At 38.7% G+C, this 72,089-nt stretch overlaps 1 protein-coding gene across 1 annotated transcript; it reads right to left on the bottom strand.

Moving 5' to 3' along the window:
- Positions 1-15,756: 15,756 nt before the first annotated feature.
- Positions 15,757-68,669, bottom strand: LOC124383276 (R3H domain-containing protein 2). Its single transcript, XM_046845796.1, has 26 exons — positions 68,219-68,669; positions 38,702-38,875; positions 38,358-38,585; positions 37,168-37,209; positions 36,743-36,832; positions 36,512-36,635; positions 35,736-35,814; positions 34,966-35,025; positions 34,217-34,357; positions 33,761-33,869; positions 33,572-33,667; positions 31,547-31,596; positions 30,801-30,863; positions 27,632-27,852; positions 27,063-27,280; positions 26,676-26,777; positions 23,994-24,272; positions 23,658-23,787; positions 22,286-22,446; positions 22,035-22,192; positions 21,793-21,893; positions 20,288-20,433; positions 19,343-19,487; positions 17,601-17,701; positions 17,380-17,464; positions 15,757-16,999 (listed from the first exon to the last, which is right to left on the bottom strand). The coding sequence occupies exons 3-26, from the start codon at positions 38,517-38,519 to the stop codon at positions 16,641-16,643; spliced, it is 3,222 nt and encodes a 1,073-aa protein (XP_046701752.1). The 5' UTR covers positions 38,520-38,585; positions 38,702-38,875; positions 68,219-68,669; the 3' UTR covers positions 15,757-16,640.
- Positions 68,670-72,089: the final 3,420 nt, after the last annotated feature.

The following is a 72,089-nucleotide window of genomic DNA, read 5'->3' as shown; positions in this document are numbered from 1 at the left end:
TTTTTTTCTCTCTCTGTGTCTCTTTCTGGTCATCTAACAAAACTCTATGTCATTACTACCCTTCTACAAACACTCAGAAATATTGTTAACGTGCCTGCATTTGTAAAGCCACTCAGAATATATGAATAATGAAAATTAATAAGCATACAAATCATATTAGATAATTGAATTCAGCCACAGTGAAAAATGAGACAGAATAAGAAAAGAGTTTTTTTTCTTTCATACACCCCTCCACCGCCCCCAACAATTTCCCAAAGAGCCGTGTCAGAGATTTAATATTATGCCTCATAGATTCGACCATTACAGGGTTTCGAAAAACAGCTACAGAAGGGGGAGGACATAGGACACACACATTCACTTGCATAAAGATAATGCAACAGCTTCAACAGAGAGGTGGAGAGGGTAGGGGGTGGGGGTGAGGGCAAGTACATGTAAAAATAACTGTTTCTGTTCTCTAATGCCGTAATGTAGTTTGGTGGCTTTGAGGGAGTGGAGAAGAGAAACATTAATGGAGCGGACAAGAGGCTCTGAAACAATGTGCTAAAATCAATATCGGCTCGATCACGCACCTTGCCGTGAGAAATACTTTTATTCTATTAGCCTAGTTTCTAAACACATTTGTAGCTAAAAGTAGCTCAAAGCGTAGATGGATGGATTTTGTTTGGGCCTGTAATATGATTTGAAGCACCACTGGATGGACAGGCTTTTGAATGCAATCATATGTTTGAGCACAAAAACCCATTACCCATTACGCGCCTAAGTTTACGTGCCGAGGCGACCTGACACGGGACCAGAATTGGCAGAAATAGTTATGATATAAACCCAGCTTTGAGAGAGGAAAACATTAACTAGAATTATCAGTACATATTATATTGTCCATAATTTTGGACAGATTGCTCTCTCTCTCTCTCTCTCTCTCTCTCTCTCTCTCTCTATATATATATATATATATATATATATATATATATATATATATATATATATACTGTATATACTGTATATAATACATATCTGTCTCTCTGGGGAGTGCTTAAAAGTTCTCCATTGAACTCGAAAGTTGAATGTTTCCCTTTCAGTCAGAGGCCTGATCTTAAAGAAATGAGCTATCAAAAAAAAAAAAATAATAATAATAATAATAAAAAGCAGTGCAATCATTTGTGTACTGCCAGATTACATTTACATCTCTTCAGCCCCACACTGTAAGACTGTAACTCAAGAGAAAGCAAATCTGATCAGCCAAATTAGTGTGTTTCTTTGCAGAACAAAATACCACTGTCCACAGCATGATTTATTAAGCTGTTTCCATTTATATCTTCTTTTTTTAAACACACTTGCTTGCTAATTATTGAACATCGGTTTAGTCACCTCATCTGCTCACTGTAATTATCTCAGCCCATGGTGAAACTGAGCGTGATGTGTATTTCCTTTCGTGTATAAAAGTGTTGATTTTTTTTTTTTTAACCCCACAAGGAGATCACACATGATTCCCAAACTCACAAATCAGTTTTGATGAAATCAGGAAGGCTAGCAATTAATAACAGTGCCATGGTGAAACCTTGTCTTTATATTCAGTTTATATTCAGTCTTAACAACTTAAAGGTCTGTTTTGTTCAAATTTCAAAGCTTGAAATACACATAGCTGGAGTCAGATGGAGGGTGTGAGAAGTGTGTGTTTGCTCTGTTCACCTGAAAACCTGCCGGAGGAACGTTTCACAAGAGCTGAACAAACAGGTTATAAATTTGCTCTTGAAATTAAAGAAGGAAGGTGAAAGATGGTATGGCGAAAGAGCAAACAAAACACACACACAGAGAGAGAGAGAGAGAGAGAGAGAGAGAGAGAGAGAGAGAGAGAGAATGTGGATGGGTGAACAGATATAATAGCGCTGTGGAGAACAAAAGACAACAGCGTCATCTAGTGTTAAAAACATGAATGATCGAACTAAACCAAATGATTTTATAAATGAATAAACAAACCGGCATCAAATTCATGTCGTCATCCAATTAACCAATCATTAGACAGCAGCATAATGTATAAAAATCATGCAGATTCAGAAAGAACTTCACATTAAACATAGAAAATTTGAATCATTTATGTGACTGTTCATAGCATGGTTGATAGTGTCAGACAGATTTGATTAGATATTTCCAGAACTGCTGATCTTTTGGGATTTTTATTATGAACAGTTTAAAGAGTCCAAGTGCAAAAAAAAAAAAAGAAAGAAAAAACATCAGTTTTTGTGTGCTGAAGCATCTTGTTGATGAGGGAGATCAGAGGCGAATGATCAGAAAGATCTGACAGGAAGGCTACTGTGCCGGAAATATTCACTTTTTACAAGCGAGGTGAGGTAAAAGCATCTAAAAAAAACATAACACACTAAAAACACTGAAACTTTTGTTGCATGGGCTACAACAGCAGAAAATTACATCCGGTTCCACTCAGCAAAGAAGAGGAATCTAAGACTATACAGGGCACAGGCTCGCCAAAACTAGTCGAACTGCTCTGACTCAATTCTGTTTTAGTTGTATAGCACGTTTAATTATGGATATTGTCCCAAAGCAGCTTTACAGAAGGAAACTGATCACAAATATAAATGAGTTTTTACCTGATAAGCGACTCAGTCTCGACAGTTGATTCTGCTACAGTGTCTAGTTGATGGGGTCAGAATTTGGCCCCAGAAACATACATTAATAGACTTAAGCTGGCCTTTTCTGGACAGTTCAGGCTGGTGGAGGTGGCACACTAGTTTGGGATGTTTATGTGGCAAACTTTGTGCATGTTTCCAGTGGCGATTCTAGCTTGAATGACGTCATGGATTGGGCTCCTGATGGCTTTTCATTATATTCTAATTGACATTCATTTTTTTTTTTCTGCAAATGAGTGGTAAAAATAAACAATCTTTTTTTTTTTGCCTAAATGTTTTAACCAATCAAAAATGGCTTAAATGTGTTGTTGCTAATCATTGAGCCCCTTTATGACAGTTTACCCTTGTATAATAGCATTGATAAGGAATTTATGATCATGACAATGAAATGGGTAAGAGGTAGCTTAATGGTTAAAGCTCTGGGCTACTGATCAGTCACCTACTGACTGTTGGGCCCTTAGCAAGGCCCTTAACCCTCTCTGCTCTGAAGGGAGCTGTATCATGACTGACCCTGCACCCTGTCCACAGGTTCCTAACAGGCATAGATATATGAATAACAAAATTAAAAAAGAGAGAATTTAATTGTTCTGTAATGTATATGTGACACATAAAAGCCTATTTTTTTTATTTTTGTTTGTTCAATGAGTTAGTGGCCTCCCTAGTCACCAGATCTCAATCTCAACGTTTGGGATCATGTAGAATGCTTGAACATTAGCCATAATCTCAAAATAATAGTTTTGAGTTGATGCTGTTTTCCTAACCATTATTTCTATTCTTATTGTAATAATTCATAAGGTGACTGATGAGTGGATATGCACTTTTATGGATATATTTTATAAAAGAATATGAAAAATGCGTGCACTTTAATTGTATATTAAATAATAATAATAATAATAATAATAATAATAATAATAATAATAATAATAATACTAGTTGAAGTAGTAGTAGTAATAATAATAATGTCATGATTTTAAAGTTGTTTACTTCTTGCTCTTTATTTTTCTTGATTTATCATCATGTCTAGCCTGGCAGACAGAGGTCATAAGTCAACTCTGACAAAGCAGCCCGGAGGTCACCCTGGCGTGTCCTCTGCCGAATCTGCACGAAGCCTGCCATCAACAGGATGTGACCCGTATCTGAAGAGGGCTGCTGTCAGCCAATCATGCTGACTTCTGAATCTTAATAGTTACCTGTGCATGCTTCATGCCCTGCTACTGACAGTAAGATGAGCTGTGTGGTCATGTATCTGCATGCACATGTGCACAGGATTTTTACATACTATTAAGACTCAAAGGCACACTTCAGTCTGGTCAACAATCTGAGACTGATAGAGAGAGAGAGAAAGAGAGAGAGAGAGAGAGAGAGAGAGAGAGAGAGAATGTAGCGCATGATGTAAATCATTATGGAGAAAAGAGAAATGCTGGAAAAGAAAAGAAAGAAAAAGTTGAAGAGAGAGAAACAATAAGGGAGCTACAGTAAGCTGCTTTCTATGACTGGGTAATATAAAAAATAAATAAAAAATCACTGAAGTGAAAATTACTTTTCACACTTCACAATTTCTTACACTTTTCTAAGATATTTTTTGGGGGATCATCGCTATTGTTACTAACTCCACTTTTACTCTGAAACTAATAACTAATAGCTTTGTGCTGAATGTTTAAGAATTCTCCACCAAAAAAAAAAAATAGTGAGAGATTACAGCAAGATATGCCAAATGGTGTATCTAACCCACATGATGTTGCTGTGTTTTAATTCAAGAAAACATGATATTGTTTTCTTTGATATCTGTACTTTAAGAAATATCCCGGCGTGTAAAGAGTCACTTGGCCTGGCTAAAACAATGAAAGTTTAATTTCCTCCTCTGGTTTAATGATTTGATTTGATATTCTATGAGGCATATTCAAATACAGTGAGGAAAATAAGTATTTGAACACCCTGCTATTTTGCATGTTCTCCCACTTAGAAATCATGGAGGGGTCTGAAATTGTCATCGTAGGTGCATGTCCACTGTGAGAGACATAATCTAAAAAAAAAAATCCAGAAATCACAATATATAATTTTTAAACTATTTATTTGTATGATACAGCTGCAAATAAGTATTTGAACACCTGTCTATCAGCTAGAATTCTGACCCTCAAAGACCTGTTAGTCTGCCTTTAAAATGTCCACCTCCACTACATTTTTTATCCTAAATTAGATGCACCTGTTTGAGGTCGTTAGCTGCATAAAGACACCTGTCCACCCCATACAATCAGTAAGAATCCAACTACTAACATGGCCAAGACCAAAGAGCTGTCCAAAGACACTAGAGACAAAATTGTACACCTCCACAAGGCTGGAAAGGGCTACGGGAAATTGCCAAGCAGCTTGGTGAAAAAGGTCCACTGTTGGAGCAATCATTAGAAAATGGAAGAAGCTAAACATGACTGTCAATCTCCCTCGGACTGGGGCTCCATGCAAGATCTCACCTCGTGGGGTCTCAATGATCCTAAGGAAGGTGAGAAATCAGCCCAGAACTACACGGGAGGAGCTGGTCAATGACCTGAAAAGAGCTGGGACCACCGTTTCCAAGGTTACTGTTGGTAATACACTAAGGCGTCATGGTTTGAAATCATGCATGGCACGGAAGGTTCCCTGCTTAAACCAGCACATGTCCAGGCACGTCTTAAGTTTGCCAATGACCATTTGGATGATCCAGAGGAGTCATGGGAGAAAGTCATGTGGTCAGATGAGACCAAAATATAACTTTTGGGTCATAATTCCACTAAACGTGTTTGGAGGAAGAAGAATGATGAGTACCATCCAAGAACACCATCCCTACTGTGAAGCATGGGGTGGTAGCATCATCTTTGGGGTGTTTTTCTGCACATGGGACAGGGCGACTGCTCTGTATTAAGGAGAGGATGACCGGGGCCATGTATTGCGAGATTTTGGGGAACAACCTCCTTCCCTCAGTTAGAGCATTGAAGATGGGTCGAGGCTGGGTCTTCCAACATGACAATGACCCGAAGCATACAGCCAGGATAACCAAGGAGTGGCTCTGTAAGAAGCATATCAAGGTTCTGGTGTGGCCTAGCCAGTCTCCAGACCTAAACCCAATAGAGAATCTTTGGAGGGAGCTCTGACTGATCTAGAGAAGATCTGTGTGGAGGTGGGCCAAAATCCTCCTGCAGTGTGTGCAAACCTGGTGAAAACTACAGGAAACGTTTGACCTCTGTAATTGCAAACAAAGGCTACTGTACAAAATATTAACATTGACTTTCTCAGGTGTTCAAATGCTTATTTGCAGCTGTATCATACAAATAAAAAGTTAAAAAAATCATACATTGTGATTTCTGGTGTTTTTTTTTTTAGATTATGTCTCTCACAGTGGACATGCACCTACGATGACAATTTCAGACCCCTCCATGATTTCTAAGTGGGAGAACTTGCAAAATAGCAGGGTGTTCAAATACTTATTTTCCTCACTGTAATTAGATGTCAAAATGTCCATAAAACCCACCATCATCTTTGTTCTCTTGTGTACAGTGTGCAACGTTTTTTTAAACGATTGAATGGCCTAACAAAATGTAGCTGCCAGAACAGAACTGACAGAATCAATTATTGAGCATCAGTGTAAAAGCAGAGAGATCGGTTTAAATGCCATGAGTGACTTACTTCAGGTGAGAAGGCTGTTAAAAACCATGGACAACAATGAGGATGATGAGAACATTGGGTTTATGAGCATAAGAAATTTTTAATATCTACTATTTGTATCTTTTTATTGCAGTTGAAATCAACAAATGGCAGGTGTTTTTTTAGACAACAAATTTGTTTCCTATTGCAGAGGGGGATTTTAACCACTTAACTCACAAAATTTACATTTAAATGCATTAAATTATTTGTTATTATTATTATTATTTTTTCAAACCATGGCACTACTGTTGTTTTTTCGTCTGATTCTGTATTAGCAAGAATAAATTGTGTGGCACACATTGTCATTATTCATTCAGTAATTGCTTTATGGTTTGGTCAGGATCCTGCGGGAACCAAAGCCGATACTGTGAACAATGGGCACAGTACATAAATATACGCTGAATGGGATTGTAGAACAGAATACACACTCATCTGGGGCCAATTTAACATAACCAAATAACCTGGCATTATTCTGACAGTAGGAGGAAGTAAATGCAGACAGAAAGGAACTCAGGATCATATTCAGATCAGGTACCTCAGAGATGTGAGGCAAAAATTGCTACTATATATGCTGTATATGAAGACATTTTCACAATACACAGTGTGCACTTCCATGTGTTGTGAAAATGTCTTCATATATAGTAATAAACTGTTATAGCACTTTTTTTTCTTTTACACTAATCACAGCATTTAACATTCAGCTTCATGCACACACTTTTACTGAGTTCAGTATATAATTTAGTGCTGATAGCATAACAAAAAGTGAATACATTTCATTTACAAGTGAAGACATTTACATTTCGCTTTTTGTGCAAGTTGATTTATGTGATGTTTGTGACTTAATATGACTTGAATATGTGCTTAGGTATTTTATTGTGCTTTTGTTAATTATTTAGACACAGCATATACATATAGTTATTTGTATGCACTTGTTTATTAGTACTCATTATGTTTTTTATTTGGTTGTTTATGTAAAATCGGTTGTCAGTGTGTAACAATGTCTAGTGTATTGTCCCTGTTAAACAAAAAAACAAACAAACGAATGAATGAATGAATGAATAAATGATTAAATTAATTAATGAATTAAATAGAAACTGCTTAATTAGGTCTCATCGTATATAGGTATTGCCTCTAAACACATGTTAGTTGCATCCCAAAGCATCAACCTGTTGAAAATAATGCTAGTCACTGAGATAACAGCTCCAGGCTGAATGTCTGTCTTTCACTCACATATAAAAAACTATTTAGATCTCCTAAAGAATGTCTGCAGGGAAAAGCCAAGCTTGCACCCAGTGTTGAGCTTTATAAACCCATTGAGCTCTTCCCCTTTCTTCACCACGATTTGCACAAGACACAAAGCTTTTAACATGCACAATAATGCATGCTAAACAATAACACTCATGCAGACACTAAACAGGTCATTGAATGTTCTAGATAGGGCTAGTTGGTGTGCCATGCAACTTTAAGTAGCAAAATCAGAGGAACTGTAAGGCAGAATGCTGCAGGTTTAGAATTTTTTTTAGAATGCCGAGTATGCATTTTTGAGGATTTCTTAAAAAAACATCAAATAGCTTATTTGTAATTTGGGTGTGCACGTCATACCGTATGTGAGAGATCTCGAACCTGGACATTTTTTAGTGTGATTTGGCCCATCTAATGATACCCCACAAAGGAGCGTGTCACCTTGTACACACTCTCCCCCGAGTGCACAGGGATGATGTAGTTTGCTGGGAAGAATCCGCTTTTCTCTCCAATTCTACCCTGCAACAGACACATCACCATGCTGCATACATAACTGCATTTTATAATCAAGCAGCATTAGGGGTGTAACAATACACTCTGGTCATGATTCAATTAGATTTATGTCACTAGCGTCATGAATGTTTTATTTAATTAGATTTTCAGAATATCTGGAGAAATAATTTTTAAAGAAAATTATTTTGAATAAAAAGACACCTGTATATTCCGATATAATGAACATTACAAAACGATGGGGATAGTGTTGTTTGCAAGTTGCTGATAAGCTCATTTTTGATGAGCTCAGTTTAACTGTTATAATGTGGTCATGTAGCCATATAACCAATAATGCATTTTTTAAATATATATTTTATGGGTTGTGCAGATTGGCCCTTCTGGTATTCAAACAGTGCATATATTTTCTTTACGATCAGCAAGAAATAAAACCCATCCGAGTGTGCTGTAATACAAAAATAATCAATAATGGGTTGGTGAATTCATGATGCAGAGATTCTTTATCAGTTTTATATATATATATATATATATATATATATATATATATATATATATATATATATATATATATATATATATATATATGTTTTATTAAAATTTATTCAAACATATGTTTTATTCTTTTTGTAAAATTTTCAATTCATTTCATTTTTATTTGTATAGCGCTTTTAACCATGAACACTGTCTCAAAGCAGCTTTACAAAGATAATGTGGTGATTAAAAATGTATATGTTCTTTATAAGTAAGTTTGTCCCTGGTGATCGAGCCGGTAGCGACTGTGGCAAGGAAAAACTCCCCGAGATGGCAAAGGAACCAGACTCAAGAGGGAACCCTTCCTCATCTGGGTTGCACCGAATGTCCATTTATTGCATGTATACAATGTTGCGGGGTACAATGATGGTGATCAGAAGCAAACTGTAATCCTGATTCAATGTAGCAGACTATTGACATTAGCTACAGTCCAAATCCATCCTCAAAGCTCCCGTTCTAACTCCGGAATTTCATGGAACCACCCAAGGCGTTGATGAGAAACTGCCCCCTGCTGTACAGAGTGGCCTCCAGTCGAAGAGAACACTATCCAGAGGCAGGCCTGGACGAAGTGGGAAGATCCACATAGGAAAGAGGGTCAGGAATAATGGTCACTGGAACCTCAGGAGCATGTTTAACTCGACCGAGAGAGAGAGAGAGAGAGAGAGAGAGAGAGAGAGGGGGTGACAGGAAGAGAAGGATATGGATTATTATGTCTTTATTGTTGTAGAAAAAAACAATTGGCAGCAACTCAGACATGTGCTTAATATCTAATGTTGTGAAAATGAGTTAGTTGTTTTCTTCTCACCAGCCAAAAGAGTATATTTTTTATTCTCTTATAATTTTGTCAAATGAAACAAACAAAAACTGCTCAAGGACACACAGAAAAAACATGAGCACATGGCAGAAAACTACACATGGCAATAAATGGCACATGGCAATAAACATGGGGGAAATATACTGATATGATCAGCCATGACATCAAAACTTCCAGCCTAGTGGTCTATAGATCCCCTTTAAATCCAGTTCTGAATTGTCAAGGCATGGACTCCACAAGAAGGTGTGCTTTGGTACCTGGCACTGAGGGTGTAACAACATTTCTGTGAGGTCCTGAGTCCTTCCTCTGACAGCTTTTGGTAGGTATTAGCCAACGCATACTGGAAACACCCCACAGGACCTTCTGTTTTGAAGATGTTCTTACCCAGTTGTCTAGACTTTTAGACAATTTTTGCCCTTGTCAAGGACACACAGATCCTTTCCTGCTTCCAGCAAGTCAACTTTGAGAACAGGCTATTCAGTTGATGCCTAATATATCCTGCTGTAATGTGATAAATGTTACTCACTTCCCCTTTAAGTGTTTTTATTGTTAAGGCTGAATGGTGTACAAGCTAGAAAACATCTAGCTAGCTAGATTAGTCTATAGACTAGTATTACTTACTGCAGGTCCAAGTCATCTTTCTCAAAGGCTTTTAAACAATACAAGGCAAAGTATATATATAAAAGAGGGAGGGGGAGAGAGAGAGAGAGAGAGAGAGAGAGCGCAAAGGGAGGGGAGAGAGAGAAGGAGAGAGAGAGAGAGAGAGAGAGAGAGAGAGAGAGAGAGATAGACAGGGTTAGAAATGAGTTTATTAGCGGGACAGCGCATGTAGCTCGTTTGGGGACAAAGGAAGAGAAGCCCAATTAAGATGGTTTGAACATGTGCAGAGGAGGGACATGAGTTATATTGGTAGACGAATGCTGAGGATGGAACCACCAGGAAGGAGGAAAAGAGGAAGCCAAGGAGAAGGTTTATGGATGTGATGAGGGAAGACATGCAGGTAAGTTGGTTTAAAAGAGGCAGATGTAGAAAACAGAGTAGTATGGAGATGGATGATCCGCTGTGGCGACCCCTAATGGGAGCAGCCAAAAGAAGAAGAAGAAGAAGAAGAAGAAGAAGACTCAGTGGAGTGTTCAGAATTAAAAAATAATAATAATGTAAAATCAATACAAAATTTAGTTAAATGATGCTCATAGTAAATCAATACATTTGTTCTAAATGAGTTCAGGTGATGTTTTATACTGTTAAAGTGGTCACAGGGTAAAAAGAAAAAGGTTTCAAATAAACCTGAAACAATTACTAGATCTCTTTCATGACGGCTTCATGCAAAGAATGACAAAATCTATTGAGGTCCCCCAGTTTGAGATTCCCTTTTGATAGTTGTGAACTGTGATTTTCACAGCAGAGCTCACACACATGGGAATATAGAAATAGAAATGGAGATTACAGGAATGGGGTCCTAAATACATTTAAAATGCAAACACAATCAACTGTTAATAAAGGGTTTACAAGGAATTTTGTTTGTTTTTCACAAATTAAGAGCAATTTAAATAGGACCAAGCTGCAGGTTAGGAGAAAAACCTGGTGGTCTTCATGGTGGAAAACTGTTACAAAGGTTACAACACGTGCATTTACTGAACCTACTGTGTTTTTATCCTTCTTCACTATGCTGTCAGGAGCAGGAGGATTGTCATGGTGGTCCAGAGAGTATATCATATATTATAGAAGAGAAAAATGTATACAGGGAGTGCAGAATTATTAGGCAAATGAGTATTTTGACCACATCATCCTCGTTATGCATGTTGTCTTACTCCAAGCTGTATAGGCTGGAAAGCCTACTACCAATTAAGCATATTAGGTGATGTGCATCTCTGTAATGAGAAGGGGTGTGGTCTAATGACATCAACACCCTATATCAGGTGTGCATAATTATTAGGCAACTTCCTTTCCTTTGGCAAAATGGGTCAAAAGAAGGACTTGACAGGCTCAGAAAAGTCAAAAATAGTGAGATATATTGCAGAGGATGCAGCAGTCTTAAAATAGCCAAGCTTCTGAGCGTGATCATCGAACAATCAAGCGTTTCATTCAAAATAGTCGACAGGGTCGCAAGAAGCGTGTGGAAAAACCAAGGCGCAAAATAACTGCCCGTGAACTGAGAAAAGTCAAGCGTGCAGCTGCCAAGATGCCACTTGCCACCAGTTTGGCCATATTTCAGAGCTGCAACATCACTGGGTGCCCAAAAGCACAAGGTGTGCAATACTCAGAGACATGGCCAAGGTAAGAAAGGCAGAAAGTCGACCACCACTGAACAAGACACACAAGCTGAAGCGTCAAGACTGGGCCAAGAAATATCTCAAGACTGATTTTTCTAAGGTTTTATGGACTGATGAAATGAGAGTGAGTCTTGATGGGCCAGATGGATGGGCCCGTGGCTGGATTGGTAAAGGGCAGAGAGCTCCAGTCCGACTCAGACGCCAGCAAGGTGGAGGTGGAGTACTGGTTTGGGCTGGTATCATCAAAGATGAGCTTGTGGGGCCTTTTCGGGTTGAGGATGGAGTCAAGCTGAACTCCCAGTCCTACTGCCAGTTTCTGGAAGACACCTTCTTCAAGCAGTGGTACAGGAAGAAGTCTGCATCCTTCAAGAAAAACATGATTTTCATGCAGGACAATGCTCCATCACACACGCCCAAGTACTCCACAGCGTGGCTGGCAAGAAAGGGTATAAAAGAAGAAAATCTAATGATATGGCCTCCTTGTTCACCTGATCTGAACCCCATTGAGAACCTGTGGTCCATCATCAAATGTGCGATTTACAAGGAGGGAAAACAGTACACCTCTCTGAACAGTGTCTGGGAGGTTGTGGTTGCTGCACGCAATGTTGATGGTGAACAGATCAAAACACTGACAGAATCCATGGATGGCAGGCTTTTGAGTGTCCTTGCAAAGAAAGGTGGCTATATTGGTCACTGATTTGTTTTTGTTTGGTTTTGAATGTCAGAAATGTATATTTGTGAATGTTGAGATGTTATATTGGTTTCACTGGTAAAATAAATAATTGAAATGGGTATGAATTTGTTTTTGTTGTTGCCTAATAATTATGCACAGTAATAGTCACCTGCACACACAGATATCCCCCTAAAATAGCTAAAACTAAAAACTACTTCCAAAAATATTCAGCTTTGATATTAATGAGTTTTTTGTGTTCATTGAGAACATGGTTGTTGTTCAAATTAAATCCTCAAATAAAATTAATCCTCAAAAATACAACTTGCCTAATAATTCTGCACTCCCTGTATATAGGGGCAGTTACTACTGATGCATGAAAATCTCTCATCAACATGGTCATATGATCCTTCATCATCTTTATTATTTACACCTCGAGGAACAAAAAAGCTATGTCCTAAATGGCAAATATTAAGCTTTTTATGTTCTTATCAACAAATCATTGGTCAGGAAATTTGCAAACATTCAACAAATGCAAACCTGAGAATTCCTGTCCACTATTTACATTTGGTTTACTTTTACTGTAGTGAACTGTTTGGGGGGAAAGCTGGGAACAGGGAATTTACTTCCATGGTCTTCTTGTTTGAAAATGTAGAAATCAGCAAAATAAACACAAAAAGTACGTCTGCGCATACAAACTTGTCCAAAAATATTTTTTGTTTAAGAAAAATAAAATAAAATCATCAATATATGGTGTTCAGCCACAATTGACACAATCCATTAAGGTCCTGACAACAAGCTCAGAAACGGGAACAGGGTTTATAGAGCAGGCAGAGATCTACAGCATTGGTTGAATTCTTGCTTTTTTAGTTTTCTTAAGGGGTATGGCTGAATAAAGACCAGCTGCAAACTGCTGTACAACCAACAGGAGGTGATGTAACATTAAACATCCCAATGCATTATTTTTTATCATAACAACCAAATTTGGCTTTTTTTTTATATTTTTAGAACAATGCTTATTATATTAAACTGTCAAGATGTCAAAATGTATTAAAAGTCTTCCTGTATGTAATATTTAAAGTATATGTAGATTTGTTGATGAAGAGGCAATGGAAACGTGGTGATGTTATAGGTTATTAAATAAATGATAGTGATTTAAACTGGGGGAAAGTTTTCGCATTTGGTGCTGGTGGATTATAACCAGGTTGTAAGTACTTCTTCAAAATGGCAAAAGAAGAGACAAGAGCGAGAGACAAAAAATAGAGAGTAGGCAATTTACTTGAAAATTTCATTCAAACTCAAACAGGCTGGTCATCAGCTGATCAAAAGTTTAAGACCATAGCCTTTTCAAGTATTAAAAAAAAAAAAAAAAAAAATATGACTTTAATGTCATTGTCTTTCCGACAATCACACTGTCATGATCTCCTGTTAGGTAAAGCAAAAACGCTTTAACATAAGGTCTCTCACAACGCGCCATTGCTGCCGAGGTTGGGCGCAGTAAGACAGCAAATTTACATTTCTTAAAAAAAAAAAAAAAAAAAACAGAGTTACGGGACAAATCATGTGGTAGACCCAAAAAAGATTCACCTGCACTAAGCCGGAGGATCCGACTGGCTGTCCGTGAAGACACAGGCCGATCCCAGACCCAAATTAAGGCCCTTACTGATGCTGACTGCAGCCCAATAACCATAAGCCAGTATCTGCGAGAGAAGGCCTTAAAGAACAAAAAACGTCTTCAAAAGCCACGTCTCGTTTCACACTACAAACTTGCCCGTTTGGAATTTGCAAGGGAGCACCAAACATGGGACATTGAATGAAGGAAGAACCTTTTATTCTCGGACGAGAAAAATATTAACCTGGATGGTCCTGATGGCTTCCAACGATACTGGCATGACAAGAAGATCCCAGTGGAGATGTTTTCTACACGGCACAGTGGAGGAGGCTCCTTCATGATCTGTGGAGATGTTGCAGCAGGGACCTGCTCTGTGTGGTAATGACTGGGTTTTTCCAACAGGACAACGCTGCAGTTCACAATGCTCACCTGATGTAGGACTTCTTCCAGGACAATAATGTTGCACTTCTGGACCATCCTGCATGTTCCCTGAGAATGTTTGGGGATGGATGGCAGGGGAATTTGACAAAAACAGACGTCAGTTCCAGACTGTGGATGCCCTAGGTGAAGCCATCTTTACCACATGGAGCAACGTTCCCACCAGCCTCCTGGAAACAGTTGCAACAAGCAACATAAAAACGGTGGGGCTACTCACTACTGAGTCCTTTTACTGACAGTTCTGTTGTGGCTATGTTTGGGCCGTGGTCTTAAACTTTTGAACAGCTAATGAACAGCCTGTTTGAGTTTAATAAATTTCCAATGTGGTTTTTGTCTCATTATCCTTTTTCTTCTTTTGACATTTTAAAGCAGTTCTTATAACCTGGGTATAAACCACCAGCACAAAATGCAAATACTTGGAATGTTTCCCCTGGTCTTAAGATTTTGTTTAGGAGTGTATATAACATGTAGCTCTGGATAAATCTGGTAAAAATTCTCTGCAATCATTTTGAGATGTAATCTTACCTTAGTCAATATGCACTGGTTTGGCTGCAAACAGTCTTCAGAGCTAAACTCAAACCACTCACCCATTCCCAACAGGTGGGGAATTCAAGGAATAATGCATTGGTCCCCTTGGAAGTGTGAGTCAATGGCTGCACCTGTCAGAAGTTTACACCCCAATGAAAGACCTCCAAATAAGCCAAAGGGGCAATTGTTTAAATTCTCTAATTGATGGTCCCTTTTGAATACAGCTATTAGCAGACGATAGAAACACGCTCGACTTCATCTAAGTAGATATAAACTCAGCGCTGGAGTATGTGCATTGTGTAAGTACAGAAAACATTTGAGCATGCTCTTATAATAATATAATCAGTAATGGGGTTATGCAATGCACTATTAACACAAGTTGTACTTCTCTTACAGCTTAACAATTTGCCATATAATTACAATGTCTTAATTAAATAATAAAAGCAGCATATTGTATATTTGGACTCTTTATACTGGATTTACCCAGTGATAGCAGCTATACAATTATTCCTTCACCAGATTCTCTTGTTCTTTTACTTTGCAACTCTGACCCTGAAGTCTCCTTAAACACATTAGTTTATAATTGTTCTTTATTCGTAGTACCCTACTAGTCGCTTTAAAGGAGTTACTGTATTCCAACAAGTTCATTCATATATGAATATTGCACATTATAATATTTGGAATTTTCAGACCGATCTTGAGGTGGGCTTAACTGTTCAACTAAGTTTCCCAATATTTTGAATAATGTTCAGCAATTTAACCAGAGGTATTATAAATTATACATGCACTTCAAAAACACACAACAGGATTCCTTTTTTTTGTCTTCTTTTATATTTTTAAAAACAAACCAAAAAAAAAAAAAAAAAAAAACAGAATAAATGGAATTTACAGTAGACATTTGCAATCTTTGTGCACTTAAATACCTCAGATAACTTTCTGCACAGCTATCACAAAAAAAGATGCAGAACACAATGATGAAAAAGGAAGGAACGAGGGAGTGGGGAGGGGGGTGTGGAAAAGGGAGGAAAGACATGAATTAGGGCAGGTTGTAAAGGAACTTTAACTTATCCACCAGGGGGGAAAAATCACTGAATATATAGATTTCTTATAATCCTTACATCACTTATATAAATATATCGAACAAAAGAGGAACAATATTTCAATATTTTATCTGTGAGAGAGAGAGAGAGAGAGAGAGAGAGAGAGAGAGAGAGAGAGAGAGAGAGAGAGAGAGAGAGAGAGAGAGAATGAGGAAGAACAGCGCAGTACAGAAGTCCACAACAGCATTAAGGCAAACGGAAAAGCAAGGGAGAGGAAGTCATCTTGAAAGTGCAGAGATCCAGAGGGAAACAGAGGCAAAGAGAAAGAGAGAGAAAGAGAGAGAGATAGAGAGAGAGAGAGAGAGAGAGAGAGAGAAGGCATATGATGACTGAAGGAGGGCAGAAAGTAAAGAGAGATAGAATAAGATGGGGAGAAGCCTGTCCAACACCCTCTGTTCAGTGCATGGCTGTGTGTAAGTGTGTGTGCATCTGTGTACATAAGGAATTATATATACAGAGGTACAACAGAGGTACACATGCTTACGCGTGTTATGTCCTCTTTGCGTAATGATACAAAAACAAAGGACTGAGAAAATCAGTATGATCTCTTTCTTCTCTCCATTCTTCCACCACACTCCTCTCCCCCTCTCTCTCTCTCTCTTTCCTCACTGTGAACTGGCTCTCTCTAGTACGCGCAGGTCATAGTTCTTTTTGGCAGCGCGTAGTTTGAACAGACTCCCTCCGCTGTTGTTGAGCTTAAAGGAAGCGCTTTGTGCAGCCATGGTGTTGGGGAACACTGCCACCACAGTGTAGAGGTGGGCTGGGTCGTGCGAGTCATACTTTCCTACTGCCCCACCCCCTCCAGCTCCATGCGCTGGGGCAATGCCAGGTCCCCGGGATGCCTGCGGCTCCTTCAGCCACTGGATCTTGGCCCCGCACATCGAGAGCTGGTTGAAGAGCTTCTCGGCCTCTGGACGAGAGATGCCCTCGGGCAGGTCTGTAACCTCCAGCACACGACTCACCACTGCACAGAGAAATGGGTTGATACTTTGAAGGCATGCATCAAGTGGCTGTGTCTGTGATAATGATTTCTGCAATGCAAGGGTGGATCTCAGCAACATAAACTCAGCCAGTCTGGATATAAATTTATAAAAACAAAATGTATTCACTGAATGGCAGAGGTACAGACGAGTGCTGTAGGTGCACATTACACAGGCTATTACAGGTCATTTCAGCCCAGATTTCAGTTATGGGAAATGACAAATTCCACTGTACGAAAACTCAAAATCAATTAATTAATACAATGAAAGGCATATACTTATTACTATTGTTGTGTTATCTAATATTTTGGTCATATTGCTCTCATTGAAGAAGTTTCAGCTATATTGTGTGTGTAGGGCATACCCACGTCAGTTGTTCCTAAATCTGTAGAGGCAGATTTCAGTGTCTGTTTCTTTCCTCTGGCTCCATGCTTGATCACTCCTGAGCTCTGCACCCAGACACACACCATAAACATATAAACAACAGCGATTAGAAGAAAAGAGGGCGGATAAGTTACAATCGTGTACATGCGCAAAAAAAAAAAAATATATCGTTTAAGACCGTATATATGCATGCATGGTTACCTGGTGGGAGCTGTAGGAGGATTGGCTATGATTGTGCATGATGCTTGGAGGACACAAGCTGTACTGCAGAGGCTGCCCCAGTAACGAATAGCGGCCATCTCCTAGATCATACACAGAAAGTGGTTAGGGCTTCTGAAGCAGGACCAATGCAACATATTCAGGTCACACAATCAGTAGAGCAGTAGGGAAACCGGATTTAATATATTTGTATTTGTCTGTGTACAGTAAAACTTAATCAGGTCACACTGATCTGCTGGCTAGTAGGGTGACAGTGACACATGCAATTGATCTCTGGCATTATTCTGCACACGCCTGGTATGAGCGGTGGTCAGGATAATCTGATATTGCCATGACTGGCATAACAACTATGAGAACATATATATATATTTAGATCTTATTGAAAAAACAAAGGAATGCGTATCTTTCTTTGAAGATAAAGACGTGATAGTGAGTACTGACCTGGGGTACTACAGTGTCAATTGCCTGCTTGTGTGAGTGTGTCTGAGGCAATATGTGCCTCTCTTTTTGTTTTTTTGCACTAATATGAGGTGGTATCAAAAAGTTTTAAGCCTAGATTTGTAACACGCCGATTGGCGGCACAAGGCATAAATCAGTGTACCAAAAGACATCATCCTGTTTACATCAGGAGCTGTGCAACTGGTGCTATTCTGACCACGTGCATTACCATTTCTGCGATTTCATCATGGACAGCAAGTTAGAACAAAGAGCAAACATGAAATCCCACATGGAAAAGGGCAAATCTGCCAGATGATTCTGCATGTTTATGCCTAAGCTGCAATGAGTCGTTCAAGCTGTTTTGACACGTGCGCTTCAAGAGCAGAAGAACATCAATTGAAAACAAGAGATCTGAAAAACCTTCAACGAGCTCAAACCCCGAAAATCAAGTCAAAACCATTCGGTTACTTGTGCATGATGAATGTCAGGAGAACGTCATACGGAACAATCGAGGCCTCCAAGTTTGTCCCCAGGCTGCTGACCCAGGAGCAGAAGGAACACCACAACAATGTCTGCCAGGAACTCCGTCCGTGTGCCATGTATGAGGCGGTCCTTCATGTCGACGATCATTACCAGTAACTAGACTTGGGTGTATGGGTATGATCCTGAGTCAAAGCAACAGTCTTCACAGTGGAAAAGCCCATCACCTTCATGACAAAAAGGCGAGGCAGGTCTGCAGCTCGAGCAAGTGCATGCTTGTTGTCTTTTTTGACACTGGTTGCATTGTGCATCGAGAATTCTTCCCCAGGTGTATAAGGGAGGACATGTGTGGCATGTTAGTTTTAAAACTTTTTAATACCACCTTATGTGTACCATTACACATTTAACATGGATATTTTCTCCCACTAGGCATCTGCAAAACAATGAGCTGTGAATGCCTTAAAGTTATTAAAAAATAAGAGCTAACATATGTCATCTTTTTGAGAAATAAGAAAGGCTCTTAGTCAACTACAGTAGTCATGAGCAAAGAATGGTCTATTGGAGGCTGACACGGTGCTGACTCTGCTCAATATGAGGACCACATGTCAATGCTAATATCTCAGGCATGATCAATCCATTGCAACTGTCAATTTTCTGGGAGAACAAGGAAACATGAGTCACAACACAGCATTTCATTAAAAATGCGATTTCCCTTTCGTATATATATTTATTTATGAATGAATAATCTATGAATGCAAAATGATTCCATCCTGGTGCATACATACTATGTAGTGAAAGTGTGTTACCTTGTGAGGGTCCACCAGGCCGTGGAAACTGGGAAATGAGAGGCAGTGGGCCGAGCCCAGGACACACATTGCTTCCACTGCTCGATGGAGTGGGTGTGGGTGACTGAGTAGGAGATGCCAGAGGACTATTTAACTGAGTGCTGACCTGGAGAGAGAATGGAATCAATCTCAAATATACCCTTGTGTTTACATCTGGTTAAATCAAAGCTCTTGAAGATCAAAGTTAGATGTTCCACACTGTACTGGTCCTCCTTTTATTCTTTGTTTAATCATTTTTCCATTATTCCTCTATCCCTTAAATACTCATCATAATATTTTGGTTTTTTTTGATGGTCTTTCATCATTTCGGTTGCAAAACTGCCATCTTGAATAAGATAAATAAATAATGATGATTAGTTGACTCCGCACAGTGCTCAGCATTGTGACTATTTTTATTCAGACTCATTTCTCCATTAATTGTATTCATCTTTGTACAGACTGGTTGCAGTATTTGCTATTCAATTTCTATTTTCTTAGGAATCAGATAGTGAGACAGACATTTAAACTTAAATAAAAGCAAGCAAGTTTTCACACTAGGGTACCCCTAGAACATTTAGGCCAAATGTTCTGCTTATCAGATATGGTTTACCATAAGGGCATATTGTGCTCAGTATGGCCTGTTCAGCCATGTCTCTGACAATGCTGGAGTTGTACTGAAACACTGTTTAACATCACTTACAGTACACATATACAGAAGATATGCTTAATTACACAAAATGTGAAAGAAATAATCAATTTCTGTGTATTATATACATCAGGTGACTACTTATTCATCCAAAAATGTTTTAAATGCTTACAGGCGAAGGGTCTACTAAAATTAGAACATAAAATGTATAATGTGTATTTAGGCTGCCTATGAATATAAGTAGGTGCTTGTGGCTTATTATTATTAAAGCTGTGTAATACCTGTTGCTCAGGTTTGCTGGGTCTCTGTTCCACACTGTAATACTTGCAAGGATTCCACTGCACCATGGGAGGATTCTGGGTAGGCTGTGGCCCATTTGGAACACTCAATTGCATCACCATAACGCTTGTACCAGGAGGTGGCACACCTAATCGCACACAGATTAGAATAAGCAATTAATGCGAACACTACTTTAAAGAAATCCAGTTCAGAATTGTCTTCATGGTGCTGCAAACGAAGCATTCATAATGAGCTGCATTCATAACCGAGTAATACATCAGCAGTGGACCACACATTGCTGGATCAGTTCTCTTTTGCTTGTATAAATATTATATCTAATTAAATTATCTAAAATATCAACAACAAAAAAAAAATTACATTTTGATGTACAAAAAATAAATAAATAAACTATTTATCTACTGATGTAAGCAGAATTGACATGGCAGTATGGGTAAGCATATACCTGAGCTCAGACACCTGACGAAACTAGATGAAATTGGGTGAAAGGTAAAACGGTCTATTTGTGACAAAGATCATGGCAATGACCACTATTACTTCTTTGACCTCATAAGGTCAGCATATGCTGTACCAGGTTCAATAAGTTTACAACACGGTACAAGATTGCAGTAAATATTTATGTCAAACTCTCACTCACTGGCTCTCAAACTGGAATACTGTTTAAGATATTTTATACAAGTTCTAAGTTTGCAGTATACAATTAATTTGAATTGAGGATACTATATTGTTATTACATTAATTTAGGTCTTTTATATGTACCTCTTAGCATGTGTAATGCCTGGTATATAGCTGATTGGGCGTTGATATTAGCTTGGATTTAGATCGCCGACAGTTTTAGCTACACAAAAGGAGAGTGACAACAAGGTGATTTTATAAGATGCAGAGCTCATGATAATTGTGCTGCAAGATGCCATTCTATTTACGGTTGGTGGCTGGATCAGGCTCAATATGATGAAGTAAATGTTTTGCAGTAGGACAGTCTGTCCTTCACGTGATGTTTGATGGAGCCAAAAAAGCTGAAACTGGTTCCAGCCAACAACAATGAGCAGATTTAACCATTTATGGGCCAGCATGCAAAATGAGTATCTTTGGCTGATGTATAACAAATTGTAAATAGTTGTTCTCACTGTGTACACAAATCTTGTAAGAACACCCTTTATCCGATTAGGAAGAATTGATTTGGTCAATAGAATTTGTTGACCAAGGACTGAGGTATGTAAACATTTCAAAATAAGTAAAGTAAGTGCTATATGATAAATCTATGGTAATGGTTTAAACATGTCAGTTTTAAATCACCAGTACATATCTACTTATAAAACTGAAAAGAAAAACAAAAAACATTATATCCAGAGAAACCAGTATAACCATTACATGTAATTTCTTGAATTTGTCATGCTTTCTGGGAGCTTGCATTATACACTGATTAATTCCGATACTAATAAAAAAATGCAATGCTAACCAAGTAAAAACAGCCAACTTATTCTTTTACCTGAATACTGCTGCTGTATCTGCTGAGGACTGCAGGGGGAAGGGGATTGAGTCATCTGGTACTGATCTGTACTGGGAGGCTGCAGGTAGCCCACAGATGGACTGGAATGTGTACACATAAATCCACACATATACATACATATAAATTCAGAATGTGGCACAAATGCACATATTATATATACAATAGATAATACAGATTAGTAAAAAGTCTTATGTAAGCTTTCTATTTTGGCGTTTCATTACCTTGTGCTGTTCTGTTGCGTCGGCGTCAGGACACTGTAGTACACTGGCATAGGTGGGGCTGCTGGCATTGCACCCTGAACAGACTGGCTAACGGGCACCATGACAGGCTGCTGGTACTGCTGCTGCACCACAGGCTGGGTTTCATTAGCCACAGGCACCTGGGTAAGCAAAAGGGTGGTCGGTACATTAAGGTTTCTGTATTCTGTATGCCTTTACAAGAGCATTTCCACATGCACATGCAACACACTTACCTGATAGGAGGGAATAGGTGTGTACTGTACCACCATGCCTTGTATCTGTCCACTCATGCCAGGACGTTGAGAATTCATGATGGTGGCACTCTGCGGCTGCTGAACTCCCATCATTCCCTGGTATGCTGGCTGCTGACTGGCCATGATGGGCTGGAGAGGAGCTGATTGGAAAAAAGACAAATCCAGATTAAAAAGGAATAAGGAAAACTAAATTCCTGATGATAATAATTAGCATAAGCAAACACAGTAAACAAACATAGTAAACGCTTTACATATGTCTAACAAATAATAAAAAGTCAACAGTATTTTCCATTTGGAAATCCAATGCATTTGCAGGTTTACTCTAATATTTGTACCTTTATTTTTCCCTTTAGTCAGTCTTTTATACATATCATTGGCCAGACAACCAGCAATATTGGGAAAAAACACTATTTCGATCTGCTTTCAATTTTCAAAGTATTTAATAGCAAAAAATTATAAATAATTTATTTTTACTTATTATAAAAAATAAAATAAAAACATTATAAGTTATTAAAGTCGCAGTTGCAAAAACAGTCGTAATTAGGCAAAAGAAATTTAATGTGGCAGAAACGGGCTCACATAGGATTAAAAAAAACAACAGAAAGTTTATGTTTGGGATCATTTCAAACTAAAAGAAAACACTATACAGTCCATATTAAGTTGTTTTTTAGTTTTCACAGATAATATTGTATACAATTTCAGCAATTAAAAAAAAAAAAAAGGGAAAAATGATTGTTCATTTTAAGAGACCCGTCTTATTTTCTCTTGTATATGTAGTTTTGCTCTTTTATAAAGAAAAAGCACTTCTTATCCGATTACTTGATCAATCGTTGGAATAATCGGTAGAATACTCTATTATTAATATAATCGATAGCTACAGCCCTAGTCCTCAGTATACATAGGCCTTGTAAATAGCAATTGCTGCTCTAAAATAAGATTTGACTGTAAATAAGGGTAAAAGAAATGCCAGATATGTGGTATTTGAAAGCTACAGCCAGGTTTGGCCAAAGAAGGTAGAAACCAGTCATTCTATATGTAGTTAGAAGGTGCAAGGGCGTAAGCTCCCTATTATGCTCATTTATATATTCCAAATACTGAATCATGTGTCCTTAATATGTCCTTACCACCCAAAGTAGTGATGAGATGGGAAATGGAACTTTGGACAGCAGGGAAAATAATGTTTGTGCAGACTGTAAATTGGTTTACCCTATTATATTATTACATTTTATTGAGCTTTATGTAAACATCTTTGATCCCTTATAAGAACATGGCATTAATAAGAACATTTTAATATGTAGAAAATATGAAAAAAATCTAAAAATAAAACCAAACAGATGCAGAAGGGACTGACCAGAGGGTTGTGCTGGCGGTGGCATGGGCTGAGTACGCTGAGCAGGATACGACACCTGGTGAGATATGGACCTGTACTGTTGTCCTGAACTTGGATACTGTCCACCAGTAGAATAATACTGCACCTGGATCTGAGAAGAAAAAAAAAAGATTAAGAACACCGACATACTCACACAAACCCACACTGCATTGTTCATGGAAATTCTTGAATGAAGGAGTTGTTGACTGCTTGTACATAATAAAAATAAAAATAACTTCCTTACTTGGAACGGTTTAACATTTCTAAAAAGCACCCATTTGAAAAATACACTGCCAAAGCTGTATGTTTAAGGTGCACCTGCTGAGGAGGTGGAGGGGGCTGCATGTAGCCCTGTGCAGGCGGAGCTGTCTGAAGGACAGGCTGAGTTTGGGGTGGAGCTTGTGGAGGTGGGTGTGGATGGGCTGTGGGCGGCTGGTAGCTGGATGGAGGAGGGGCAATAATGTAACTTTGCTGTGGAGGAGGATGCTGGGATAACACAGGAGGTGGAGGCTGATAGAGTCCTGGTGGCTCTGGAGCCTCACTGGAGCCCTGGCGGCTCAGAGACATTTGTCCAAAACCTGGAGCCAACTCATCAGCCTGGGAAGGAGGGGGGTGGGGTAGGTAAGGGGGATTTGTGGGGAACAGGGAACACAAACACTAAGTATGTACACAAAATGTTTCACTATTCACGTTTTAAGTATACTTTCAACGTACACCAATCTGTAATATTTGGAAACCTGATCTTCTATAAAACTAAAAACAATGAGAAAACCACCTGGCTGTTCTTGTCTGATAAGATTTTACCCCCTACAGGAAGTCCCCAAAATACGATGGTTCGATCTTACGATGGCGATACGAAAATTTTTACATTTTGTAGGATATGTTGGGACGCTAGTGAGGATGTGCGCATCTCCTGCTCTATAAGATGCCTTACTCTCACCAGCGGTCGAGACTTCAGTTACCTCTGTTAGAGCACACATATTTTTTCCTTTATTCTGTGTTTCAAAGGCCAATTTTAGCCCCTGTTTTATCTGCATCGCTGGACACTGAAAAAGAATGCGTCTGGCTCCACCTGCGGACCGGCGCTCGTCCCCACACCCCCGCACTGGTGCTCGTACACAACCCCTGATGCCACATACATATATACACTGCAAAGTTTATACATTTAATGTAAATTGCTCTGTTTTGCAAAATGATGTACTGTAATTTATTAAATTATTAGCAAATAACAGTATACTACACCATACTGATCACCATTCTTAAAATTCCTGGGTCGGCCAGGCCATATCTCGACTTACTGCATTTTCAAGTTACGATGGGGCCATTGTAATACATCTCCATCGTAAGTCGGGGACTGCCTGTATTTATCACTTAATACACCCACAAACACAAGAAACAAAAAAAGTTTTTTTTTTCTTTATTATTATTTTTAACATCTAACATTAGTGCTGGAGACATCCAAACTATGAAAGAACATATATGGAATTATGTAGTACAGTGGAACCTCGGAGCTCGCGGCCTCAGCGCTCGCGACCTCGCATGCTCGCGACTTTCATTCCGACCGGCGACTCTCATTCAGATCGGCTCGTGAGCAACCGCGAGCTGCTCAAAACGATAGTTTTAACATTTCTAATCAAGGTTTATCTCATTAAAATTGTCTAAAAAATGCTTTAAAACTATTTTTATTATGTATTATTCATTTAAACTATAAAATATAACATATACAGTACTGTATGACAAATTGCTGTTAATTTACATAAAGTATTGTTAAAATAGTCTAATAATTAAGTGTTATGGAGTAAAATAGTGTTCTTTACTCATTTAAATCGATTTCGTATAATGTCCTTTGGGTTTTTACTGGGTTGGAAGGGGCGTATCAAAAGGTCGCGAAAATTCGGAACTCGCGAATCCCTAACCCTCGCGAGCTCCGAGGTTCCACTGTATACAAAAAAAAAAAGAGAGAAGAGTTAACCAACACAGAATATGTTTTATATTTTAGATTGTCCAAGGACTGGTTTTCCATTCACAAATGTGCCTTTCAAGTGTTCACTTTTGATATTTTGTGCCTTCTTAATGTGCTTTAGATCATCAGTTGCCTTGTGCAGAGGTAAGGTTGAGTACAGAGTCAATAGCCCCAATAGTGCTACAACAACTACAGTACAAATCCATAGTATGACAAACAGTTTGGTAAAGAGAAAAGACAGTCCATCGTTAGTTTAAGAGATGAAGGTCAGTCAATCCGAAAAATCTTAAGATATTTACATTTTGCAGTTGCTGCAAAACCCCAATTTAAATCTGAGATGATTTGGGATGAGTTGGACATAAGAGTAAAGGAAAAGCAGCCAACAAGTACTCAACACCTCTGGCAACTCCTTTAAGATTGTTGAAAAACCCTTCCAGGTGATTACATCATGAGGCTGACTGAGAGAATGCCAAGAGTGTGCAAAGCTGTCATCAAAGTAAAAGGTATCTATGTTGAAGAAACAAAAATGTAAAATTCTGGTGATTAAATTCCATATTTGTTCGGTCATAATTTCAGTGTCTTCACTAGTAATATACAATTTTATATATAAAATAAGAAAACGTGTCTAAGCTTTTTGACTAATAGTGTATATACACATATTACACGAAATATACATATATTTTTGTGTTTGTGGATTTGGGAGAAATGGGAAATCTTTTAATAACTTCCGAAGTACAACTGAGAAATTATAAAGGAAAATAATTATAGCATAGAGTCAGAACATTTGTTGTTATCTGCTCCAACTGTCAACTGTGATGCTCTTTACATACCAAATATACTCAAATAGCCTAATATCTATTACCCATCACCAAGAGACAAGAAGAACATTCAGAAAATAGATCAAGTGAAAGAGACAGATATAAAGAAGATGAAAAGTGGGGATAAAGTGTTGTGCTGTTTAAAAAACTGGAGCTTATGCCACAGTAAGAAATGAGGACATAGCAGGAAAATGTAAAGCAGGAAAGAGTAATTAGTACCAAGTTATACTGCTGAGAAGGAGAAACAGGCAGGATGACCTGAGGGCAGGAGGTGCTGGAGTATGATACAGGTTGTGGAGCAGGCTGCAGAGATGCCACTGGCTGAATACAGTCAAGGGGGAAGAGAAGTGCGAGAGATAAAGAAGGAGACACAGCATAAGGGAAAAGAGGAGACAGGAGAAAAAATTAATGATTTTAGAGGGACCAACAAAAGAGGAATACCAAAAAGAAAAAAAGGTAGTAAAGTAAAATATACCAACAAGCAATTCTCATGACTAAGTTAACAAAATAATATTTTAAAATAAAAAATATACAATAAACCAACAGCAAAATAACAAAGTGTGTTGGATTGTGTACTTATTTCCCTTAAAAGGCCCACTGACTCACCTGTGGCAGCATGTGATTGTGGCTATGGCTGCCGATGGGGTGCTGTGGGTGAGATAGTGTGTGAGTGTGAGTAGGGGTGGGCAGCAGAGCAGCTTGTGGAGGTGGTGGTGGAGCTTGGCTCTGAGGAACATTGGAGGGGCAGCCCGATGGGCAGGGCAGGAGGGTGCGGCTCTGTTGAAGTGGCTGAGGGCAAGCCTCTGTGGTTACAAGAGGAAGACCTGCAAAATAAATCTTAAAATCTTAGTGTTGGATTTTGGAATTTCCTCTTTACAAAGGTGGGTCAAATCAGTAATGCTGGTGGGCTTTATATGCTCCTGCAGAATTTACTCTACAATCCAGAACTCATTCCATTCCAACTTTACACAGCTGAAGAGTGACCTGTGGGTCCTTACATGTTCTATTAATGAATACTCAACTGCAGAGGGAATGAACCCCTCAACAGCTGCAATTTACCTCTCAGGCACCAGAGGGCTCTAGATATTAGATGTACAAAGATACAGAACTGTAGCAAAATACTAGTTCTCTGTGTATGTATGTGTGTGTGCGTGCGTGTGTGCGTGCGTGCGTACCGGTGCGTGAGCCCCTGGCACTGCCCTGTGAGCCTTTGCTACCCAGACTGTCTCCTCGTGTGAGGATGGAGATGCCGCTGAAGCTGCTGGCCTTAGTAACGGGAGGCCGGAGTGTGCGGTTTGAGCTGTCAGAGTCTGTGCTACTCCAGGGTCGTGGTTCCAGACTCTTCATATCACTGTCAGTGCTGCTTTGACGACTGCTTGACGGCCGACTTGAGTTTCTTTATTCCCCCTGCAATACGAGCCAGCAGAACAGAGAGAGAGAGAGAGAGAGAGAGAGAGAGAGAGAGAGAGAGAACAGGAGGGGAAAGGGGGAAGAGGAAGCCAAAGCATAAAGGAACAGGATGAAAGAAACGAGACCACCTTATTTGTGTAATACTAATAAGGCCAGAGGTACAAAAGCTACAAGTTCTACAATGATGCACTTGAATCAAGCTCATGTTTCATTTTAAAAAGAAGAAATCAGACATACCGTACACATACACAATATACATCTTTACATGTATATATATATATACACACACACACACGACTACAAATAAACAACAGGGTGAAGTATCAGCATCTCGGAAGAATACCTGAAAACTATATTTACATTGGACAAGGCCCCAGACACACAAACCACTCAAGATGCACACTTGGTAAATGCCAAGAAATTGAGTATTGTCAAAGCAAGCAACACAAACCGGACAACAATAAACACAATCAAATCACACACAAACAGGAAACAAATACACACATATAAACAACTGATTATAACACAAACTCATGCCCTTTGAACACTTGAAATAGAAGCAACACAATAAAACAATGGACACATTCACACATACCACTGCTAGGATACACACTCATTGTCTGTGTGCTACACTGTCTCTTTAGACAGGAGCAGCCACCATGAAAAATTAGTTAAGAAAGTCACAAACAGCCAGATAACCCTATATTATTTTTCGGGAGCTGCCCAGGCCTGGATTCGTCTGGGGTTTGTTGTTTTTTTCCACCTCAAAATCAATGTATTATCATTTTCGTCCATTTTTAGATTATAACTGGGGAATCAATTCATTTCCAATCATGGTCCCTACTTTCACTCGACCAAGACACTTTGCAAACCCCTTTTAGTTAGTTCTCACACAGAGACCACCTGCTGTATCCCCTACAAGTTACTTCGCAATCATGTAAACACACTTACCTGAAAATATCTGAACTACTCAATGTTGGTCTTTATCCTAGTGCTCTTAGGGCTCCTGGAATTGGCCATAAAATGAGTCAATATTTGATACTCACAGAATACTGCATTCTGTAGCACCACCAGTCTATGGCATGAAGTCATTTGTAATGAACAGTGAACGGTACATATTAAACTGAGCTGGCTGTATATAACAGTGACATGCCCGAGTTGGTAGCACTTATAAACTCACCTCTTAAATTTTTGGATTACAATTTGGTGTCAGAGACACTATATGCACGTTTACAAACACAATCAATTCAGCAGTGCAGAACAGAAACTACATTAATCTCTAACAAAAGTATGCCACATTCCAAAATATTTGCTGGAAGAAAATGGTAATTTAAGATCAAAATGTGTCTTAAGGTCTGGGGGGAAAACACCTCAAATAACCTTAATGTATCTCAACCGCAAATATGCTAAACAGCAGGCAGATTGTAGACAGTTTTTATTCACAAACTGAACAAGTATGCCCATTTCACTATGTTACATTACTGGCCAACAACATGATTAAATCCTGGCATTCATGTTGTGAGGAAATCACATTTAGCTAGCAAGGTTTTAGACAGTTGCTCTGTTTGCTAAAGTGGCTTCACACATGACCTTTTGTCCAGAAAACCTAGGCAAAGATAAAAAGCAAAGAGAGGGGTTTATAGTTAGATTAAATGGTTTAAAACTAGGTCCTGTTCTCACCACATAGACACACTGTCATTCCCACACCTATCTGGCCAGAAAGCAGAAACTCCTCTTATCCTTGAGGTAGCTTAGACCGTTCCAAAGCACTTACAACCTAATCTCCTTCCATAAACATGAAATAAATTTCCCCAAGAGGAGAAAATTATCATTGGTTTGGCAGTGATTTAAGTCTTTCTATTAGCCTTAGCATTATGAGTAGCATCCTCTGTACATGTTCCTGTGTGTGTGTGTGTGTATATATGAGCTGTTGCTATAGTAACAACCAGAATAACGTGCATTAATATAAAGCTGTTGTTCTTGTTACTGCCAGAATTCTCAGAGTCGTGCCGTTATACAGAATACATTCACATCCACCAATCAGAGTTGAGGATTCAACTATAGTATAAAATACAATAAGCAGCAACACAATGCTTCAGCATGAAATATCTGTTTTTCTAAAAAGCCCTTTCTGTTGCCCCAAAACGCTGTAAGTCGCTCTTTTAACCGCAGTATGAAACACAGAAGATAAAATACAATTTCCCATGAACCCACTTATAAACACCACCAATCACATGCACTATATTTGGAAACTGGACATAATTCAGATGTCAAAGCAAAATTTATCAAGACTGGAATCTAACACGCATAAATGAATACAAAGGACTATTGGATTTTATGTGTAAGAGGGTGTGCTTTTAAAAGGTGCAGTAATGTAGTGAACATTTGTGTATGCAATTAATGAATGAGCTGCTGCCTACACAGCCCCATACTGACACAGACTTACTGCAAAGAGAGAGAGAGAGAGAAACAGCATTTTTCCTCCATTCTCTTTTGTCCATCATTCCTTCCTTTTTACACCAGCAAAACCACAAGCAATGAATATTACTAGTTTATTTTACACAAAAAAAAAAAAAAAAAGGCAATGACAAGTCTAACACCACCAGCATACTGCTATTAGAACAGCAAGACACCCGACAGATAACTCCATAGCATGCGCTAGTTAGCAAATGACAATTCCAGAACATTCCCCACAGCAACCATAGCAACCAGGCTTAGCCTGGACCCACATAAACACACACTTACGCGTGAACACACTCCCACCCACCAAAGTACAAGTGCACAATCAGAGGAAAGTGCAAGAATGGTCGTGACTTAACGAGTCCCTTCCCTTTACAGAGCAGTGTTTTAAATCCACATAGCAGCCATGCATCGAGATGACGCTAAGCACACACACGCTTGTCACAGAAACGCGTATAGGAACACACAGCAAACACTAAGTACCTAAAGATTTGCCTCCTCCTTTGGGAGGAAGAGGAGTAGCCTTCAGTGGAAAGTCTGTGGGGGTCACATTGGGAAGAGAAACGCTGCAGGTTACTGCATTGTGTGAAGTGTAGGAAGTGACTTAACATGTTTGTTTGGCATTTTTGGTTCATGTGTGTGTGTGAGAATCTGGAAGGATATACATTAGCAGAGAGAGGCCAAGACCAGGCTGGGTCCCACACCAAAGCTGAGGTGGTAAAAATGAACGTTTATAGATTAAAGAAAGATTTTAAGTGGACTTATTTGATCTGATCACAGACCAGCCAACTGCATAGAGGAGAGGAGAAATGCAAACAACGCAGAATTTCTCCTCACAAGCCCCCAGTGTATATCTGTCTCAGCACTCCTCCACCTCATCCTCCTCTTAGCAAAAAGTGCTGAACTTTTAATAACTGTGCTCTTTTAAAACTTAACCAGAATCTTATGTGTAAGGTGTAACTTTTACATATACACACACTTTCAATACATGAGGTCTTGGTGTAGAAAAAGCATTAATCATTAATAAGCAATATCCAAGAGGTTAAACTGAAAACGATAAGGCATCTTATATAAACTTATTTAAGATTTAAGTAGTTCGATCAATTTACCTACATGTCTCTGGCACGCACATAAGATCAGACAAACAATTTATCTATGCCTACAAACAAAACCCCCACTGACTCTAACCTGCGTTGCTCACCGGTGTAGGTGTGTCTTACCTGTTGTCGTTGAGGTATCCGTTTTGAGAAGACTGTGAAGAAAAAAACACCTGCACATTACGAACAGCTCCACAGCTAAGCTAAAGCCCCACTGAATAAACACTTGTTTACAAATGCTAATTTAGACAGGCAACCTTTGAAAAGGCATTTTCATGTGCCCTAGCAGATTAATAATAACATATGCATTATTACAGACTATATGTACTAACGTGTATATACACACATATATAATAGTAAGTATTAATTACTAATATGCATATACTTATCAGTGGTGGACAAAGTACACAAAGCAGGTACTTGTGTGTAAGTAGTGATGTACTCAGTAAAATATTACTCCAGTAAAATTGCTTCCTTTAAACTTTTACTTGAGTAAAAGTACAAAAATATTTGCCTTCAAATGTACTTAAGTATACAAAGCACTATGATTTATTATGGCTATAATGGTCCTATTATCACTGTCACAAGACTATTTGCTTAATTAAGAATGTGACTCTCTGCACACCAATCTATTAATAGAATGATATTAATGAGTTAAACACTGATCGATATCCAATAAATTATCTTGAGCCCAAAACCTTCTTTTTAACGACTTAAATAAAAATAAATTACGCAAATAAGGCCGCCGGAGTTGTTTTGAGTCAAGAGTTCCTTCCATCATTTATTCCTCACAAAATGTTCTGCCTGCTGATGATCTGATGCTGAACTGTATGTTGGTGCTAAGTAAATACCACCAACCGGCAATGGTGGGTTTTAGCTTGAATGACGCTCTGGGTGAACTACGCCATGACCCAACGTCTCCCCCATTGATTAGTTTCAGCTTTGAAAAGCTTCTCTCTGCTTCAGCTACTGTCACTGGATGAGTAAGACATTCTCAGAGCAGTCCACAAACATTTATGAGAGCTCTATTTTATAAATACACGTCACTGTGCACAATTTATCAAAATCTCAGAACCAAGAACCATAAAATTCCTTGACTAATTGTAGCCATGAGATACATACAACATCTACATCCATATAATGTCTTTTAAATTAGCCTTTTACTACCCTTACTGATCTCAGTTCACACCTATCACCTATTCAGTACACTCACAGAAAACCTTTATGACACCTCAATTAAAGGTAACCAAATCAATAAGTGCTGTTTAACTACAATCCTACTACACTAGTTAAGTGGTAACTGTTTTGTTGATACACACAATATGATAAACTACATACTATAAATTATAATGTTATGCAGCTAAAAGAAATATTCTTGCTCTATGTGTAAAAGCACATCAGGCAACACAGCATTAAGTGATATACAGTTATTAGCCAGTTTTATTAAATACATTAGCTTATACTATTCTCATAACGAGATGAGTGATAGAGCCGCATACACACCTTTATCTTATGCACGTTTCCCCCTACGTCTTTATTCTTTTTCTAAATTGGGCTCCTGAGGGTTTTTGTCATCCATAATTTTAACTTGGGTTCAGCTCTCCTTACTGACATGACATCACCCAACCCCCACCACTACTTTCTGAGTGTATGAGTAAGGAAACTTCAGGCGGTCCCGACCAGCTTCATTGAAATTGATATGATATGATAATTGATGCGACCGGGCAAAAAAGCGGTTACAAATTCTGGCTGGACGAGCTAATTATCCGAAGATGCCACCCTGGGTGGCTGCCCTTGTCTCCTATGCCACTACCAAGCGGCAATCAAAACAAGTTTCAAACTGAATGCACGTGCTCTACAATGATTGATGGCTTGCTGTGTGATTGATTGGTTACGTTTTTATCCGCTCATAAATAAAAAAGAAATGACTGATTTCGTGAAATGTAGTTAAGAGAAAAGTAAGATATTTGACTTTGAAATGTAAAAAGTAAAAGTCTTCCCAAATGGAAATACTTAAGTTAAGTACAGATACACAGAAAAGTGTAACAAATTCCATCACAGATACTTCCTTACTTCCTCTACCTGCATTCACTCCATTGGCAATACAGATCTCAGTTTATGGCGTTCCTGCATTGGCTGTGTACTTACTTCCCGAGCAAAGATTCGATCTCGGACACGTTGATATTCCTCCTCTCTCTCCTCGATGGATTTACTACGACGACCGTCCTGCAGAGGAACCCGAATCTGAAAAGTAACATAATAAACCCATTGGGGAGAGGGAAGAAAAAAACGGGTGGAAAAACGGGTTTATTGTGATTTGTAGAACTGAAGTCTCACTTGGTTGTCATCTTTGTCCATGCTTGCATCGTCCCTCTTCAAGATAAACTTCTTTTGGAAATCCATGGTTCTGTCATCTTTAATGTGCTCAGAAAACCTTTGTTCAGGGCTGAGAGAGAGAGAGAGAGAGAGAGAGAGAGAGAGAGAGAGAGAGAGAGAGAGAGAGAGAGAGAGAGAGAGAGAGAGAGAGAGAGAGAGAGAGAGAGATGCAGTCTGTTATGTTAGTGTGAGTTTTAGCACTATAATTAATACATTAATAGCATGTTACCTAATAAATAATACATAGCATGCATAATAAATATGCTGTTCTGCCATAAAGCTAATGCCGATGAATTACTGTGTACATATTCATTTCATTTATTTCACATATTTTAAAACCTGAGGCAGCTGCAGAATGAATAAATTATTGTGCTAAATAGGAATTTCATTTTCAGAAATCTGAGTAAAAATAATTACATGCGAGTGTTGCATGTCTTATTGATGATGACCGCTTTGCCAGTTTGGTCCACATTGTGGTCCATGCCAAAGTAGGCTGCAACTCGATGCAGCAGCATGCGATGGTATGAGGTCATCTGAGGGAACTTCTTATACTGATTGCTAAAAAGAGTAAGAAAGTATGTACAAATGTTTAGCAGTTTCCTTTCTAATTAAAATGTGAACTTCTATGACATTTTAATCAATACAAAATACTCTGAAAACATCAGGAAACTAATCGAAAAGCAAAGCTTCAAGATACCAACAGGGGGCCATAAGCAACACATTTATTTTACAGAGGGACAAACTTTCCAATGAACAAATTTACGGGCTTTGCCAAAGCCAATAGCGTACCCTGAATTGCCAAACTATTTATTTTTAAAGAAAACATTGTGCTTACAGAGTTGATGTCAAAATTTAATTTTTTTGTACCCACATACGATCCTTAATGATCTCCTTTTCAGTTCTAGCTGAAAACAATTTAAATAGTTGATACAGGATTCTCTCTAGCCAATATATTAATAATACTAAATAATAATAATAATGTGAATAAATAATTTTTTTCCATCACCTATAATGTGTTTCAGTCTCAATCATAACCTTATTGACTTGTTGAGCAACAAATTATCTATTGCTAAATCTCTCTATAACACACAAAGAAACAAGTGAGCACACACACACACACACACACACACACACACACACACACACACACACACACACACACTTACTTATCATCATTAATAAACTCCAGTATATCTTGTTCCAGCTTCAGCAGCATCATTCTGTCCCTGGTGAACGTGGGTAAACAATGACAAGAGACGGGTCAGTAAAGACAAAAATAACAGGATAAAGAGTGTTTCAAACGTGTTGATAGAAGGGGTTTATTTGCATTGCTTTAGTTTTTCTAGAAATGTCTAATTTAATTTTTTTTAAGAAATTTCACATTACTTTAGTTTACTAACTTAATTTTGTAAACTTGATTTAGTATTTAGCTGAAGCACATTTGGCAACAATTACAGCCTTAAGTCTTTTGGGGTATGATGCAACAAGCTTGGCACACCTGGATTGGGCTATTTTCTGGCATTGTTCATGGCAAATCCTCTAAAACTGGGTCAGGATGTGTCTGCGTCTGTCTGTCTGCGTGTGTGTCTGTCTGTCTGTCTGCGTGTGTGTCTGTCTGTCTGCGTGTCTGCTTGTCTGCGTGTTCGCGCGTGTCTGCGCGTTTGTCTGTCTGCCAGCTGTCTTTTAATCCATTTATTCATCCATTTACAGAAATGTTAAATGGTTTAAGTTGATACATTTTCTACATGAAGTTTCATGAATTCACGAAAATAATTAACAGGAACTACATTCTCATCAGGACACAATACATTACCCATCATCCCTAAGTATTTAGTAACCTACAAACAATAAAAACTGAAAATGTATTTTATTAGAAGGGCGAGGCACACATTCTCAAGCATTAGTGCGGATCTTGGATTTGTTGTGCGATTTGTACCTGGGGTTGTTTTTCAGTGTGTTCACCAAGAATTCATGCACATCAATGCCTGTGGAGTCTGTGTACTCCTGACTGGAGTCTGCAGGAAAAGAAAAAGAAGGACAAGAAATTATACATCCACTCTGCCATCTAGATCATGAAATCCAATACAAAATGACAATGAAATGTTGCCTTCTAACATCTCTACCTGCCTTTCACTCGCTATAAAATAGGAACGCTCATGTCATTGAAACAGCATGTAATTTACAAGCAATCCAACTGAAATAAGGAATGTCTACGAACAAGGAGTCCTCTTCAGGATAAACAACACTCTGTTACACTGGAAGTGCCTAAAGCGCTAACCAATTTGGTCATTAGGAAATCTTGAGTGCAAGCATTCATTACAGAACTTTACAGCTCAGGAGCTCAAATTATTTATAAAAAAAATTAAAAAATAAATAAAAAGATTCTATTGCAAAGTCCAAATCAGGTCAGTCATTTAGATCTCTCGAGTGTCTCACCATGAAATAATGATAAAGCACCATACATTAATGTAGCCATTATACAAGCAGTGATCTGTTTCTGGTGGCTCCCCAATTGTCTGTGATTGGAAATAGGTCTTTCTATTCATCAGACTTTTTCTGCAACTAAACACAAAATACAAAGGTGTCGTTTCTGAGATGTGGTAGGTGACCTCAGAAATGTGGGGGATGAGGTAACAGTGGACATCCTTGGTGAATATGAAAGAGTGACCTTTAAACACACACGCACACACACACGCACACAGGAGAACTTACCACGCGAGAGCATCTTGTGCGGCGTTTTGTCCTTCTTCTCCCTCTCCTCGCTCTCATACTCGTCTTTAGAAGACTTCTCTTCCTCTTTGTCTGACGGGCAGCTGATGTGGAGCTGAATAATATCCTATAAAATGTATAATATGAATAGCAAGAGAAACACAGATCAGCGCACAGTTATGCAGGACACAGTTGAATTCTTCTGGAAGTTCAGGTGAGGTAATAGAACAATACCTGACTCTCGGCAGGGCCATCAGTAGAAAACATGCCTGATGACTCCTCACACACTGCTAGACTCCTCACCAGCTTTAGCTTAGCATTGGACTATGAGAAAGAACACAGCAGATATGAATAAATCTCAGCTCTTAGTAATATTTAGATTATACATTTTTGAAGATAAATAGATTTTAAATATGGTTTTTACATTTGAATGATGAACTATGATTAAAAATTCTTAAATGTACTGAGTAAATGATGCAGGGGAAATGTTAACTCCCTGCATCTAAAGCCTGTGAGTCATATCTACCTGAAATGTTTGTGTGTATGTGTTTCTGTGCATGTGCGTCTTTCCCCTGCCACACTTGGAATTTTGCCGGGAGGATTCGCAAACACCACTCATGGCAACATGGTACTACAGTAAATCATGCAGCAGTGTTTACCTTGGCTCTTTTCCTGCTATGGCCATGGTTCTGACAGCGTTTCTGTGGCACATTAAAAACACAGAAGCTTTAAGATCGCGATTATGTCAAATCTTGATTCATACAGTTCTTAAATACAGGACATCACAGTAAATTCAAGATTTTTACAATAAAAAAGTGTACAATATTTATATTTTATGAAAGGATCATAAATGACATTATGCACTGCTGAATTTTAGACTTACTGAATAAAGGCTGAGAATAGGAATAAATAAAAAAAAATAATAATAAAGAGATTAGAGTTAAAAAAAAACTTGCTTTTTGATGAACCAGGATTCAGAACTTATCTTATAGATGTATAGAGCCGATTAACAACTTTTCCAGCTCACCTTTAAACACGTGGTCATACGATCAGGACGATGGTCAAAGCAGCATGCAAACAAAAGCTCGACACTGACAGCAAACTTGACGCTGTTCCCAGATTCCTAAATCCGCCTTTCACTACAGCTATTTTTATGGCAGGTGCACGGGTTAAGTGGAACACTATCCGATCATCTCTAAAAAGGAGCCAAGTTCTACTGTAGTTCACATATTTATATGGACATGAGGATAATCCGAAGATAAAATGTATTGATTTGTCCTGAAAGTGCATTAATGAATATTTATTTAGCAAATGGTATTTTACAAAGATGTCTGTAAAATCACATGCATGTCACATTATCCAGCATAGCTAATGAGAAAAGTGCCAGAGCAATTAGCAGCAGGTACTTTCTTTTGCCCTGCCAGTTCAGTTACTGACTTTAACTCATAGACAAGCGCTTACAAACACATTCATGGAGATTGTGAGTTTGACTGCTAATAATCTCAGCAGCATCGATGCCTGGGATTCAAAAGAGCAAATATGCCTCTGTTCTCTGGATGGGAGAGATAGTGTACCCTTTGATTGCATTTCATTGCACCACAAGCCGAACCATGAGCTTAAGTGAGCTAATGTATGTGGAAGAGGGCAGAGAGCACTTTCCTTTACTCTAGGATCAGTGAAAAAATTTTTAATGTGATGCAAACATGTAAAATTTAAATACATTTTGGATGGGGGGAAAACAGATCACTTATAGCCCATATAACAATACATTAGAGTGTAATATTATATAAAAGAGTGCATATTATTTAAGTTCATAATCATACCTCGGCCTTGATAGTTTGTACTCTACCTGTGTGTCTTGTGTGATGTCGTCGGGATCTGCACCATTGTTCTCGGTGTTGTCTTTGCTCAGTGTGGTTGTGGTTCCTTTACAGCGGCTGGCAGCAGGATTTTCAGTAACCAGCATGCTCTCCCCCTCTCTCACCCCATCCAGAGGCAGTAACACAGACATCTTACTTTAGCAAAGAGACTAGAACCCAACTCACACACACCTCCTTGCACACACCACCACAGAAGACTGAGAAAACAGAGGCAGGACGAAAAAAAAAAAAGAAAACAAAAAGATATTTGTTCAAATGCATAGCTGTGCACAGTAATGAATCATAAACATCAAAGAGAATAAAAGGTCACTACCTGAAACTGTAGTGTGTTGGGGCTCCACTCTGAAGCCCCAGAGACAAGATGTTGGACAGATAGTGCTCTTAAACAGGGGAAGGGGATAGGGGACACGCCATGGTGAGAGTGTGCGTCCTCAGTGCTCCGGCATCTTGCAGTTCCCCACACACACAGTCACATAAACCCCTCCTGCTGGAGACACACAGAGTGGGAGAACTTTAATGAGTGAGTCATCCAAAGGGGGAGAAAAAAAAGAAAAAAAAAAAAGTTGCTTTTTAAAAAAAAACTGAATATTTTATATGCTCTATGACTGACACTGTATGATTTGTCTCTTTAAAATGCAGAACGCGTCGTAAGCTGAAAGGTCATCGTTTTATTCATACGTTCAGTTCGGCTGGATGCGTCTGGGTTGTGAAAAACAGTTCAGACACAACGTGCCAGGGCTGAGTAACCAACCATCTGCCACAAAAATTTAACACATGAATATAAACACAAAACACTGGAACATAAACTGAATCGGTAGAACATGCATCATTCAGATGTTAAGGCACAGAGACTTTGAAAGCCTGGAGCTTTGTAAAGGAAGAAAGCAGAATGACAGGTGCTGCAAGGAGAGAGGAACCTCCAGTAATGACGTCATACTGCAGAGAGAGGGGCTGTGAGAGGGAGGGGGAAGTGCGTATGTGAGCAATAGAGCACGAAAGAGGCAGCAACTCACACACACAGAAAGAGAGAGAGGGAGAAAGAGAGAGAGAGCGCGCAAGCACAAAGAGGAGGGATTCCCAACTGCTGAAAAGACGTCATCAGCAATTCATGACACTGCTGACCAGTAGTCACCCACACACCTCCCTACACTTTTCAGCACACCACACACACACACACACACACACACACACACACACACACACACACACACACACACCTGTGTAACAGTGTTGCTGTTATGTAACACAAGACTCAGAAGTCAGAAGTGAAATAAGCTTCAGTGACAGTAAATGAAATCAAAGAAATGCTTATGAATGAACAACGGCTTTCATTCAATCCGGTCTCGCTGCACACGTTTCCCCTTTGTCGCAGGGCAGCCGGAGTTGCCATGGAGATGATAACGCCAAGAAACTGAAGCAAAAGAAATCTGTGGCCTGTTTTTGCAGACGACTAAAGGCAAACACCACGTCCCACCATGTTGCATGACGTGTTTGGGCTCTGCGCTGGTAACCATAGAAACCGTGTGCCCTCGTTTGGTCTGACCTGCACAAAAAAAAAAAAATCTTAACTACACCGGCCTGAGCAAAGACACGGACACAAGCTTGTGTGTTGCGCTTGCATTCAGGCAAACACATGGGCAACATAAGGTTCTTATGTGGTTCTCCAACACGCACACAAACGTGCAAACGTTCTCACACACGCGCTTTGCTACGTTTATATGGCTTGAAGCAACTTGTATTTTCTAGGGCTGATGACAAACGGAGGGCAGGAATGATTCATGGAAACAATTGCAGGTTCACGTTGACATCCTGTAAATGTGCATGACTATGGTGTACATACTGCTTGTGTGTGCGCGAGTGTGCGTGCAAGAGCTGTGTGTTTGTGTGGGTGTATGTGAACATGCGCTCATCTCAATAATGGTCAAATCTAAACTGTGCACTGTAGGCAAGGATATGCCATGTGTCGAACATGGCAACTGAAAACCAGTATCAGTTTTTTCATCTGATCCCAATTTAATTGGAAATCCAGAAGAGATGAACGTGTGTAGATCCGGGTCATGGTGCGGTAACGAGGTTCATGTAAAAACATAGCTGCAGAGCAAATATCTGGGGTAAAGCTGCTTTGCTGTGCACAAAGCAAATGGTATTTGAGCAAGAAAGCGCATCCAATTTGTTCAGGGCAGGACCTAAACCAGAACGAGCATGGAAAGCAAGCTGCCAGAAGCCATGTTATAAGTTCAAAACTCTTTTTCAAGCCTAACAAATGCTTCCTAAGAAAGCATGTACTTTGGACCTGCTGCTTATGTAGCATCACATGGGTGTGCTGAAGGAAAGCACTAACTCCTCTAGGACGTATACATGTGAAAAAACCTTTCCTTCCTATCATCTTTCTACAGTAACACCATTCCATTACTGGCTTCTCAGGAGAGTCTTATGATAGCAGACGGTAGTTACAGTGCTGCAAATTGGAACTGTCTTGTTTGTTAGAAACGCACATCGCTGATGCATCATGGTTAAAGTCTGGTCTTATTCGAAGTTTATGCTTGTTTGATCATGGGAATGCCGTGATTCATCAAAACGCCCCCAGAAGGATACATAGGACGATCTGGAGAATTACACTGTAGGAACAAAACATCAAGTTACTAGTTTGGCTAATTTGCATACTATAAGAGGCAGTATTATGAATGAAATTTGGAGATCTAGCCTGAGCTTTCACAAAAATGGACCAAGCATCACACAAATGCAAATCTTCATTATGCACTAATAATCGTTTTCGAGTAAAATTGGATAGCGCCGTTGTATTTGGAGGGAGGGTGTTTTGTGGTGTCTGAGGGATTACATTTGAGAAAAGACAACAGGAACATTGAAAGTATGATATACATTTACACGTGCATTTCCACTTCCCAATTTACGCCGAAATTACACACTTGCCTTTAGTGCAGCCCATCCACTCATACTTTGTGCAGGAGAACGAGAGAGAGAAAGAGAGACTGTCTCTCCCAGCAGTGCGACTGCTAACCATCTTCTCCTACACTTTGCTAGACTGTGCCTATTTTTGACCATTTCGTTCCACACTCCCTCCCTCTGCTTTTGCAAAAAGTCCTGGCTCCAGTGCTTAAGTTACACCATGCAGCCTGACTTCTCAGACATAACATACTTTTTAAAATAGAATATAATTATTCTGCAAAGACTTGTGGTTTTTTTTTGCAATAGATGTGCTCGGGTTAAGATTCACCAACAGCATTGAATAAATTGCATGACTACTAAGGTTTGTCTTTGCATTCTCAATCTCAGAACTAACAATGCTGTTTGATAATGCTTAAGGACAATGTGTGCTAAATTCAGCTGCATTTATGATAGGCTAGGAACCAAAAATCGTGACTAACCCAGCTGGGCTCTGTACACAAAATCTTATGGTATTAGATTTTCATACAAAAATGTGAACTACACAGGGGGAGGGGAAAAAAATGTAATTCTACATTCAATCGCTGTCCACTGAACAACTGAACGCCCACAAATTTATACAGTTCTTGAAATGAGCTAAATCACGTGGTAAACATTCCATGGCAAGTTATGGAGATCACAGTTTTCACCCATTATGATGTTTTAAGGTGAATGTAACTGATCTTGCTCAGTAGCTGCATGAATTTATGCACTGCTGCCAAATAATAGGCTGTTAATGACTGTATTACTGCATAAATGAGCAGGTGTACAAGTGTAGCTATTAGTGGATGGTAAGTGTACATTGGCCTGGCATTGGCACAGACAGACAGACAGACAGACAGACAGACAGGTTTGCATACACGACACCAGTAAGTTTTCCTCAGTGCTCATGATTCATTCCAACCAAGCATGTATTCACTTCAATCAGGATGGTCACATAACCAAAATATCATTTTCTTTCTGCAAGTATGCTCATGACAGAGGAGATCAAAACAAGGAGACACATCACACATCAGAGAACAGGAAAATATACAAATGTAAGTCATGTATGTTACATAAATACAGTTGCTTGAAAAATTCTATTTTATACAATGGACTGCCTTTATATGAAAATACTAAACATTAGGATGGTGTGATACACCTCCAAGATAGTGTACTCTTCTTCAGGGCGTATTGTTTTCCTTGGACAGCACACAACACGAGTTACGACACAAAGAAGCACAGTACAAACGCCTCATATTTTCAAGAATGTTCAAGAAACAAGAATTCTCACTCAGGAACTCAGGACGCTCTTTTCAACCCAAAGTTCAGAAAGTGACTTAAAATTGACATGGCCAATTCGTAACACTTCGTAACACTTTGTAGCCTGAGACACTTTGCATATTTTTTATATAAATGTCTATAAAAACAGAATGTCACCACGTCAATGATTATGCTTTTCGTTATGAACCTAAAGGACGTTATAAAAAATTCCTTCTCATTATATGGAGCACCCAATATACAATCCCTGTGCATGAGCTGTTACTATGGAAACACTAATGTATTAGGATGAGCGCATGAATACAAACCTATCGCTCATGTTACAGGGGGAACTACTGAATAAATAAATAATTGCCAGTTGCATTACTAAATATCGTGGCCTTGTAAAATAATGCAAATCGTTCGTGTGGAAACAGCAAAAGTTCCGTTTGGTGTCGTTTGTCAGCCTGTCATCTGAAAATGGAAACAGGCTTGTCTGCAAAGAAAGAGAAGTAATGGGAACCTGGTATTTCTATGTTCTGTTTTCATGTGTATAATAGACAACCAACTTTTAAAAAAAAAACCTCAATGGCCTTTAAAACATCTCAAATCTTGAGTATGGTTTCACAAGTAATAAACATATGTTTGCATAAAGCATCCATGTTTGTCCATGCCCATGTTGATTAGAGTACAGTAATCCCCCGCTTTACCGCAGCTCAAATCTCGTGCCCCTGGTTTACCATGGAATTGCATTTGCCACATAGATTTGTTTCACTGGTTTTCTGGTCTCTCGCGGATAGCACGATAGACCAAAAAACTTATAGCGAAATAATGACATTTATGAATAAAAATTAAGAAATGAAGTCAAATGTTAAGACAGTACTGTATACATAAAATAGCATTTTTGGGGTGCCATCCATTTATCGCGTTTTTTTTATTTTATCACTCGCTGTTTTGGAATGTAACCACCACGATAAATGGGCGATTACTGTACCGTAATTTCCGGACTATAAGCTGCTACTTTTTTCCTATGCTTTGAACCCCCGGGCTTAAACAACGGAGCGGCTAATTTATGGATTTTTCCTGGGTTTTTCCCGGTTTCACAAACTTCAAGCCAAAAAACTAAACCCCATAACATTAGACCAATGAAATTGCCGAACTGGTTTAGGTGAACCAATGAAATTCTTTATATTAAATCAGATGCGCTCCCACTGAATCGGGCCACAGCACATCATAAATATGGATGATGTTCCTCTGACGTTTGACCTGCCGCTCACTCGGACTGTCAATAGGAAATGCGATTCATTCGTCACGCTGAAAACAACCGGGCATGAAATAAAACACTTCACCTGTGTTCTGAGCTGCACAGCATCGGGAGAAAAGCTTCACCAATGGTGAATTTTTAAACGCACAACGATGCCAAAAGATGAAAGGAAGGAGGAAGACAGTGAACAATGACTTTCTTGGTAGGCTACTGTTTAGATACAAGCCGTGTAACAGACACTGTCTTTCGTTAAAGCCTGTGTAAAGTTCATTATTTTCAGTGTAGACACCTGCGGCTTATAGAGAAGTGCGGCGAATTTATGTTCGAAATAATATATATATAGATGTAAGTGGCTTTATATTTGTTTTGCACATTTCGGTGATTAATCTCTATTTGTATTGAATACTGCATATGTAGTGACCAGGTGTTAACAGGGTTTACACTAGCATGAAGTGAGGTCCAGGAGAACCAGGCAATCATTGAAAAAATGTGAATTCATTAACGAGAATATGAATAAGAGATTGTGAAGTGAGCGTTAATTCACACCAACACAAGCATACTTCAAGAATGGCTGTGATAAAACCAGAGGTATGGAGAGAGGGAGAGGGAGAGCGAGAGAGAGAGAGAGAGAGAGAGAGAGAGAGAGAGAGAAGGAGAGAGAAGGAGAGAGACAAGAGGGTATGAGTCAGAGTTGGTCCCACCGGACTGAGTAGGATGTGAGGAGGAGGATGGCGTCAGCAACACACACACACACACACACACACACACACACAAAACCTTTATCTAAGTAGAAATAGATAGAGAGGGAGGGGAAGGGTGAGGCTGCAGAAGGGGATCCTCTCTCTGACGAAGTAGAGAGAATGAAACCGAGAGAGAGAGAGAGAGAGAGAGAGAGAGAGAGAGAGAGAGAGAGAGAGACAACATGCAAAAACTCCACAAAAAGGCTTTTTTCTTTGCTATTCAGACTAAGACATAGAAGGAAGTGCACTGAGGATGTACACACTTAAGTGTCAATCACTATCAAGCGAAAGTGTGTGTGTGTGAGAGAGAGAGTTGTTGAGAATCAGTGCTATTTCTCTCCTCCATGCTCTAAAAATAAGTGTGTCAGGTGAAAACCTGGATCCCATTGCAAACCTTATGCAACTCCTCCACTCCTCCCTCCTGGGGGGCGATTGAGAAAGGTTGAGAAAGCGAGAGGCAGAGAAAGAAGGGAAAAATTCTCAATAATGAAACGGTAAGTGCGGCGGTGCCATTGGCTGATGCCTTCGCCAATAGGAGAGGCAGCTCCATGGCAACAGGCTCTGTCACCAAGAGAGAACAGTGATCTCTCCTTCTACCCCCATCCATTTCACTTCAACCCTGTTCCCCAATCTCTCTCTCTCTCTCTCTCTCTCTCACACACACACACACACACACACACACACGCCTCTTTCCGCATCACCCAAATTATCCATGTTTGAGAGAGGAGTTCAGAAAACATGCTTACTCGCTCTCTTGCACTCCAACACACATCCTGTCCCTGTTCTAATTCCCTCCTTCCGGTTAGACAGGTAGTAATAGCTTTCAATTGATGTAGAACACAATGTTTCTTTTCTCCAATATGCATTTACTCCATTGGGTTTCACAGCAATATATGGAAATTGTGTGTCACATTGTGTGTCTTAACAAATGGCAAAGTCAATACGAGACAAATGATATCGGCCAAAAATTAAACCGCAGTTTCGATTTAAAATATTGAAAATAAGCAAATTGTTAAATATTCCTGTTACGTGCGTGCACCTACAGTGTACGGCTTCAGATTTCTTTCAGGTAAGTTTATGCTTTTGTTATAAGCTGTTGCATGAACAGGTCTTTCCAGCATGCACCTGTGCATAATCACAAAGCATAAATCATGTAATACCACAAAACAGTTTGTATATTTATATAAACATTGTTTTTTTTTATTTATTTCAAAGACAAAATATGCAGTTATATATTAGATTTGTAACTATACACATAACACAAATACAGCATGGTTAAACAGTGGTGTCTCGAAGTAATATGGAATTTTTTATATGAAATACAGCAATCATTTTAGTATATCCTCTCAATAGGGTGCTCAATAGGGTTCAGGCAGTTGTCATCTTGACTATGTGTTTGGGGTCGTTATGTTGGAAAACTGCTGTTCGGCCCAGATTCTAAAGAGTGGGCATCAAGTTCTGCTTCAGAATGTCAAGGTACATGTTGGAATCCATGTTTTCCTCAATGAACCACAGCTCCCTAATACCAGCATCACTCATGCAGCCCCAGACCATGATGCTACCACCACCATGCTTGATTGTAGGCAAGAGAATTTTCATGGTACTTCTCACCACACCACCAATTTGAGCCAAACAAGTTTACCTTAGTTGCATCAGACCACAGGACATTGTTCCAGCTTCAGAAGAGGCTTCCTTCTGGGACAACGGCCATGCGAACTTGTTGCAGCATGAAGCGTATGGTCTGAGCACTGAAAAGGACTAAACTTCTTTAATGGACCCTTGCGAGAGCTGTTGGAAAACCTCTGTATGGCCACTGTACTAAAACTAAGTTTCATGGTGTTACTGATCTTCTTATAGCCTTTGTGTAGAGCAACAATTCTAATTCTCAAATCCTCAGAGAGTCTTTGCCATATTGAACATCTAAGTGGTCAGTATGAGAGAACTGTACACAAAGCACCAAATTTTTGCTGCTCTAATACAAGATCCACAAATTTCTATGCTCCTGTCAATCAGACAAAAACATGAACATGATGAATAAACATCCCATTCCACATTTGCTGTTATAATAACTAGGGATGCACCGAATATTCGGCCACCAAAAATTTTCGGCCGAAAATGTCCCAAAAGTGCATTTTCGGTTTTCGGCCGAAAGACTTTGATCACCGAAAAAACACGGCCGAAACAGTTTGTTGTGATGACGCAAACAGAAACCGCTGCCTGCACGTGCATGTCTAAAACAACATGTCTGCGGTGTGGACGTATTTCAGTATATCTGAGAAAGACCCACGGATAGCGATTTGCAAAACATGTAATGCCGAAATTTCGTCTGCAAAGACTTTCTCCACGTCGGGTTTAATATATCACCTGAAATCCAAACATCCCGATCGCTATGCTGAATATGAGAGGAACGCGGCACAGAAAAGCAAAACTCCTCCGAGCACGCGCACTCCGTCTGTGGTGGACGTTTTTAAAAGGCAGGAAGTTTCCCAGTGATAGTGTTGTAGTGTTGTATCTTTAAGCAGTTGCACTTTTTCTGAATGCACTTTGTTTTTATGAAAGAACATATTTAATTGTACAACCTTTCAGCAGGCCAGAGGGCCTGTACATTATTATTTAATGTACACGAGTGCATTTAAGTTAAACATTTAAGTTTGCAACAATGCACAGGATAAAATAAATTAAAATTCAATGTGCTATAAATAAATATTTTCATAATTTGTAATTGATTTATTCTTTGAAACTTTGATATTAATGTATGCAATTGAAATGCCTTGATTTTAGTAAGTTTATTACACAGTCATAGCCATAAATGCAATGGTAATAATAATTGGCATAATTTCTTTCGGTGTTTCGGTTTTCAGTTTTCAGCCTTGCTTTCCTCTTTTTCGGTTTTCGGTTTCGGCCCAGAATTTTCTTTTCGGTGCATCCCTAATAATAACCTAGACTCTACTGGGAAGATGTGGCACTAGATTTAGTAATAAAGGGGTGCAGTCAGTGTTCTATTTCATCTCAAAGGTGTTCAATAGGGTTGAAGCCAGAGCTCTGTAACAGGTCACCAAAGATCTTCCTTTACAACCCTTTTAAACCACATATTCATGGTGGTTTTGTGCATAGGGGCATGGTCATGTTGTGACAGGTTTGGGTCTCCTAGTTCAAGTGCAGTCAAAGTTAATTCCACTATATCCCAAAACCTCCTCTACAATTGTGTGCCTTCAACATAGTGAAAACAGATTGTAGTAAAACCAAATATGGTCAGGTGTCCCAACATTTGTCCATATAGTGTGTGTACCTTACTTCTCAATTTTCAATTAATTAAAACATTAAACCTCATAAAACATGGAATAATTAAAACATAATACTTATGGAGTGCAAAACGCATTCATATTACAGAATCAAATAACTTTCACTGGTATGACTCATAAGCAGCCCAGACTTTTTCTAATTCTCCTGTTAGCTAGTTGCTGTCAGAGTAACCGACAGCTCTCTGTAGCTGTAGATGCGCTTGTGAATCTTGTTCTCTCTCCACAACCGCAACCCTGTGCTTTGTTCCTGCTTGCTTTTAGTTTTAGAGAAAGGCACAGGAGATGTCAGACAAACACTTCGCAGCCAAAAGTATGTAAACACTTGATCTTTATATTCAGTTGTGAGTTCTAAAACAGTTGCCACAATATTGGAAGCATGCAATTGTACAGAATGCCATTGTACTGATGGCAGCCAATGGCAGCAGCTCACGTCTCAAGAGACATCTTTTTTAAAGCGTACATCTGTCCATGCCATATCAGTTTCTTCATTATATATTGCATATCTACATATTCATTCTATTATGTCCCTATGCACATAGCTTGTAAAGACATGGTTTCAGAATGATGGATTGGACAAACACAGAGCCCCAAATTCAACACTGAACTGGAATGCTTACTGCAACCCCGGACTCCTCATTCAACACCATTGACTAACTTCACTAATGTCACATATCCAAAATCTAGTGGAAAGCATTTACCCAGCTTTGCAGAGGTTATAATAACTTTGAAGCGAGGCTAAAAAGATGGACTGGGATTATCAACAATCACAGGTGATCAGGTACAAAACTAAATTTGGCCTTTTGTTGTATTAATGCATAAATATTGTACTCGTTTTCTGCACACAATTGTTTTCCAAAGCTTAAAAGCTGGCCATTCCAGAGAGTTGATGTGGTACAAGTCTCCCTGCCTAACAGGGTTTGGTGTATTACACCGAACAGGCATAACATTATGACCGGTGAGTGAATAACACTGATTATCTCTTCATCAAAGCACACGTTAGTGGGTGTGATAACTTTTTGTCCTCAAAGCTGATGTGTTAAAAGCAGGAAAAATGGGCAAGCATAAGGATTTGAGCAAGTTTGACAAGGACCAAATTGTGAGGACTAGACGACTGGGTCAGAGACGCTCCAAAACTGCAGTTCTTGTGGGCTATTCCCAGTCTGCAGTGGTCAGTATCTATTAAAAATGGTCCAATGATGGAACAGTGGTAAACCAGCGACAGGGTCATAGGCAGCCGAGGCTCACTGATGCATGTGGGGAGTGAAGACTGGCCAGTGAGGACTGTAAATGCTTGATGGAGCAGGACTGTTTTGGCAGCAAAAAGGGGGGACCAGCACAATACTAAGCAGGTAGTCATAATGTTCTGCCAGGTCGATGTAAAGGCTCTACACAGATTGCCCATTTGGCCATGTTGGCCTTGTGCTTTTAAAACATGCCTCCTCCAGTTAGGAGTCTGTTGGCTGGTAGAGCTGATTGACACACATAATGCAGAGCAGACATTCAAGTCAAACAGTCCTTTAGCCAGGAGTAACCTTCAAATATTCCACACTTAATGGCAAGCAAAGCATGTTGCTCATGTTAAGTGAAACTTACTGTAAATATCAATATGCATCAATATACTGGATCTCTCATTGATATTCTGTATATTGCATTGCACCCTGCATTTTAAAAGCAGCAAACCCAGCAGGCCCTTCCCTGTTTCCTCTGGCAATATGCTCACCCCTTGCGATTTCTTCGAGGGTTGCATAGTAAAATGTAGTGCATCAGCAGTGTATATCTATCAAGTCTCTTTCTTTACGGTGTAAATATAAGCCCAAAGAGACAGATGGTATTGTAAGAGTAGCAGCACTTACACAAAACATATATACTTCTTAACCACAACTTTAACAAGCCCTTCAAATTGCTTGCATGCCTCATGAATTACAAAATGCCCAGGGATTCAAATAAGGCATGCTGGAGTAAATTGGAACAATACATGGGCAATATGAACCAACTATTTCACCATCACTAACTGCTTAAATGGCAGCCGAACCAAATTCTTGCATCAGTACAAGCTGTAATAATGTGTGGAGAATTTCATAATATTTCTGACAATAAATGTATAACACGCAAGTGTAATGCATCAAAATTGATTTTTAGTAACAAAGTGAAAAAACAAAAACCACCAAAAAAAAACCCTATTCAAAAATCTCATACTATCAGCATATTTTGGCATTGCAATAAATACAAAATGATATTGCAAGGCTGTTTTTACAGTACATTGGTCATTTGTTCGTGTTTTTACCGTACACTAGTCATTTTTTTAACCAAGCTGTCTTCAGCTGTAGAGGTGCTTTTAAATCTTAGTCTTTTTCCACTACTAAAGAAGACCTTGTATCCATGTGCATTGATTCATGCTTTCTTCTACGCGGATGTCGGACACACACTACACAGCCAAAAGTATGCGATCACATTATTGTCATATCCTTATCAGAGTTCTCCTTAAACAGTTGCCACATGGTTGGAAGCATGCTCTTGTATAGAATGTAAACATACTGATGACATCATGCTAGTAACAGCCAATTACAGCAGCTCACGTCTCAGGAGACGCGAGACGTCTCTTTACACTCCATCTGTGTTGTTGAAAATATATATATATAGATATATATTTTATCTACACGTATGGGGAGTGTTAGCTCCAGTATTGCCAAGCTACCAATCTTGGGCCCTTCAGCAAGGCCCTTAACCCTCTGTGCTCCAGGGGTGCCATGTCATATCTGACCCTGCTCTCAGACACTAAATTCTAAACAAGCTGGGACATGTAAAGAAAAGAATTTCACTGAGCTGTAATGCATATGCGACAACTAAAGGCTCTCTATATATCTTTTATATAAATTGTAATGTTGTAATGTAAATTGATTTAGTCCTCTGGGATGAAGAAACTGATTTCTCTATCTATATGCTGTAGCATTAAACTATGCAAGTTTAACGCATTAAAAGTCACTTAGTAACTTAGTTAAAAAAAATAAAATAAAAAAGAACTGGTTATTATAAATTCTCAGCATATTTTGGCACTGCAATACATGCAAATAATATTGCAAGGTTGTTTTTACAGTACACTGCTCATTTGTTAGTATTTTTTAATAGTACAATGGTCATCTGTTGGTGTTTTCTTTTCAGTACACTGTTCATTTGTTTGTGGGTTTTTTTTTTCTTCAGTACACTGGTCATTCGTGAGTGGAGTGTTTTGACAGAATGGGTAATGTGGCGTTTCAGTATTTGTAAGTGTGCGATGTCGACACCACTTCACTTCATTCACTTTCTGTTAAAATCTCTGGTCAAATGTTATAACACTAAATAAATAAATAAATAAACAATATATGCATTGGAGCTATCTTAGACCTAACATTCTTAGGTAGCTAAAAACAGCATTATTGTGCAAACAGATGTAGGCTGCCTTCAAAACCTACTGGAAATATCCTCCTGAGTGCGTCAAGAATTCTGTGTCTACAAACGCTGTGTATGCAAAATAATCACTATTTGATTATGGAATAAAATAGAGTTCTTTTATATATTTAATATATTATATATTGATCGACAAATAATTATAGTTGCCCCTGATTATTCAAACTAATCCTGGAACAATTGATCAAATATAATAGTAATCCCATGGAAATAATCAGGAGCAGGAATGACTGGACCAGTAAAGCTTTCCATGACAACAATTATATAACAGTTAGTTCTGGTCCAATAACTTGATTGGAATAGTGGTGTTTCAAGACTACTGACTATTTATTATTAGCACTGGTACATTTTACTCTTTTGTCTGTGACAATTCTAATAGTTGATCGCAATGAAATGGGTACTAGATTTACTATGGGCTGTCAGTCAGTCTGTGTTGGCATGACAACACACAATAATCTATTCTTTGCCTTTGGCATCTTTGGGAACCTTTTATGATTAAGTACACATTAAATATTTGCCCATACAGTGTCAAACATTGGGTACAAATTTTTTTTTTTTTTTTTTGCCTATTGCTAAATAAAACAAGCTGTTGTGGAAATAATTTTACAAAAATATACAGAAACTGATGGCTTCAACAGACTTGTGCCATTATAATCTTGGAAACAGTTTTGCATTATTTTCTTAGTTCTAGGAAACATGTCAGAATTCATTTGTGTGTTAAAGATTAGGTTTCGATTAGCTGGAGATTAGGTTAAATCCCATCTTTAAAGTGGAACGACATTTTCCTTTTGAAGGAACGAGATGGAGAGAGAATGTCAAAAGTACGGTGGCCAAGAAGTGCAAAACACAATAACAAATCAGAAAACAATTTAACAAATGCAAAAACAAAAAACTAATCCGAAAACACAGTTTGCAAATGGAACACTTACCGATCATTTTTATTTAATTTTTTTTATTAAGCAATTAGCCATATACAAACGTGGCAATAACAAGTACAATTTACATTACAATACACAGAACAGGTGCATGAAAATACAAATACATACCATAATTTCCGGACTATAAAGCGCACCCATATATAAGCCACACCCACTGAATTTTACAAAGATTTTTATTTTGAACATAAATAAGCCGCACCTGTCTATAAGCCACCTGTCTACACTGAAACTAATGTACTTTACACAGGCTTTAATGAATGACAGTGTCTGTTACACGGTGTAACAGGTGAAATATGTTGCGCTTCCTTTAGGAGCATAGCGGTATTTTGGGAAAAGCCTGCCAGTGCATTTTTCCACTATTACTGCATGTGTGTAAGACCGAGGAATATGTCCTTATTATTTTCTGATGCTCATTTCTAAGTTTCTTTGACTAACCCATAACGCTGTTGCCAAGAAAAATAAAAAAGCACGAGTTTTGGAAACCTGTCTGTGCTTATATGATTTCTGTTGCAACTGGAGTAGGCGAGCTCTCCCTTCACCCAGACTCAACGCATTACAACGGCTTGTATCTAAACAGTAGCCTACCAAGAAAGTCATTGTTCACTGTCTTCCTCCTTCCTTTCACAACTATTTCTCTCGAGAGTTTATCTTTTGGCATCGTCGTGCGTTTAAAAAAAACGTTTTTTCTCCCGATGCCATGAAGCTCAGAACACAGGTGAGGTGCGTTTTTTCGTTTCCGTTCGGAAATTTCTTTGGTCTAATGTTATGGGGTTCAGTTTTTTGGCTTGAAGTTTGTGAAACCAGGAAAAACCCAGAAAAAAGAAAAAATAACTTGGCCGCTTCGTTGTTTAAGCCGCAAGGTTAAAAACTTAAGCACCTTATAGTCCGAAAAATACGGTACACATATTTAGGGGGAAGGAGTATTTTGATTTGTGTATATAAAATTTTCCCATCAGAAGTATATTATTAACAAGAAAGTCGTCATTGTTTTTATTCATTACAAGTCCAAAGACAATGTTATCGATATCAGACCATAAAGCGTCTAAAGTACAACAGTCTGCGGCAGGAGGGAAGTTGGAACATGTGTAAAAGTGTACAAACTAATCATGTCATGATATACTGCAGCATCTCCAACATCACTGCATATGAATGTCCTTCCTTAAAGTAGATTTGAATTAATTCGATTTTCTTCTTGCTTGCCAGTGTTTACTTCTGTTATATTCTTATATTTAAAAGGTGCACTAATCGAAATAAAAAATAGTTGAAAGTAAACAGAGAACTTTACACATGTACAAGAAACAAAGTGCTAAGATTTTATACTTCCTGTATATCTTGAATGACAGGTGTCTCATCCAATGATCAGTAAGTGTTCCATTCACAAACGATACCTACCTTTTCTGGTTTGTCTGAATTGTCGTTGTGCTTTCGGATTTGTTATTTTGTTTTTGCATTTGTTATTTTGCTTTCGAATTTTTGTTAGTGTTTTCTAATTTGTTAATGTGTTTTGCACTTCTCGGCCACTGTACAAAAGGGTTGCACTTTTTGGGTTAAATCACACCACCTGCTAATTCGAAACACACTCAAATAATGCTAAATAACATCTTACAGTAAAAAAATAAAAATAAAAATAGGAAGCTCATTTTCAGATGTGCAATATTTGGCACTGATTATTTCCCCCTAATTGTTTCAGCAGTTTGTTACCAGGGGTAGGACATGTGCTCTCATTTGATTTGACATAAATTTGGATGAATTGGGCTCCCAAGTGGCTGCACAGAAAAGCATTTACTCCATCACCCGGAGAACGCCGGTTAAAATCTCATTGACATGACAACTATCTATAGGCGAGTCCAAGAGAGCAAAACTGGCTGTGATCTCTGGGTGGGAAAGCCTTCTCTCATTCTCCCCTGTCAATCAAAGCAACACTAGTCAATTGGTAGATAAACCAAATTATGGAGAAGAGTTTTATTGTATGACTTGGTTTAAAACACCAGTTTTGCATCTCAGTCATCAAACATAGGATACTCACTTTCTGTTTATGACTAAACATATTCAATTCTACAAAATCTAATTTTATTAATCGCTTTAAATTCACCATTATGTTTTCTTACACAGATGAATTTCGAATTGAATAGTCCTACAATAATAAACACAGACAGTCTACTTAAGGCGTTTTTAGAACATAAGGTGTTTTCAGCACTTACTGGGGACGTTATCTTGGGCTTCTAGCTGCCTCTTGTTTGCACACGGGTTGCTCTTGAACACTTCGGAGCTGCAGAGTTGGAGCCTCGTGTGTGACGTACGTAACCTGTGAGCGCTGCCACTGCCCGGATCACGCTGAGCCACGCCATCTGCTCAGGTGCCACACTTCTCCAAATAGGATGGCACTAAACAAACACTGTACCCTTCCCCAATAGTACCCTCTATTATTCTCTCTCCGAATGTTGCCTCTCCCTCGCTCCTCTGCACATAAAAAAAATAAAAAATGTTTCTATTTTCATCCAGCCCTCCTGCGGCTTCAACTGTAGCTTGCGCCGAAAACAAAAAGCCTGATAGATCTCGTATTAACTTTTATGTACTGCAAAATCAAAAGTGTACACGTGGAGAGAGGGGTGACTACATACGAGGGCAAAACACATCACACTTAAGCACTTCTCTACCACCAGGGTGAAATAAAATCATCTCTGAATTTGCACACATGGCCTATTTATGATCTGCATTTTGACGCCTTCTGGGTGTGAGGTCATAGCACACTTCCATCTGTTTTCCTAGCAAGCATGAAGAGAAGGCGCATTATAGAACATGACTTCAAACAACAAAGCACTAGGGCCAATGGCGTATTCACTTCAGACATCAAGAGGGGCTTTACAACCTTTGCTTTGACTGAATGAACTGGTAATTATTGGAATGGCTTGAGTTAGTGTTCACTTGACTGATCAGCAATTTACAATAAGGTGGCCATTGGGATTAATAGGCCAGATCAATAACAGATACGTACACACTAGGGGTGTAATGGTACAGGTATTACTACCGAGATGTTTCGGTACAGGGCTTTCGGTTGCAATGCAGAACAATGTCAGGCGCATAAAAACAGACTAGACCAGACTCACTTTGTATTGGAGATTTGTTTAACGATTAAGAATCCATAGCAATAGCATTAGCCGCTAACCCAGAAGTGCTAGCGCTATGGATTCTTTGGAGTTTTATGTCCAGCTTTAAAAATTTCACTTAAAATGAAAAAAACATGACAATCCACATACTGAGGGAGTGAATAAATGAAGGATAGAAGGAATAAAGACAATGGTTAAAGTATGCTGAAATAAGTAGAACATATCTTTAGAAAATGTAATATTCATTTGTAAAACACACACACACACTTATATACACATTTGTATTACCAAAATAGGGTCTAACAAATGTAAACTATTCATTTTATTTTCCCATTTATTTGATTGTATTTAATCAAATTTCATTTGTGCCAATTTAATTGATATAAGTGTATTGCATTAATTTTATTTATTTTATATTTATAAATAAATATTAGTATTATAAATATTATTTTACACATTATTTAACCAAGCAGGCATTTTATAAAAAATTGTTTAAAAAATGCAAACTCTTCAAACGTTGCTCACATATGCTAATAATAATAAACTGCGTTAATATAAAAAACCAACAAGCTATTTTATGTTTTGCATTTCTTTCCCCATCCATACACAAATTGTACTGAACCGGGACTTAAAAACCGAGGTACGTACCAAACCGTGAATTTTGTGTACCGTTACACTTCTAGTATACAACATTGCCAAACAGTTGCCACAAAGTTTGAAGCGCACAGACGTCTACAAGATTTCTGTATTCTTTAGTTTCCCTTCAGTTAAAGTAAAAACTAAAAAAACCTAACCAAGCTCCAACATGACAATACCTCTGTGCACGATGTGTGCTTCATTAACACAGGGCTTTCCAAGACCTAAAGTCCTGAACAAAGTCCTTTCCTGAACTATGCTTAACACTGTTGGCACACTTTTCAACCCAGACCTCCTTACTCAACATCAGTGCTTGAACATGCTATGTGGTTGAAAGAGCAATTCACACAGCCATGCTCCAAAATCTAGTGATGCGTCTTCCATGAGAGGTAGAGGCTATTATAATTGTAAAGGAGGATTAAATCCAGATTATAAACTCAAAATGAACATATGGTTGTAGTGGACAGATGTGGCCATACGCTGCATCATAAATACAGTGTGACAACACTCTACAAACAATTTCACTGGTACAAGAATAAAGTTATTTTAATTACCCCTTCACAAAATAAAAGACTTGGCAACCCTTATATTCTTTTCTCACCAATGGCGGAAGCATGCATACAAACTAAGTAGCTAAGCATGTTCTATGTCAGCCATGTTGCTGCAAGGCAAATACAATAGCAAAAATAATAATAGTCAATCTAACATGCATTCAACACATTTGCTAAATTAGGTGCCAGTGTGACCACTAAAGAAAAATAGGTTCAGCCTTTCCTGGTTGTAAATCATTACTGTGCAGCAATATCCATCATTTCATTCTCCGGTATGTGACGGCACCATAGTAAAGAATGGTTTCAGAATAAAATTATCCTAACAGCGTTTCAGAAAAGATCTACGATCTGTTTACTACTTTGTACCTGCATCAACAGTGATGTATTCCAAGCCAACGAGTTGCAAAGTATCAGTTAACTACAGTGTAGCCTATAACGACTCAGGAATCGGACTGTCACGTGCAAACATTTTACAGCAGAGACCAATGTTAAAACTGGTGCTTAGTTATTACCGTGTTGGCATTTTACTTCCTATTAGAAAATAATCAAGAGCAAATAAACACAGCAAATATACATATATTGCTTAATTATGTAGGTTTATCTGCTAGCTATAGAGTCCAATTCAAATTTCCCATTAGCAGCTAACACAAAGTGCAAAAGTCAAGGTTTGGTGCAGAAGTGGAGACGGGCAAGAAAAAGCCCACACTAGGGTCTAATCCCTTAATTTTGAAAAAAAAAAAAATCATTGTTATATAAAATAGAAGCGCAATAACAGCAACATTAAGCTCACAGGTGCACATTCAGTTCTTGGACATGAGCAAGGCCTTATCCTTCCTGGGCATTTTTAGCAGACGAAGGCATTCGAAGTACAGATAATGAGGATGGAAGGAAAACCTTTTCACCCATCTATCTATAAAACCACAACACACTGAAGGTTTGTGGTTAGAAAAAGAACACAATGCCCATATGATGTAGGAAAAAAAATGACGGTCCAGAGTGAAAAGGTGTAAAAAAAAAAAAAAGAAGCATGAAATAGGACCACAAGAAGTCTTTCGACACTCACTTTTGACACGTACTTATCTGACATTTGTATGAATGTGCTCCAAGAAAAGCTTTAAAGCATGCATTTGTTGGGTTTTAACACAGCCATCATCTGAAGCCTCGTTTCTGTAATCACTATGATTGATGTATGCATGCAGCCTCTGATGCTGTGATTTCCGATGAGAGGAGTGTGAACTCACCGACTTTAAAAACCAATTACACAACTTCCAGTCAGCGCATAAATCACCGCTTTCAGGTGAAAGAGCGCTTGCGGCATGTTTCCCCTCTTCTAATAAATAGATCTCGTGCATTTTTAAAAACCTTGCATGAGAGCTGGACCGACTGTGGAAAATTATACTATAACACATCCATTTAAAACAAGATGTTGACCTGACATGTTCAGAGGCGGGAAAGACAGGAAATAGGCCTGAGCGAGGGGAGAGGGAAAAAAAATGAAAACCTTGCAGTGTGTCGAGGCCATGAGAACTGTCTGCTATTTATAGTGCTGTTTCTTTTTTTTATTATTATTCAGGCGATGCTTCTCTGTGCCTCCTCACTTTCTCTCTCTGTCTCTCTCTATTCTACATCCCTATTTTCAATTCCTATTCTGTAGTTCTACTTAATCCTTGCTCTGACATTGCTCCAACAAACAGTGTTCAAAAATAACAACCCGTGTGTGCACTAGGTTTAGGTGGAGGTGCAGACAGAGCTGTTGATGGTAGAGGCAGCTCTGCAGGGGCCAAGAGATACGAAGCGAGAGAAAGGGAAAGAGAGAGAGAGAGAGACAGAAAGGGAGAGAACGAGAGAAGCAACTGAGAAATAGCTGAACAGAGGAGTGGGGGAAGAAGCTTTTTGTGTGTGTGTGTGTGTGTGTGTGTGGGTGTAAAAGGTAAGCATCCTTGAGAACAAAGTCTGGAAAATTCTCTTATGGGTTTGTTTCACCACCTCCTCTTAAGGCTCTTAATCTATCCATCCTCCACCTTTTCCTCCCACACGGTTGCACACTCCTTGAACTGTGTGTGACAATGTTGATGACAGGAGCATGGCAAGTTTCCCCACCAACTCTCCACCTCCACCTCCAACGCGTGGTGTGGAAGGACGCAGTGAAAGGGAATTCCTTATTACCTCAGAAAACGGCCCTGCCTCCATCCCTCCTCCACTCTCTCTCTCTCCCCCTCGCTCTACACAAGTGGGTGGCTACACAGGGGCCTCTCTCAATGCCACATACACACAATATGTGAATGGGCACAACACATGTATAATAGACTACTGACAAATCAACAGCACAATTTAGCAATGAGTGGAAGGAGAATCACACAAAAAATAAAAAGTGACTTCTTAACAGTTAATTAGTTGGTAGGTAGGTTATCACCTGCCCCCTGTTCAGAAAAAAAAAAATGATAAATCATACATACATACACACACACACACACACACACACACACACACACACACACACACACACACACACACACACAATGAGTTAAATATATCACAATATCCTCCACACACCATCTTGACACTCTGCTTCATGCAAGGCAGTTATCATACATTAATATATTAATGGTTTGTTTAAATAAATGCACTATTCTATGAGCTATGAGGAAAAGGAAAAACTCTATGAAGTAACACAGTAAACCGAGACAGCAGAAGAGCCGCACAGCAGGATCGAAGTTCAAACAAAGGTTGAAGAAGGTGCATTGTCGGAACAAATCATTAAGTGTTCTCAATTAACTTAACCCTGCATGCATGCAAACACACACACACACACACACACACACACACACACACACACACACACACACACACACACACACACACACACACACACACACACACACACACACACACACACACACACACACACCATACTGTCGTCAGTGGCGTATTCTCTGGGATTCCGAACAGTACAATGTACACGACATACCGACTGAAACTACAGTGCAAAGCCATAATCATAAGTAATCATAATCAAGCTGCAGCTACACATCCTCTAAAACACACTCACCTGCAGAAAGAGACAAATCTTCACCTTCTTTTTTCCCCCCCTCTTTTACGATCTGTTTGTCCCTCTCTCCTCCTCTACACTTAGCGTGAACGGAGGATGCTTCGGTTCTGATGCCCCCTTTCTTTTTCTGAATGAAGCGCAAGAAGAACTGAACTGAACTGCACTCACTCATGCGCTTGCTCGCTCTCTCTCCCACTCCCTCTCTTTCTCTCTCTCACTCATCCCAACTTACGAGCATGCGCTCGTTCATTCTCTCCACTAACCTGCTCTCATTCAAAATACTTTCTATGGTGCAGCAGATCTGAAATAACTGAAGTATCGATCTCACCAATGTCCCAATTCAAAAACAGATCATTAAAAATAACAACTCCTGATTCCATATAGGAATCATTTATCATAAAAACATACAATTAAAATAGAATACATTCAATAATTTTTTATTTTATATATATGATTTGCATCACAATCTTGAACAAATGCAAATTAAATGAATGTATGATCTCTCTCTCATTCCCAACAAACCTCGTGTCTTAAATCATCTTAAATCCCTGCAGTATAATGTGGATCACTGATACCTTGGTGCTGTTTAGTGAATATCTGGTGGTTCAGGTGCTTCTGACTGCATTATGAGTTCTCCAAAGAACCAGGATATTCCTGCCGAAATTCTCTAAATTGGGTGATGAGCCAAATTTACATTTACTGTATACCCAGAAGGGCTTACTGTATTTTTCGGAATATAAGCCACTACTTTTTTCCCACGTTTTAAACCCCGCGGCTTAAACAACAAAGCGGCTAATTTATGGATTTTTCCTGGATTTTTCCCGGTTTCACAAACTTCAAGCCAAAGAACTGAGCGACATAACATTAGAGCAATGAAATTTCCGAACGGAAACAAAAAACGCACCACACCTGTGTGATAAACTCCTGGGGGGGTAGAGGTGATAAGCGGAGGCGGAGGGAAAACTAGTTTTTTACTATCACTCCTAAACACTGTGTATCCCTAAACTTTTTCTCTATTGCTTATCTTAATTTTCGTTACAATCTTCGCTTTCTGGCTTCGCTTCGCCATCTAGCAGCGGCGTCTCGAGCTCGTACCTCAATTTTTTGCTCGCGTAACAAAGCAAAAAAATCGACCGAGTGACGACTCGTACCTCGGAAAACTCATACATTAATGCACTCGTAGGTCAAGGTACCACTGTAGTTGTGAAAGGAAGGAGGAGGACAGTGAACAATGACTTTCTTGGTCGGCTACTGTTTAGATACAAGCCGTTGTAATGCGTTGAGTCTGGGTGAAGGGAGAGCTTATATAAGGGTGTGCTTTATAGTCCAGAAATTACAGTACATTTATTTATTTCATATAAATGATTAGTACAGGGTTATGGGCCTTACTCTGAGACCCAGGAGTGGCTGTTTGCTGCGACTAGGGTTTGAACTCACACTCTTCGAAAACCACTAAGCTAAAACCTCCCCAGCACACAAATCAACGCGCAAACACGCAAAAGCAAAATCACTTCAAACAAATGTTTTTACGTGTTTCTGAAGTACAGGGTGTAAATATTTTTCCCCAACTGGTAACAGAATTTTTAGTTTACTACATTCTGAAATTGTAGTGTGTATTTTGCTGGCATCAGGTGGTGAAGAGGAACAACTTTTCTAAAACCCAAAAAATAAACAAGGAAAAAATAATTAAAGGAGGATGCATGCTTTTTTTAAGCCATAACTGTATAAAAGCATAAATTTCTCACAAATGGCCAAAAATCTAACTTTATTGAGGGACGTGAGCCAAAAGTAAATTCTGCAATAAATGTTGAGATGTCCAAAACATTACATTTAAATCAGTGACGTCCATGGATTTCCTCCAGTGGTCTCATACCTACACCTCTAAATAACATCAACATGATGCCAAAACATAGAAACAATCAGTACTACAGTGGTACCTTGACCTACGAGTGCATTAATGTACGAGTTTTCCGAGGTACGAGTCGGCACTCGGTCGATTTTTTGCTTTGTTACGCGAGCAAAAAATTAAGGTACGAGCTGGAAACTCCACTGCTAGATGGCGAAGCGAAGCCAGAAAGTGAAAATTGTGACAAAAATTAAGATTAGCAAAGAAGTAAAAGTAAAAAATAAAAGTTTAGGGATACGTAGTGTACAGTAGTGAAAAAACAAGTTTTTCCTCCTCCTCCGCTTATCGCCTCTACAACGATTTCAGACCAGCAGAGAAGGCTATGCTCGCCCTAACGGCCCGCCACTGATTCAAATTACAAGTGCTATGGTTCCAGGAAACTTATAGTACAGTGAAAAACTATTTAATTTGTTCAATGCCTAATACAGCTATTTAGTGACCTCTAATGAGAGACGTAAAGCACAGGCTAAGCTTCATGTGACTAAAAACGAGAGTCTGTACTAATAATTACTAATACTGCAGAGGCTAAAGAGGGATGTGTATGAGAGAGAGAGAGAGAGAGAGAGAGAGAGAGAGAGAGAGAGAGAGAGAGAGAGAAAGATAGCAGCAGACATAAATGCTGGCTACACCCACCTACACTCAAGCATCTTAAAAGACAGTGATATGTATCAAATAAGGCACCACATGAATAAAACTCCAATGCACTAGCTAGGCTGGAGAAATCATGCAATCTGCCTTTTAATATAATATAATATAATATAATATAATATAATATATATATATATATATATATATATATTATATATATATATATATATATATATATAACACAAATTTTTGTCTGCAAACTCAAACGTGCAGATTTCGAACTTTCAGGCCCGGGTTTAACAAAAACAGCTGGAAATCATTTTAACTAGCACACCAGCTACGTCCAGCAACCAAGAGACGGAGTTGATGAAGGCACAGATGTCACATATGTGCAGAGCCTTTCACCATATACAGAATGCGCTATAGACATATAATACAGACAGACTGACAGACACACACAATATAGACGCCACTTTGGTTCGGCTGTGAGGTATTATGTGAGCTTAACATTGCCAATACATTGGAGCACTATGTGCTATAGCGGACTTTATAAGCCCAGGCTTTACAAGGCATTACATGCTTCACACTGCATTCTCTTTCGCATCTCTGTAAAAACTAAAGCTCTCGGTGAAGAGTCTGTCGGGACACCTTTTAAATTACTGCTCTAACTATTTCTATACAACGATGAAAAAAATAGAAGGACTTTGTATTGAGTCTCTGAAACAAGTAGCCATTGATGTTGATTTCACCTCAGGATCATAGAATACTATGAAAAAGCTCATCTTCAGACAACAGCTATCAATGAGGGATGTTCAGGTAAATGTGCTTACAACATGGCATGTGCAGCCTCTGCATCAACTGCTGCTTCTGTACAGGGCAGTGTAACATACTGACAGAAAAAGCCCAGATGATGAGTCCATCAACGTCTCGTGTGTTTGTGATTGAAAGGGAGAGAGTATGTCATTCACCTCACTCAGAGACCACAGTCACTGTTGGTGACAATGTTGGAATTCAAACTATTTACAAACTGACACAGGTTTGCCTTAAGATTTGGTAGAGCCACATGAAATGTATGGTCCATATACACAGACTATACGGTTTAATCATTCATCAATTTTGAATCGGAATCGCAATTTCTAAATGCGCAACGATGCCGATAAACGTAACGCAACGTAGCGCAACGATCCCAGATAAACAACAAACACACAGATTGCCAGTGTAAAGTCTAGCATGACTCTGGTAAAGTGACACATATCTTAGCTGACCTACGAGAGAACGATCTGCTTGTCAAGTAAATGAAGCAAGATCTAGTTAGCAACAAAAGCTTACAGAAGTCTGAGAAACGAATGCGACTCTAATGAATCTAATGCGAGATGAATGTTGAGCTAGCTGGAATTCTAGAGCACAGCCAGCGTCACACCATATTGTTACTTAACATCGTCCTGTCTTTCTTTGTATGTACTGATCAGCAGTTTTTATTTTAAAGTCTAATTACTGTAAAGACAAAAACAAAACAAAAAACCACAGGCAATAGTGAAACTGTACCTGTTTAAATGTTGGAAACACTGGAACAATATTTTAGTTACTGTAAAAACTCAGAAGGTACGATGTGCTACCACAATTACTCAAACCTGCCTCTGAGTACAAGTAACTCTAAAGTAAGCTGCTTTGTTTGGAAAGCTTGTTCATGTTCATTTTGGGACAGTCACAAAAACAGTCAGTTCCAGACGTGCCAACTGCTGGAGCAATTTATCACTGCACCAATGTTTAGTGAAGATTACAATGAAATAGAATCAGAGATGTGAGTGTTTGTGTTTCAGCACATAACTTCTGCAATCTGCTACCTGCATTTTTCAGCTATTTAAAAGTTAGAAAATCTTGATGTCCGAGTTTTGCCATCATTTTTATATATATATATATATATATATATATATATATATATATATATATATATATATATATATATATATATCGGAGTGCCTGAAAAGGCTTGTATGCCCAACCAGAAATCAGGCTCCTCTCTTGCTAAAACAGCGATCCCCACCCTCCAGCACCCATAAATAATTAACATTTAAAAATCCAGAGAGAAAAATGGAAAAAAAAAGAAGAGCACTGGGAAAGAGAAAGAGATAGGGAGGTGCAGTGATGCAGAAGGGAAAAGGAGCATGGAGGACAGAAAAAGGCAGCGGCATCGAATGAAAGCACCAGAAAATGGGAGCGAAGAAATAAAAGACAGCTAAATAGAAAAGACAAAGGGCACAGAGACCCAAAAAAGAAACATAGGCAGCAATTTCATATAGAAGATGGTATGAAGTTGTGAATGGTAAAAATACAGAAATTAACAGCAGGGTAAATATGGGGAGGAAAGTAAGAAAGCTTGTAGGTGAGCGTGACAAAGAAAGGGAGGGAGGGAGATGCAGCAGCACCACACACTTGCTCCAGTAGGTGTCTATAAATAGCACTTCCAATCTCTGAAGAAGGAAGAAGAAAAATAAAATAAAATAAAAATAAATAAAAAACATTGCTTGTGCTGTAAACCAACCATGAGAAATACAATAACAGCAGAGTTTAGAGATGCAGTAACATCTCTAAAATCAAACCATTTTTATATGCAAATCGTTTGCAGGAACATACAAACAAATATGTTCAAAAATCCTGTTTGTTTGGGTGGGAAAAAACATGTCCTACAGAAAAAACTGTATACATTTATCTGAAAGAAATCTCAGTCATGACTCATATGCTTCAAATGAAATACTGCAACTTATATGAAAGCTTGTGTGTGTCAATTTCAATCTATTAAAAGGACAAAATATGCATCAGTGTGTGTCTGTGGTATTTCACGAATACATGCATATCAACATTTTTATCAATACGGCCTTCTCTTAACTTTAGTTATAACATTGTTTTAAAAAAATCAAAAAAACTTTTTCTACAAACCGCATCAAGACGTAATACTGTGGATTCTCCCTCATCAATATCTGAGCAGTGCTTCCTGCTAAACATGAGCCAGAATCACCGGCGTCTATGACTCACTGCTGTATGTGGGAGGACCGCACCAAATAAAGCTGCACATTGTTATAGCTGCCACCAAGCTCTCATAGCCAAATATATGAGAAAATAGCAGAGGGTCCTCAAACAGAAAAAAGACTGGTGACTTCTGGTCGAATTAACCAAATTGAGATGTTAACATTTATTATTATCGTTAGTATTAATATTTATAAATTTACGCTTTGCAAATTTCGTCTAAATGCTGTAGAAGCATTAGTAAAACACGTCCGTTTTTTGCAACTGTCCCAACTGATGTGTTAGTCCCTATCACTACATTTAAACCAAGCGTGTTATTCGGTAGCACATGGAGGCATTTGTGCATGCCTGTTATTTTGCACATACATGCCCATGTATATTGTAGGGAATGCAAAGAGAAAACACATGCAAATGCCAAATGTATTTGATACAAATATCAAAAATGTCATGCAGACAGATTTTAGTGCTAAAATGAGAACATAGCAGGAAAAGAAAGGGAAAGCGATGCCTATGTGGGTTTCTATTGCTGGAGACAGTGCGGTTTGTCACTTTTCAGTGCAATCGCAGCTCTGTGCCACACTCGTACAGAGAACATTAACGCTCACCAGTCACAATGTCGCTCTCTCGTATGAACACAAGGCAGGAGTCACTGCTATACTTCACAAAGTTGGCTGTAGCGACAACACGAAAAGATTGAAAACAACAGTCAGAGCAGCTCAGTTTGCTTCAAACCCTTCAACCTTACCTGTTACTAAGAACTTCAAACTTTTCAAAGTTATAAAGCAAACTAAAATCGACTTTTTCACCAAAAACAAGACTACAATATGAAGTATTGGTCTGTGTAGTTTCAATCCCATGTCATACATTAAGCACAGCAATCTTAGAAATTGACCACAATGAGACTGGGACTCAAATATGAGAAAATCGATTTTATCTAAATTATTCATGATGGCGAGGCTAGTACTTATAGCAAGTTGTAATTATTTGCATTATCAACGTATCTGGCCATTAGGCAGGAAGTTTGTCCTCCAATAAGCATGTGAGGGACTGTGAGAGACGTGAAGAGTGTTGTGTTTTACTACCACTGTACCTACTGGATCTGTACTTAAAACACGACATGCTTCATAAGCCTTAGAGAAAGATCACTTTCACAAGTGAAGGAATAAATAGGTGTTTGAAAATGAAATTGTAGGAAACAGAAATGGAGATGCTGGTTTTGTGGCCGGTTCAGCACACTCTTCACAAGCACTGGTATTTGTAGCTCATTGTCAGGCATTTAATTGCAGATTGTTTCTGTGGAAAGCAAATGGCTTTTCGATATATAGTTTAGACTTGTTGTATTGTTGATGATTTGTATACTGGTTAAAAACATAAAACAGCAGTTGATGTTCAGCATGAAATAAGAGCTGGGCATTAACATGATACTTCACAGTGTATATAAAAAAATTAATAAAAGGTAGAACAGATAATGTTTAGAATGCAATCGGGATCACAGCTCTAGGAAGGCCATGGATTATTCTCTTCAATTTACAAAGCAGTACGTACAGTATGCAATAATTAAAAGCGGACACCAGTTGCAGCACGCGTTTTAGAAGAACCATCTTCGGGCCGCATTCAGCCGCTGCACAAACGGCCTATCGGAGTCTTTACTGGAGGACAAATTCCTTCTGGCTTCTCATTACAACTACCGAACCTCTCTCTCGCTGCTGCCAAGCATAATAAAACCGCACTTTCACAACACCTTGCATTTGTGTTATCCCCCTTATCTCACACTGTGGTGACATAAATGAGCACTGGACACGTTTTTACAGCTGGGCAATCCAAAAATTAAAAGCCTTGTGACGGTGAAAGTCTCACAGTGACGTTGACGCACTTCAATCTAAAGTCCAGTCAAAACTATTCTTGTGAGATACCTGCCAAAAGTAATAAAGTGACAGACGGCGATCTTGAAAGTGTCAGCGAAGCGTATCAGCAGACAAACCTAAAGAACACACAGTAACAGTGTTGACGTAAACCGTGAACCACTTGTGAAGCAGATCCTCCGATCTGGTTTGTCCAATCACATGCATTTATAAAAACAGCTGAAAGGGATCAGGGTCTCTCAGGAAAGGTGTCATTCGCTTCAGAAAGCGATGGAGGTTCATATTTTCACAGATTTTTCATTTGCGTTAATTTGTGCTCTGATTAGAAACATTTATAAAAAAATTGGCCAAACACTTTCTGTGTGTAGTTATATATTCAGAATGTGGGCTTATAATACAAAAAACGATAAACCAATTGTTAATGCTCAAACAATAAAAAGTGACTTCGGTCGACATCTGGGTGACGGTACTCACTTTCTCAGCCATGAATTTTATAAAACTGCATACTTTACAAAATTTGAGCCAACTTAACACGGTTTAATCTAAAAGACAAAAATAAAATTGATCACTATTACAGATTAATATTTTTCATTATTAATAATCATGACCTGCAACCCTTTCACAGTCTTCTGTGGTGCGTGATAATGGATTAGAGTTTGTTTTTAAACCGACATGGTTCAGATTTGGACCACAATAATCACAAATCATGTGACTGATTGCTTGTTGGAGGGAGTTTTACTTGGCGAGTTTCACATCTGTCACCTCTGGATGAGCAGGACAGGGAGTGACTATTCCCGGTGTGACAGGAGCAAAAAATCAGAAGAACTCACTCTCTCATCATGGATGCGACAAATCCATCAGTGTGAAACCACAGCTATGAGGGCTAATATTATTAGGTTAGCCTCCTCAGCTAGTCTGAATGAAAACGTTGCCCATGTACCTGCCTATTGTCTCGAGGAATACTATTCATTAGAAAATTCGGGAAAAAGAAAACGAACACACATACACGGTTAAACATGTCTTTTAAGCTACGCGGTATCACGCCAGGCTGCTCGCTAACTAATTAGCCTTTATGCTATGTTCAGTAAGCCGGGTTAGGACGGCTGATGGCTGGTTAACTAGCCTGCTAGCTGCAGCTATGGGCAAGTTTGACGGTTGGTTAGCGAGCTAAGTTACATTACCATCACCGGCTACGTTACATAAGTGTCCATAGCGCTTCAAACTTGGAGGAACTTACCGTGTATTTCGGTGTACATTCAACAACAACAAAAAAAGGATTGTTATTTATCGAGCTTGGACACCGGTTGATTGAAAAATGTCCGTCTTGCTCTACGGGTTTGGCTAAGCGTAACTTGTCGTTAGCTTTTATTGCAGCGTGCCAGAAATCCCACTCAGAAAAACGCCTGCGTGCAGAACAGGTGCTGCAGTCGGCGCGTGTGTGCATGTGGTTCTGCTTGCGGAGGACCAGACTGCAGCTCCTGCGCACGAGCTCGCCGCTTCGTGCCTCTCACTGGCCGCTGCCTAAAAGCCCCACGTTAGCTTCACACAGCGGCTAGTTAATGCTGCTCGAGCCGCCAGACACCGTCTAGCTTAGCTTAGCTTAATTTAGCTTAGCTCGGGCTCATGACTCCGCCATTGACCAGACTCGCTGTGTGAAAGAGCGCACTTCAACCCAAATCCGCTATGAACACACACTGTGTAGACTTTTAACAATAGCAACAGGATTGTCACCTGAAAAAAACAGCATGCTGTTGGTGTAATATAATACAATAAATGTAATACAATAAAAGGGGAACATTTATTCACAAAAAACCTGTCATGATGTGTGAATTATCTCCCATTGTTATTAACGATATTACATTTATATCAATTCAGTGTTTGACTAGTTTAAACTTTTTCACTTAGCACCTCAGGGCTATCCATCCATCTATCCATCTATCTATCTATCTATCTATCTATCTATCTATCTATCTATCTATCTATCTATATGTTCCATTTATGATAATAGCCCTATACACAAAATCCATGAAAACATGTTTTGCCAAAGGTTGAAGTGAAAGATCTCCAGATCTCTAAACATATTTAGATTCAAATAAAACAAGGACTGCACCCCAGGCCTCCTCACCTGAAATCAGTACCTGATCTCACTCTTACTCTTATGGTTGAATAAGCACAAGTCCCCCACATCTATGGTATAAAACCTATTGGATGGTCTTCCCAGAAGAGTAGAGATTATTATAACAGAAAATGGGTTTTACATCTGGATGTTCCAAAAGCAGCAGTGTGTGTCATGTCATGCTGAGTTTCCTCCATTTGCCAGGATTTGCCATCTTCACATATCCACAGTCATTCATGGTGCCATCTATAGATGTAATTTCCCAAACACCATTTGCATTCATGCAGCTCCAAATGATTATGCTCCCAACCCCATGCTTCACTGTCAGGACTATAACATTTACTGTTGTAATATTGGCTAGTTTCAACATTCTGAATCTCATCTTGGCTGATCAAATTTATCATGGTCTCATCTGGGTAAAAATACTTTACATGTTCTTACCAAAATGTAAGTTTGTTTTCAAGACAAAGCAAGGATATTGTTTTACTGGATGCCATCCATAGACATTGCTGTTGTGTAATGTCATTCACACTGTGTGAGATATCACAGAAACTCTGATTTCCATTGATAACCTCTGCAGAGCTAAATTGTGCAAGTAGCACACTGTATATGGTGTCATTTTAGGAGAAAGGCTTGTTCTATACCTCCCCAATACTGTTAATCACAGATCTAACTGTATCATTTTACATCTCACAGTCAGATTTTTTTCATTCCTTTGCCAATTTTTTCAAGTGAAGCCATGATGGAGACACAACCCATAGGTCCAAAATTTAGAAATGTAGTGTTTACAGGTTATTTTATAACTACAGTTAAGCAATTTGGCAAAGTGGAAATCACAGCTGTACTCAAATACTGTTTATAAGCTTAGTGAACTTGTGTGTCAGTGATCACAGGTGTATTCACTTTTGCTGCAATGAGTTTCTACTTTGTGGACAAGATTTTTAGTATAGTCCTTCTGAAGTATTTGTTTTTTTCATAGGAAATATTCAGCTGGCAAACTACGAAATAATTCAATTTGGTTATTAGGTGAATTATGTTGATAACATTTTGAATAATTAGATTTTTTATGTGAAATTGCCCAGTACTTCTGTTGTGTTTTGTTTATACACTCAGAAGCTCATGCAGGTTCAGGTCATGAGCTAGAGTTACTGTTTACCTCTACCTTCACAATAGGGAAAATGTGATCTTAGGACTTTGTGGCATGGACGTCGAAGCTTAAAGCTCTTTTATGCATTACGTCATATATGATAGTGACTTGAGCAGCAACAAAAAGGAACCTTTAACACAAACAGCTAAAAATAAAAACCACAAAGATTGTTGTTCTGCTTTGGTATTTCTTTTAACAATGTTAAAGTGTTACAATGGCTAAAATTATTTTACAAGATTGAATATCACATCCTGTCACTAAATGTTCCAAAGAGCTATGAAGAGAGAGCTGAGGTGATGAAATCTGTTTCAATTGTATAGACACAACTGGAAAGCATAGTCTGAGAAAATCTGTTGAAGTTTTTTTTTTTTGATAGTTCGTTATTTGTTTGTTTGGTTTTGTTTTGTGGACCAATAATATGGAAACTGTTCCATATTTATGGTCCTCGATATATAGAAAAAACATTGTTTTATTTTAAATATTGTTTTTAATGTGCCTTTAAATCATACGCTTTGTGTTGGATCCCTTGTCTCTTAAAGACAAACAACAAAACTGTAAAAAAAACTAAACTAAAAAAAATATATATTATATACATTCTGTCCTATGCCAAATAGAAGTAAATAGTAACATTGGAGGCAGTTGAAGTTGATAATGTCCAAATATTTACATTTATGTAACTGAGAGTAAGGCCACATTAAATCTATGTTTATATGCTTATTTGATTTCCCAGAAGAACACACACTCATGAAACAACTAAACTAAGTCACTCAAGTTATTAAGTCTCAAAACACTATTTCACAAAATGTCAAATCTCACAGAAGGTGACCTAAGAGGACATCTTAAATCTTTCTATATGATAATTGCATGTAGTGTCAAACTAAATCAAATAACTAGTAAACCAAAAGTGTTGTTCTCTGATTCGGTCTGGGTGTGAAAGTACACTAAATAGCTTTGTTTTTAGTTTATCAAAAATTTTATCTTGACCTAAACTTCTCTGTACTTCTGTGTAGCTCCACCTTGTGGTCTATCTTATGTTTTACAGATATTCGCACAATCATACCATTGCAACACTAATAGTGGACTACAGGCTTTTTTCTTGAAATGTGCACTATGTGCAGTTTTGTGGAGATTTTTTATTCTCTTTTTTCCCTAATGTAATTCATAATTTTTTTAATATATAAAAGCAAGACATTGCCGTATTTCCTTCATTGCTGTCTTTTGTGTTTATATCAGCTTTCTACATAATTTTTCCTCTTAAAATAATTATCATCCAGGGTTTGAGGCCTAAACTTCCAAAAGGCAGACACAAAGGCAGTTTCTTGAAACCATCAAGTGCTCTTCTATAAAGGTCACCAACTTCTGCTCTGAAAGTCCTTCATATAGTTAATAGTCTCCAATGCTTTTAAATAGTTTGCGTATCTAATTTATCCAATCATCTCATAAAAAAGCTCTTCAGGAGCTATGAGCTCAAACTATGTGTGTCAAAGCACAAGTAAAATGGTAATCAGTCTCCAAAATATTTATTGGGTTGTGAACAATAACAAAATGAGAGATACATTTACTTTCATTTTAATTCTTATACCAATGTAAAAAGAATCAAATTCTATATCATTGTCAGTACCTTGTCATTCAAATAGATAAAAGATATAGATAGATACTATGATCAGCTGACTCACGTCACGTATACTGTAAGCAAACTGTGATATCATTAACCGTACAGTCATTTGGCAATGAAGTCACATGAATAAACATAAATTAAAGTGACATCATAGCCTAGACATCATCCAGATTGTTAACTTTCACAGATATTCTGGAAGTCTACTGGTACTGTTAGTTGGAAGGTTC

This window comes from Silurus meridionalis, chromosome 1 (assembly GCF_014805685.1).
Source record: "Silurus meridionalis isolate SWU-2019-XX chromosome 1, ASM1480568v1, whole genome shotgun sequence".
Classification (NCBI taxonomy): domain Eukaryota; kingdom Metazoa; phylum Chordata; class Actinopteri; order Siluriformes; family Siluridae; genus Silurus; species Silurus meridionalis.
This window is presented reverse-complemented; position numbering and strand designations above follow the sequence as displayed.

What these genes read in the sequence shown, in the direction of transcription:
- LOC124383276 (XM_046845796.1), bottom strand. Translation starts at nt 38,519, where the DNA reads ATGTCTGTGTTACTGCCTCTGGATGGGGTGAGAGAGGGGGAGAGCATG. An exon ending in CACCTATTCCCTCCTATCAG is followed by an intron (nt 22,193 to 22,285) that starts GTAAGTGTGTTG and finishes TTGCTTACCCAG; the next exon opens with GTGCCTGTGGCTAATGAAAC. An exon ending in ACGCAACAGAACAGCACAAG is followed by an intron (nt 21,894 to 22,034) that starts GTAATGAAACGC and finishes TACACATTCCAG; the next exon opens with TCCATCTGTGGGCTACCTGC.